Source organism: Pogona vitticeps, chromosome 3 (genome assembly GCF_051106095.1).
Source record: "Pogona vitticeps strain Pit_001003342236 chromosome 3, PviZW2.1, whole genome shotgun sequence".
NCBI lineage: Eukaryota > Metazoa > Chordata > Lepidosauria > Squamata > Agamidae > Pogona > Pogona vitticeps.
The window spans coordinates 100,732,652-100,804,740 of record NC_135785.1 but is presented as its reverse complement, the minus strand read 5'-3'; positions in this window follow the sequence as shown (position 1 = coordinate 100,804,740).

Below are 72,089 nucleotides of genomic sequence, written 5' to 3'. Positions count from 1 at the left end.
GCTGATGGACCAGACCTTAGCAGGGCTCAGTGACTTTACTGTGGCCTACATAGACGATATAGGGATCTTCAGCAATACCTGGGAAGATCACCTGAAACACCTGGAGATAGTGCTGCAGAGGTTAGGTGCAGCAGGGCTAACAGTAAAGGCGAGCAAGTGTCAGCTGGGTAGCCCAGAAATAAAATACTTGGGTCACATAGTAGGGGGAGGAGTGATCAAACCCCTAGAGGCCAAGATAGAAGCAGTTCGTGATTGGCCCAGACCCAACACCAAGAAAAAAGTCAAATCATTTCTTGGGTTGGTGGGCTACTACAGGAAGTTCATCCCGAGGTTTAGCGAGATAGCGACTCCGCTGACCGATCTGACGCGGAAGAAGACTGATGACCGCATCCCGTGGACCAGCGACTGTGAGGAGGCGTTCCAGAGGTTGAAGGAGGCCCTCATCAACTATCCAGTGCTGCGTGCTCCAGACTTCGACCGGGAGTTCATCATCTACACCGATGCGTCTAACAGTGGGGTAGGAGCAGTTCTTTGCCAGGAGGATGAAAATGGTGACCAGCATCCAGTGTCCTACCTGAGTAGGAAACTCCAGAAAGGTGAGAGACATTTGGCAACCGTGGAAAAGGAGTGCCTGGCCATAGTCTACGCGATCCAGAAGGCCAAGCCTTACATCTGGGGAAGACATTTTATTCTGTGCACTGACCATTCACCACTGCAATGGTTAAAGACAATGAAAACCCACAATAGTAAACTTATGAGGTGGGCTTTAAACCTGCAGGACTATGACTTTGAAGTGAAGGTGGTCAGAGGGTCAGTGAACTGTGTTGCTGACGCCTTGTCAAGAAGACCCGAAGAATGAAGACGGCGAAAGAAACATGGACTATGTATATATTTTGGTGACCTAAAGGTTAAATGTACTTGTTTATTAAACATACTTGGTTTGTATGAATAAAGAGGTCACTTGATGTATTGTAAGTGGTAAAGGTTTAAATGTCTAATTGATATGTTTATCCTAGTGTAAGTATAAGTAAGTATGGTAGTGTATGTTAATGTATAACTGTTTTTGTATGTTTTGGATCCAGGTTGTTTTTTGGAGAAAAGCACGTTAGCTTTCCCCCTACAAAACAACTTATAAAGAGGGGAGGTGTTACATACAGCACTGATGTTACCTGTCTGTCATGGGTTTGGAGGGAAAGTTCCATCCTATGGGGAGTGGAAGGCGGGACATCAGGAGGAGGGGCTGTACTGTATATATATGTGGAGCTTGTGTGAAGAAGCTGGAGAGTTTGGAGAAGCTGAGAAGAAGAAGCTGGTGTGGGAGTCTGTGTGTCAGACAGGGTACTACTGTGTGTCAGTCAGTACCAACCTGATAGGTTCAGGTGTCTTTATGGTTAGCCAGAACTGATAGGTTCAGGGTCTGTGCTTTATTTGAAGGTGTTCTGTGTGAACTTAACTGGTGTATGTATGATTGAGACTAAGCCACGTTACTGTATCTTATTCACTTGATCATTTTATTTTCCCTGTGTGTTAATTTAATAAACCTTATTCCTTTGTTTGTTAAAAATCCATTCCTGGTCTGTGTGACTCCTTACAGGGAATGGTTGGTGGCAGCTTAGTGAAACTGTGGCATCCTCCAGTAGGTCTGGGTTTGTCACATTGATTGGTGTCCAGCGTGTGGGATACGACTGGTCCAGTTGTCCAGTGGTCCAGCAAAGCCTTGGCAAGTGTGCCCAGAGCAAGGGGGGTCTAGTCAGGGACAATCTGAGAGCGCGTAGGTAATCTTCTAGGCTTACCTCACGGGGAGGTAGGCTAGTGGAAGAACGTGTAACCTCAGATTGGTGGGACTAGATTAGGGAGCTCTGAGGCAACCTGTTTTGGCGGGAAAAAGCTGAGGCAAAGCTGAGTGAAGTAGCAGTGATCTAGCCTGTCTGCTGAGAGGCCTAGCAGAGGGGGGTGGACTCTGGCTGGCAACAGTTGCAAGTTAGTGCTGAAAGAACAGCAGCAATCTATAGAAGGCTGGTTCTGAGGCAAAAGAAAAAAAAGTGGTCGCTTTATTTTGAGGCTTGACTTTTGAAAGCAGCCTGTTCTGGGGGGGGATTATGCCCTTGACTCGAAGCCAAATGGCAGAAATGGGTGAAGTGAAAGACCCACAGGTGGACCAAGGTTCTGAGGATGAATTTGGCTCAGTGCAGGATGAGAGCACGGGAGAACAGAACCCAGAACTCAGGAAAATGCTCATAGCCCAACAGCATGAACTGAGGATGAGGCAATTGGAAAGAGAAGAAAGATTAGAGAGAGAGAGAATGGAAATGGAGAGGGAGCGAGAGAAAATTGCTCTGGAAAAGGAAAGGATGGCGTTTGAGTTGAGAAAATTGGAAATGATGAACCAGAACAATAATAACAATAGAGATTCTGAGGGAGGCCAATTGTCTAAAACTGACCTGAAGAAATTCCCTGTGTACCACAAGGGGGATTGCCCTGAGGTGTTCTTTTCCCTAGTGGAAAGAGCGTTTGTGGACTTCTCAGTAAGGGAAACTGAGAAGATGACCATTATGCGATCTTTAATCAGTGGCAGCCTGGCAGAAGTCTATGCAGAGATGCCAGAGGAACTGCTAAAAGATTTCGCAGAGTTTAAAAAACTGGTGTTTGCCAGACATGGGATAAATGCGGAACAGCTGAGGCAAAGATTCAGGTCACTCACCAAGAAACCAGAGCAGACTTTTACCCAAGTGGGGGCCCAACTGGTGAGGCTGCTAGAGAAATGGCTGTCGCAGGAGGGGACAGAGACCTACCAGCAGCTCAAAGACCTGATAGCGCTGGAACAGTTTTATTCAGTCCTGCATGGGGAACTGAAGTTCCAGGTGAGGGAAAGGAAACCGAAATCTGTGGCAGAAGCAGCCGAGATCGCAGATTTTATTTCCCAAATAAGAAAGCCCTTAGGTGAGGGGAAATCTATAAGCAAACCCAAAGAAACCTACAGCAAGTACTCTCAGGGACCAGGGAGAAACCAGCAAGGGGGAGGGACCCATGGTGAAGGGAAGCCCTCAGACATGAAACAAAGATCTCAGATTTTGGAGGGAAAACCAAAACCAGATGAGAAAGACTCAAAATACAGCAGAAAATGTTATTTCTGTCAAGGAAAGGGCCATCTAATCTCAGAGTGTGAGAAATTAAAGCAGCTAAAAGGAAATGTGCCTCATGATTTGAGTGGAACCAAGCCAAAAGCTGTGTTCTGTGTCCAGAAAGAGCAAAGCTCCTTGTCACTGAGGGAGCCTGTTGCCATGGCTACTCAATCTGGAACAGTTACATCTGCTGATCAGGCTGGGGAAAATGGTCCTCTTGTGGAGGTCAAGCGCTGCTTGCTAGTGAGAACAGATTCGCAGTTGTTTGAAACCGCAGGGGTGGACGTAGGAATACTTGACCATCAGTATAGGGGGTTAAGGGATACTTGTTCCCAGGTGACCCTGTGCCATCCAGATATTATTCCTAGGGAGTATATAATCCCAAATGAGAGCATAAAGGTGGCAGGGATTGAGGGACAGGTGATCTCGCTGCCAGTAGCTGAGGTACCTGTGAACTTTCAAGGCTGGAGGGGAGTTTGGCGGCTAGCGATTTCATCGACTCTGCCAGCAGCCGTGCTCGTGGGAAATGACCTGGCTGAACATGTGAAACGGGTGCTAGTGATTACACGCTCACAAGCTACCACGGGGACAGTTCAGGGGGGTACTGATGAGCCCGAGACGGAAGCAGGTGAGGGGAGTTCAGAGGCTGTGGTGGAAACCTTGACCACAGACAGCCGATTTGGCCAAGAGCAAAAGGCAGACGCCACTCTCCAAAAGTGTTTTGAACAGGTGACAGACGCCCAGCTAACACCTGAAACCCCAGTGAGATTTTGTGAGAAAAAGGGAATTTTATATAGAGAGACCCTGAGGAATATCTCAAAAGGGGGAGATGGGATCAGAAGTCAGCTAGTGGTACCTGAAAAGTATCGCCCCATGATCTTACAAAGGGGGCACTCTGACATGTTTGCTGCGCACTTAGGGGTGAACAAAACACAACAGAGAATCACACAGAATTTTTACTGGCCTGAAATAGGGAAGCAGATCAAGGAGTTCTGTAAACAATGTGATGTGTGTCAGAGGCAGGGGAATAACCGTGACAGGACCAAAGCAAAGTTGTGCCCTTTGCCTGTGATTGACACTCCGTTCAAATGTATAGGGGTGGATATTGTGGGACCTTTGCCCAAGGCCACAAAGAGGGGGAACAGGTTCATTCTCACCATTGTGGACCATGCCACGAGGTACCCTGAAGCCATTCCCTTGACTAACATTGAAACTAACACAGTGGCAGATGCCTTGGTGGGGTATATGTCCAGGATGGGATTTGCCTCAGAAATAATCACAGATTTGGGCGCATCGTTTACATCGAAGCTCATGAAACGGTTATGGCAAATCTGTGGAATTAAACACAAGGAAACCACTGCCTATCACCCTGAAAGTAATGGGTTAACGGAGAAGTTCAATGGGACTCTGATGCGCATGATTAGGGCTTACTTGGCAGAGAATCCAAACAATTGGGACCAGAAGCTGCAATCCCTGTTGTTTGCATATCGATCAGTGCCACAAGCCAGTACCGGGTTCAGTCCGTTTGAACTTTTATTTGGGAGAAGGGTGAAAGGGCCACTTGATTTAATCAAGCAAGATTGGGAGCAGATCACCCAGGATGACCCACAAGACGTTGTGACATACATAGACACCTTGATGAATGACCTAAAGAGAAACCTAGAGCTAGCAGCAGAAAACCTGCAAGCTCAGAAGGTCAGACAGAAAACCTGGTATGACCACAAAGCCAGGGAGAGGCACTTTGACCCAGGGGAGGAAGTGCTTTGGCTTAGGCCCTGCAGAGAGAACAAACTGCAGCTCAAATGGGCAGGACCATATAGGGTCATTTCCAAGATGTCAGATCTGAACTACCTAATAGAGCAGGAGGAACACCAAGCAAGGAGGGTGGTACATGTGAATGCCCTAAAACCCTACTACAGAGGGGAACAGAGGGTTTTATTTGCAATAAAAGCAGCTGAGAGTGAGGAAGCTGAATTACCCTTCTGGGAGGGTAGAGGGGAAGTAAAATACAACCCAGATGAGGTAAAGATCAGTCCTGCACTCACCCAAGACCAGCAGCAAGAACTAAAAATGCTGCTCATCAAATATCAAAAGGTGTTTTCCAATAAGCCGGGGATAGTGAAGGGAGTGATGCATCGGATCCACACAGGGGATGCACCCCCGCAAGCAGTATCCCCATACCGAGTGACGGGACCCTATAGGGACAAGGTGCGGAAGGAGCTGGACGAGATGCTGAGGGAAAACATAATCGTCCCCTCTTCTAGTCCTTGGTCCTCTCCGATAGTCCTAGTGGACAAGCCTGATGGGAGCATTAGGTTTTGTGTAGATTACAGGAAATTAAACCGCGTAACCACTCCTGATGCCTACCCAATGCCCAGGCTAGACAACCTGATTGAAACCATAGGGGGTTGTCGGTTCATTTCATCATTGGACCTAGTAAAGGGATATTGGCAATTAAGAATTGATCCCAGGGATCAAGAAAAGACCGCCTTTTGCAGCCCTTTTGGTCTCTATGAGTTTAGAGTCCTGAGTTTTGGTCTCAGAAATGCCCCAGCCACATTCCAAAGGCTGATGGACCAGACCTTAGCAGGGCTCAGTGACTTTACTGTGGCCTACATAGACGATATAGGGATCTTCAGCAATACCTGGGAAGATCACCTGAAACACCTGGAGATAGTGCTGCAGAGGTTAGGTGCAGCAGGGCTAACAGTAAAGGCGAGCAAGTGTCAGCTGGGTAGCCCAGAAATAAAATACTTGGGTCACATAGTAGGGGGAGGAGTGATCAAACCCCTAGAGGCCAAGATAGAAGCAGTTCGTGATTGGCCCAGACCCAACACCAAGAAAAAAGTCAAATCATTTCTTGGGTTGGTGGGCTACTACAGGAAGTTCATCCCGAGGTTTAGCGAGATAGCGACTCCGCTGACCGATCTGACGCGGAAGAAGACTGATGACCGCATCCCGTGGACCAGCGACTGTGAGGAGGCGTTCCAGAGGTTGAAGGAGGCCCTCATCAACTATCCAGTGCTGCGTGCTCCAGACTTCGACCGGGAGTTCATCATCTACACCGATGCGTCTAACAGTGGGGTAGGAGCAGTTCTTTGCCAGGAGGATGAAAATGGTGACCAGCATCCAGTGTCCTACCTGAGTAGGAAACTCCAGGAAGGTGAGAGGCATTTGGCAACCGTGGAAAAGGAGTGCCTGGCCATAGTCTACGCGATCCAGAAGGCCAAGCCTTACATCTGGGGAAGACATTTTATTCTGTGCACTGACCATTCACCACTGCAATGGTTAAAGACAATGAAAACCCACAATAGTAAACTTATGAGGTGGGCTTTAAACCTGCAGGACTATGACTTTGAAGTGAAGGTGGTCAGAGGGTCAGTGAACTGTGTTGCTGACGCCTTGTCAAGAAGACCCGAAGAATGAAGACGGCGAAAGAAACATGGACTATGTATATATTTTGGTGACCTAAAGGTTAAATGTACTTGTTTATTAAACATACTTGGTTTGTATGAATAAAGAGGTCACTTGATGTATTGTAAGTGGTAAAGGTTTAAATGTCTAATTGATATGTTTATCCTAGTGTAAGTATAAGTAAGTATGGTAGTGTATGTTAATGTATAACTGTTTTTGTATGTTTTGGATCCAGGTTGTTTTTTGGAGAAAAGCACGTTAGCTTTCCCCCTACAAAACAACTTATAAAGAGGGGAGGTGTTACATACAGCACTGATGTTACCTGTCTGTCATGTGTTTGGAGGGAAAGTTCCATCCTATGGGGAGTGGAAGGCGGGACATCAGGAGGAGGGGCTGTACTGTATATATATGTGGAGCTTGTGTGAAGAAGCTGGAGAGTTTGGAGAAGCTGAGAAGAAGAAGCTGGTGTGGGAGTCTGTGTGTCAGACAGGGTACTACTGTGTGTCAGTCAGTACCAACCTGATAGGTTCAGGTGTCTTTATGGTTAGCCAGAACTGATAGGTTCAGGGTCTGTGCTTTATTTGAAGGTGTTCTGTGTGAACTTAACTGGTGTATGTATGATTGAGACTAAGCCACGTTACTGTATCTTATTCACTTGATCATTTTATTTTCCCTGTGTGTTATTTGAATAAACCTTATTCCTTTGTTTGTTAAAAATCCATTCCTGGTCTGTGTGACTCCTTACAGGGAATGGTTGGTGGCAGCTTAGTGAAACTGTGGCATCCTCCAGTAGGTCTGGGTTTGTCACAGTGCTCATCCCCGTTTCCAAGCCATAGAGCCAGCATTTGTCCAAAGACAGTTTCCGCGGTCATGTGAACAGCGCGACTTAGGCATGGAACACTGTTACCTTCCCACCGAGGCGGTACCTATTTATCTACTTGCATGTGCATGCTTTCGAACTGCTAGGTTGGCAGGAGAAGGAGAAAGGTAGTATAACATGAATGAATGAATGAATGAATGAATGAATGAATGAATGAATGAATGAATGAATGAATGAATGAATAAATAAATAAATAAATAAATAAATAAATAAATAAATAAATAAATAAATAAATAAATAAATAAATGTATATAACACTAGTAAAATCATTCAGAGTTTCAGTTTAAATATCAATGCTTAAAGAAATGGCAGGAGTAATTGCACAATATTTACAAAATCTGTATTCCCACCCTCCAATAAATTTGATTTCTCAATACTGCACATGAGATGATTATCTATAGTAGAGATAGGAAAACTTTATCCCTCTAGGTGGTGCTGGACTCCATACCTTATTAGCCATTGCCAGCCTGGCCAGTGGGGAGGGATGAGGGGTATATCCATTCCTCAGTATCTAAAAGGCCACAGTATTACCACTCCTTGACTATACTTATATTTTCTACCTTAAGATCACTATTAAGTAGCTGAGCACGTTCAAGATATCGTTGAGTCTACATCAAAGCTGAATGAGAAAAATCTGGGTTCAAAGCCTTGCACATCTATGAAACTCTGTGGGGTGACCTTGTGCTAGTCACAAAGTCTCAGACTCACTTTCCTCAAAGGTGGCAGTGCAGCCAAAATAGGACTGGGGAATATCCTCCCTCGAACTCCCTGGAGGGAGAGCAGGACTCGGCTACAATGAATAAATAAAGTTTGCAGTCTCCCATGCTCACCCTCCTGCCAGTCAGATTTAATTTCACTGTTATTTATAGATGGACAGGTAAAAGCTTAGCTGCAAAAGATTTCAGATTTTTCTAAGATGACCCCAGGTTGACTGTGGGGGATATTTAAAAGCGTGCTGCACCATCTTAACTGACTGGAGCAGATCAAGTTAGGGTGAGTCACCGTGTTTTTGCTTCAGCTTTTTAACTGGAAATGATGGCTGAGAGGGAATATTATGGTATGGTCAGACTTTCATGAAATGGAAGGCGGGAATAAATAGAAAGCCCCTTTGGTTCATTCTTAAGTGAATGTTTTTCACATTCCATGCGAAATGTATCAGCCAATTTCTAAAGAACGCCATGAAGGACGGTCTTGCTTGAAGGGAGCTGTGCTGCTAGAACTGCAACCTCCACCCATAAGTACATTTCTCAACAACCATGTGTTAGGGTGGGACTAAACGTCTCCTTTAATTCTTTTGCCTCTCCACACTTTCTTATTCCCCCTTGGCAATTTAATTACTGTATTTTTTGCACCATAAGACTCACTTTTTTCCCACAAAACAGGGGGGTGGAAAGTCTGTGCATCTTATGGAGCGAAGAAAACAGATTATATTTTCCTGTTTTCTTCTCCTAAAAAATCGGTGCGTCTTATGGAAAGGTGCGTCTTATAGAGCGAAAAATACGGTAATTCACCATATCAAGTGTTGCTATGGCTTGTAACTGCCGCCGAGAGCAAATCCAGTCTCTAGCCTGTTACCATAAAATGCCTCTGGGGTACTTTTGCCTATAAATCCTTCTTATATCATCTTTACGGGGTGACATTTTGTTGAATGCCATCAAACTGCCTCTGCTGAAGCCTCCTTGCTACAAATGCAGTGTTATTGCAGAAGAGAGATAAGATACTTCCAGCAAGAACTACCTAGTGCGGTATTTGACATCTCAGCCCCTCATACATGATTTGGTAGTTAAGTAGCACTGATTTCATTGGCGTTCAGGTGGCTTTACTACTCAGTCAGTTGATGCATGACCAACTATGAAAAAATTCCGCTCAATATATGCACTTTCGTAGGCTTGGATGATAGGAATTTTAGTGATACTATCTTGGTTTTTATGCAGCAAAACTGTCTTGCAAATGCACCCCATCAAGTCAAAGAAACCTTCTTTATCATCTGTGTTTCCAGGTGTATTTCCTTATCTAATGGTGGCCCCTGTTACTTCTCAAGGTGACAGACAAACAGACAGACAGACAGACCAGAAGAGCACCCTGGCCATTCCATTTCTGGATGATGTTTGAATGTAACTGTTGAAATTTAGTTCAGCACCAGGGACAGGAAAATGCTCTTTATCACGCCTGAGGGTAGCAGGCCAATTTCAGAGGGTACCAAAACAGCTGTTTGGCGCGTGCGCACGCACACACACACACAGCTGTGTCCTCCAAGAGGGTGGATGGACCAGAGGGCTCAGAGGGTGATGGAAGGTTTGGCATCACAGTCCCTCAGCATCTGACATCTCTGCTAATGGCTGGTCTGGTCCTGCCTCTAACACTACCAAGCGGAAATCATTCTGAAGTTCTTTTGCTTTGCTTTTCCCTCTGTTTAGTTACTTATGAGATAATGAACAATGTGATCAGGAGTTACAAAATTCCTTTCTAGGTGTGACAAGTCATACCCAACCTGCTTAGATGTAACACTTCATACCTAGTTAATTAAAAGTTACATTTAAGGGCTTTTAGATTTTTATTTTTATTTTAGAAACAGTTTGCTAGGGAATCCTAAGTGGCAAGGAAACACATTTTTTTTGTTTTGTCTTTTGCATTTTTATAAATATTTTCAAGACACAAAATCAGAAGTAGTGACTATAGGGAGTATTTATCTGTATTTTTCGGGTCATTGGTACGGGCCACACAACACTTCTTGACAATGCCCACTGGAGCAAATTGTTTACAGCTTACTTTTGATCAGAGCAATGATGTTGGCAACAGCAATCTGCCTCCTAAGAAGTAATGGGTATCACAAGAAGTTGTTTTCAAAATGTGGGAATTTGAGTTGATTATAAAGGGATTGCCCTCGCGTGGATTCTGTTTTGTTTTAACAAAGAGAGCTTGACCTTCTTTGCTTTTGTTTTTCAGTTTAGAAAATAATAGGAAGAAAGTGTCAGAGATTTCTTTAGTTACTTTTTGTTTTACATCTAAAGCAGGAACATTTAAACCTTGTTCATATAGACACATTTATCATCTGATGATTAGACATGAATTAGACAGAGAGAGAGAGAGATGCGAATTGTGATGAAACTCCATAGTAACAACTTACGCATCATCTGAAGCCAGAGTTTAGAAATAATATTCTATGAGTAACAGCATCACCTGTAATGCATTACTTTATGAGGTAACAAGGGTCTCATGTTGGGCCTTTTACGAAATAAAATAATGACTGGCAATGCAATTAGACTATTGCTATTTAAATACCTGTATGTTAATTCCATTAGGCTTTTGCTATTTTAATACGTGAACGTTAAGAAGACAAAAATCACGACTATAGAAGAACTACACAACTTTAGCATTGACAGTAAAGAAATTGAAATTTTTGTATACTTTGATTCTTTCATCAATGTAGATGGACACAAATTAAAAAATGAATCACCAAATTAATTCAAAAATTGCTAATGCATCCATTCATATTCATACAGATCAATGCCCCCAACAAATATGAATCTATGCATTTAAATTTTTTTTATTCATTGATTTGTTCAGCTATAAAACATCCCACAAAGAACATAGAGACACCACATTTTCAGGGAAGCTTCCTATGACTCTCCCATACAATCCCTCCAAATTTGGTGAAGATTGGGTTTTCCTAACCCAGCTGCTAAAGGGCACTTTCCGGGGGGGGGGTATGACCCAGTTTCTGGGTCTACAGCATGGATTTCTGAAACCCAACCTTCACCAAACTTGGAAAGACTATAGAGGAGAGCCTGGGGAAGCTGCTCCATGATTTTGGTGTTTCTAGGTGCTTGGTGGGGGCTACATGTGGGTGTATAATTCAGATGTCCAAAACACAAACTTCACCAAACAAGCAAGGCTTGTAGAGGGGAGTCAGGAGAAGTTTCCTTGTGAATTTGGTGTCTCTAGGTCTTGGGGTGTGTGTGTTTCATAGATTTCTAATGTAAAAAAAATGAATTTCCAAATTGATTAACTGATTGTCAGGAAAAAAATCATACTTTTGTAATTTGTGATTTGTCAGCCTTGATGAATCATGAGGCAAAATGGATCACCATTCTTCTGATTTGTGTCCATCTCTAATCAATCCAAATGGAGACTGCATTTAAGAAGTCAGAAGGAGATTGAGACTAGGAAGGGTAGCAATGACAGAATTAGAAAAGGTCATTGAGTCCAAGGATTTGTCACTGGGGACCAAGATCATCCACACTCTTGTATTTTCAATTACCATGTATGAATCTGAAAGCTGGACAGTTAAGAAAGCTGGCAGGAAAAAGCAATAATTAGTTTGAAATGTAATGCTGGGGGGAGAGCTTTGTGGAAACCCTGGAAAACCTTTATGGAAAACCTTGAAGTGGGTCCTGGATCAAATGAAGCTTTAACTATCACTAGAAGTAAAAAATGTTGAAGCTGAGGTTGTCCTTCTTTGAGCACATCATGAGAAGGCAAGATTCTCTGGAAAAGACAATAATGCTGGGAAAGGGCGGAGGCAACAGGAAAAGAGGAAGACCAAATAGGAGATTGACTCATTCCCTAAATGAACCAGCAGGCATGGGTTTACAAGAGGTGAGCATGGCAAAGGGGGACAGGACATTTTGGACATTACTCAGTCATTGGATCGCCATTAGTCAGAGGTGACCTGATGGCACATAACAACAAATGTCATTAATTTTCGATGTAATGAATACTATCTCATTACTGTCAAAATATCTAGGGGTCAGTTTTCATGGGTCAGGATCATTTTTGCCCATTTTCCCATAAAAATTGTACAATATTAATAATTTGTAATATATTATTTAAAAATAATGAGTAGTGTGCTAAGAGTCGCAATGCTGGCATACTAATTTTTAAAAATAATGTTCAACGTTCTGCTTCAAGTACAGCAATTACCTAGAATGTGTAAGAATATTTCCTGAAGGGTGTCTCATCTATTTGTTCATTCACTCTCCTTTTACACCCAGGCCAAAATTATCGTTTAAATATGAAGCATGAATATGTCTGACAATTTGAGATGATGAACACATGGTTGTATGGCTCAGTTTAAAAATATTTTAAAAGGTATCAATTAATGGTTCAGATCATCTGCTTTTGCTCCTCTGTTTCTGAGAAATAGGCCTGGGGACACAGCTTGGTAAAAAGATTTGCTACCAAAATAAATTAACCTTCAGAAGTAAAGTTCATCCATAGCTACTTTATCAATACATATCTTCCCTGATGTTTTATGTCATTCATCTATTATATTAACAATATAATCCCTACTCTGTGTCTAGAATGGTTGAAAAAAATGCCTATACTGTGTGGGAAATATAGGGGGAAAATCTTTACAAAACATACCATGGAAAATATTTCTGTAACATTTGGTGTTTTCTAGAATTGAAATTGCATTTGTCTTCTTTTTCTGTGTGTTTCCAATTATCTAGGTTTCTGAGAAGAAATGATGTCTTTGTTTTTATCAGTACAATTAATGCCCTTCACAAACCTTGTAAAGCATGTGTTAACCTTTAAGATGCTTCAGATACTGTATACAAGATGTCTCCTTACTTTGCCTTCAATATATATAAATTTTAAAGCAGGGGAGCTGGCATAGACTGGCATAGAAATGTATGCAACACAATATTCTGTTTAAAACTACAAGTTTCAGTTCCTGCTGGCATTTTGTAGGGAGGAATACCCAACAGTGTGTAATAGTGGAATGAAAGTAAGTCCAACGGATGTTACAAACACTATAACAATCAGCAATTCTGTTAGTCTTGATGGTGCCAGTAAATTCTGTGTTGTTTTGCCTACAACAGACTAGCAAGGCTACTCTGTTTTAATGAGAGTAGAAATTAATCTATGGTTAGTTCAGACAGTGCAGATTTGCCTTGGGGAAAGGCTGTTATATTTATAGAACTCTTATAAGGTAAAGGTAAAGGTTCCCCTTGACATTTAGTCCAGTTGTGTCCGACTCTAGGGTGAGATGCTCATCCCTGTCTCCAAGCCGTAGAGCCAGCATTTTTCCGTAGACAGTTTCCGTGGTCACGTGGCCAACACGACCAGACACAGAATGCCATTATGTTACCACCGTGGTGGTACCTATTTATCTACTTGCATTTGCATACTTTCGAACTGCTAGATTGGCAGGAGCCGGGACAAACGATGGGAACTCACTCCGTTGTGTGTATTCAATCTTATGACTGCTGGTCTTCAGACCCTGCAGCACAGGCTTCTGAGGTTTAGCCCAGAGTGCCACCACGTCCCTTTTAAGAAATCTTATAATTCTCCATTAATTCCATATGGAATTTAGAAAGCTGATAATTCAGAAATCCTTATTACAAACAAGGCTTCTGCAAGCAGGGATGGAGACTACAGTCATGGGATTTGCTGTCAAATTGGACTTAAATTGTGCTGTTGACTTACACTCAACTCAGGGTTGTTTTTTCTTCAATGACTCACACTTGACTTGCAATTTGGAACATACCCACCCACTCCCTTTTTTTCTGGAGGAAAAAGCTTAGACTTGGGACTAAAGACTCAGACTCAGATTTGGGACACAGACCCAAAAACCTGCCAACATTGCTGCCCATAAAATAGGTCAATGTTAGTTTCCTCATGTTACATGTTGCATATTGATGCTGATTGGACAGGAATGTAGCCACACCATGATCATCAAAAGAATCTATAATCATCATCATCATCATCATTCAACATCAAGTCAATTCTGATTTAGGTAACTCCAGGGTTTTTGAGGTAGAAAATACTCAGACGTGCTTTACTCTTTCCTTCTTCTAGTTTCACTCAGGGTGTGTGCAGCTTGCCCGAGGCTGCACAGGCTGGCCCTTCTTCTGGGAAGCACAACTCCCAGTGCCTGCCAGGTACATCACTTGGCTACCCAGACAGCTATACAGGCTGAGGTAAAATTTGAAGAAGGGCTTTTTGTAGATTATGTTCCAGCTACAACACCCAGACCAGAGCTTGGATATATCATGATCCTACTCTGTACCTCTTCATATATTTCTAAATAACTCTCATGAGGCAAGGATCAAAAGATGGATTCTCACGTGGACAGCTGGGTTCTATTCACTGCTCATGCTTAAACAATCCAAGGTGTGCCACACCAGAGTCTCCCAGCAGAAGGGCAAGGAGCAAATCATGCAGGAGACTGGTCTCAAATGCAAACCTGTGACTTCCTTTTTGCTTCCTTGCATCACGAATCTGCCAATGGCACTGTGCTAATGATATTGTGTGAAAGGAAGCTGTGAAAGCAGAACAAAATAAAACAAAAGGCTGCAAAGCAACTTTCATCTACAAATCTGATGATTTAAAAGAGAATAGAAATCAATACCAAACAGCAAGGCCTACATCCCAAGAGAATGTCTTATTATTGTTGTTGCCAAAGACCATTGTGAAAGCAATGGTATTTTATTTTTATACATTTTGTATAAACAATCCCTCCCTCACCCCTTGTTTTCTGATCCAAAATGTAAATCTAGAGATCTAAATAAGAATGTAGAGGGTACTAAAAAAAGTCCCACTTTCAGTGACTTTCCAAGCCCCACCAATCTAAGAACTGTCTGTACCAGCAAGATTTCTCCGATTCCTGCAAGAATGGGACTCCGGGCTCATTTCCCCCAGTTTATTGTTTGCTTGTTGCATGCTCTTGTACACAATATATTGTTAAATTCTGCACAGCTCAATGCCATTTTGAGAAAATCTTAAGGAGGAAATATATTATAATATAATATTAGTATCATCTTAGACCTGCAGAGCTGGAAGGCACCCTATGGACCATTGAATCCAGCCCCTGTCAGGGAGGGACTGTTGGGAAATGAGCTCCCAACCTTTGGCTCCACTGCCAAACACTGAGCAGCAGTTCTATGCCATTCTGCTTAGAATTGTAATAATTATATATAGACTGGTGTTTTTTCTGGGGCGTGGGGTGAGGTGATCACAAATAATCTGAAAAATCCTCTGAAATTTCATGTGAAATTTCTCAGAGAAAAACAAGACAAACAAAAATGTCATAGGGAGGAGCCTCATTGCAAAGAGAAAAGAAGCATCCCCTACCCCTTCGGTTTCTTGCCAGGAGGGAGAGACTGTAGTTCACATCCCTGATTCTATATATATGCTCCATGGTATACATAGAATTCTCTGTGTTTAAGAGACACAATATGGTGGGGTATGAATTTCTTACATCTTTTTATATAGCCTCATCCACACAACATACCTATTTGGTATTCATAGATCGGTAGGCATATTTTTTGGCTGAGAACTACATCATGATATCCAGAGAAGTACAAAAGCTGAATCTGTGTATTAGTCTGGGAAATATGAATCCAATCAATTTATTTGAACAATGCAGGCCAAATAAATATTCAACCCTCTCTAAATATTCAGCCCTACTCTATCTGTTGAGTATGCATGGAAGCTGATCCTTGGAATAAGTGGAAAAGGCTTTTTGAGGACAAAGGAAAATATGCTTATTATGGAAGATACATCTGTCTGGAGACAGATAAGACTGGGGAGTGAAAGTATGATACCTTCAAAATAGAAAAATAAAGAAGCAGTAATTCTGAGAATATCACTCTACACCAAGAAAGAGACAGACTTGGGAATACAATGAAGAGAGCCCTTCAAACAACATTAGTTCTGGTTGACTCCAGTGTTGTGGGACAGTAAACTCACTCCAGGTTTTAATCCAAACTTTAGGGGAACTATTCAAGGTCTGAATGTGTTTTGAGGTTAGGGTTCAGTACTTTGGATAATCCTGCTAGGTTTACACTAAATTGTGCAGCAGATTTAGCAAAACTGGAGGCTTCCGGCTCTACTTCCTGTCTGTCTGCAAGAGATGTCCTCATTCTCATTTGCAGCAGCAAATGGTGTAGTATTGTTCCCACAATATGTACCTGATACATTAGAGAACCAAGGAACAGGAGAGCATTTTTAAAAAGGGAAATTCCTAATATAACACTTGCTCAGATATGTAAAGAGTAAGAATTTCAGGATTGATCGACTGAAGCCAGCTCACCAGGTGGGATGCGTGGGCAAATTGCTTTTGTTACATGGACACACTGCAGGAATGACATAGGTCAGGAAATTTATTTCCAAAATTTATTGATCTGTCATCTGTCAGGACAACATTTGTATCATTCTTAACTGGATGACAGCCAGTAAGTCACATTTGCACATGCACCCTGGGCATGGATAAAGAGTCCAGATACACACACAAAAAAAGATAGGGAGTCAAGATGTATAGAAGTGCTGTCTGGAGCATATACAAAACCTAAGAAAGAAGAGTCTGAGTTTGTACGACAATGCTAATATGCTGCCATTTAGGTGCGCTAAGGTTTCAAAATCCATCAAACATCCCTAGTATTCAAGTGACATGTTGTCATGGACCATTTGTCACTGGAGCTACAGTATATTTCAGTGTGGTCACTTCCTGAAAGTGCTCTTCATATTCTCTTTTATGATAAAACATCTTGTCACACATCCCGATGTTCTCTGATTTTCAAGTAACCTTTTCTCTGATGGGGCTGTGTTGTTGTTGTTTTGAAAGTAGCGCCTCAGAAGCAAAGAAGAAGCACTTCCAGTGCTATGAAAAATGGGCAATTTCCGTTGGCTGTGTAAGTGCTGTGTACAATCACTTCTACAATACCGGACCGAAAGAACCTTTCTTTTGGGTTCACTTAACTCAGGCATGCCATTTTGCTTAATTTGCAAAAAGACAGCATCTGGATAAGCTTCAGTTCTGACTTTGATTTCTGGGTTGCCGTGGTGAACATGCCATGTATCATACGTGACCAGCATCTAATAATTGGTTGCTTTTGGGGCAGAGAACTGACAGGCAGCACATTTTGGCCTTCACCATCAGCCAAGGGAAGAAGGGCACAGAGGAGAAAGAACATGGCAAGATAGACTAGCCTAGCCTTGTACATCAGCCAAGGAAGGAACAGCTCAGGGAATCTGCTGTACCTTTCCCTTTGATGAACTGCTTCCTAAGCCTGAAAATGCACACACACCAACAACCACCCATGGTACAAAGTGGGACGAGTACCAAGGGTTCAGGCATTTGTTTGTCATGCTTTTGAATAACAACATGTGCAGTTTACGTTTTACATAGGGGGCATATGTGATGCAACACAGAGATGAGGTACATTGCCATGTACTTGATTTCTTCCTTGTTTGCAGTCTTCTGTAAAAGGCATAGCCTTGTTAGTGCCAATGAATAACAGGTATAAAGATCTCTCGTGTTTCCCACTGACCATCTCTCTTGCTTGTAGGAATGGAATAATTTTTGATTAAGGACGTCTGAGTTGGAATAAGCTAAGAAGAGTCTGTTTTACTCTCATGTTGCTAAAATAAATGAAGCAACTTGAAGAGAAGTGCATATACTTGGCAAAGGTGGATCCAATTATGTCTTTTGAAACAACTGCACAAGTGAATTAAATTTCTCAGTTTGAACTCTGGGCTTGTTAGGTTTTTCTTTTCTTTTAGGAAAAGTCTACACTTTCAATCAAGGTCAGCTTTCTGAGACCAAGTTTCAAAGAGATGATCCGAGTTGTAGAGGAAGAGTTATGGTTCTTGGGGGTGTAAGAATGAATCCAGATTAGGAATTTTATGCTGAGGAAGGGAACACATTCCATATTATCTCCTGTGAAACTTCACTGTTTACATTGTCTTGTTTCTATTAGACAGTAATTATGGCTGCATTCCCCACCCCTTTCTTCCTTTTCAGTTTACATGAAACAGCAGCTCTGACTAGTGCAATTTCATCTGGTGGAAAAGAGGGACTGAGAGTGCACCTTTGAGATGGGGGCTTTGTATTCATATATGAAGAGGAACCCTGCTGGCACGGGTGGCCAGCCTGATTACCTCCCACTCTCTGGCCCCACCAGATCACATAGCGTGCGTGACCAGAGCCATCTTCTGCACCCCAAACATGGCAGTAGCTGAGCTGCTGCTGCCCCACCTCCCTCCTTGCCCATCCACTCTGGCAAGAGGGCAGGAGGACAAGTTTGCCTGCTCAGTCGTGGAATGGCTGGCTGAGCAGGGAGGCAGGGCTATGACAGCCAAGCTACTGCCATGATTAGGGCACAGAAGATGACGTTGGCCACTAGTGCTGCATGCCACGTGGTAAATGGCCCAGCGAGGCCTGGGGGTGGGAGGTAATCAGGCTGGCCACCTGTGCCAGCAGGCTTCATATTCATATACGAATACAAAGCCCCAATCTTTAGTGCAACTAAATGCCACAGGGTTTGCTCCACTTATAAAATGACTGAATTTGAAGGATTATTTACTGCCTGTATGATGCAAAGGTTGATTCAAATCAGCCCAACTTTTTTTTTCCAAAACAGCTCCCCCCCCCTGCTGTTGAGGGGCATCTACTTAGAGTGGTCTTTTAGGCCAGATGGGCGGGGTACAAATCAAATAAATAAATAAAAATATAATAAAATAAATACTTTTTCAAGCTGGGAGGAATTTTCCCCTGTGTCTAGGTGTGATATATTCTTGTAAAGACAGGGGTGCCTCTGTAGATCCTGTTCTGGTGATGTAGGCAGTTGGGGTGTGATGTTCAGGCCCAGGGAGACATGCCTCTGCATTTTTTCCTCTCCCTCAATTGTCCTCTGAATGTTTTTAGTTTTTAAAAAAATTCTTACATATATAAGATCAGGGCTAGGTACCTTATCACCTTATTGCTGTTGTCATCATTGTTATCATTCCCCACATTTATGTCCCATAAAAGAATTGATAATGGCAGAAATGCAACCTGCAGCATATCAGGTTTGAACAGTGAACTCCTGAATCAATCCACAGCCCCTGTTTGAGCACTGATTGCAATTTCAGATCAAATGGCAGTGTAGTCGCACCCTGAGTACAACTAAGGGCCAAATCGTAAAATGCACATATCAAATGATTAGAAGTAGAATTCCTTTAAGAGGGAAAACAGTATCTGTTTATAAGAGGGGAAAGAGTATCTGTTTAGCCTTGATCAGATAAAACTCAGACAAAATGAAAAAAAGCACAAGAAGGTGGCAGCACCTTAAAGACTAACATCTACATTTCAATGTACCCTTTTGTGAATTAATTCACTTTGTCAGATCCTTGCATGAGCCTGCATGAATCTGCATTAATTTGCTTTTGTTTTGCAGTCATTCTTTGGCAAATAAACATAGGCTTCATTTGCATATCTGGTTTCTTATGCATGTTGCTTTGACAGACTCATATGCTTAGATGAAAATCTGATTTCCTTGATCTGACCCTAGAAGGCTAGATGGATTTTCTTCCTGGCCTGGTTATTACTTTCTTTTTATAGTAGAATAATTGGACTGGACATTGTTCCTTCCTTATCACACACAGAGCTGTGACCACAGGAGAAAGGTCAAAACATCTTTTGCTCTTTTGATTAGTGGACATCAGGCTTCATCCATGCAGGGAGGAAGCACTCAACATCTCCCAGTAGAGTCCTCCCTGTCCCTTCAAAGTGAGCACCTACAGGGCAGGAAGCTGAGAGCAAAAGAAGCTGGCACTTGTGTTGTGCCAAATAGAGGAATTGTCCTCCTCTTTCCCTGTGCATGATTTAACCCATTACTGAGGCAATTTGTGTCATCCAAACCAGGTCCTGTTTTCTTTATACAGCTCTCAAGGTTTAGGAGAATGTTAGATGTAAAAGCTTTATTGTACTTAAGTGGTATATTATTTCAGCGAGGATTCCATATTAAGGAGCTCCTTCACAAATGCTCACATTAGGAGTGGCAAGGATAGCTGCCATTCTTTACCATCCTTTTTTCATTTTATAAACAAACATTTCAGACCCATAAGGTGAAAGAGCAGCATGACTAAGAATGAAGTGAAAATATTTCAGGTCAACTTCAAGGGAATGGTTTGCATTTAAATCAGACCTGAATCCCACAGTCTGCCAGGGTAGCCATGTTATGACTGCGGCTTGATGCCAGTGTCTTTCAGCAGGCATGATGTTATCTTGCATGACATTACACCACTGGGCACACAATACAATATGACATAATGTTGTGTACAATAAGAGAATGTTAGATGAAAAAGCTGAAGCAAGAATGACAAGCCAAGACATCCAAGAATAATTGCTTCACCAAGAAATAAAAATTTTAGTAGTCCAAAATAAAACAAGGAGGGTGAGGAAAACTGGAGAATGATCATTTATTTATTTATTGGTAGTTTGTATTTAGGGATCATTCAGTTCAACTGAAATCCATGTCATTAGAACAAGGTAGCAAATCAGAGTTGTAGTTGTACTCCGTCTCTCTCTCTCTCTCTCTCTCTCTCACACACACACACACACACACACACACACACACACACACAGAGCAGGGAGCCATTTTGAGCAGCCGGCAGCCATTTTGAAAAACCGCTGTACTGCAGCCAAAACTGTGCTCACGACCTGGGGTTCAATCCCAGGTAGCGGCTCAAGGTTGACTCAGCCTTCTATCCTTCCCAGGTCAGCAAAATGAGTACCCAGCTTGCTGGGGGGGGGGCAATGTGTAGCATAATTAACTTGTAAACTGCCCAGAGAGTGCTTGTCCCCCCCCCTTCTGCTCCTTCTATCTTCCCAGTAGATCTGATAGTCTTGAAGGACATTCATAAACTAGTGGAATACTTCTATGGAAAGTCTGGTTATTTGTTGACTTGTCCAACTTTGCTTCCAATCCTTACATAGGGATATAAAAATAGTAAATACTAACGACTAAAGCAAAGTGTTGTAAATGCATTTTGTTTTTCTTCTAGGCAGGTGTCTCAGATTGTTTTTCTTTCTATTTGTAAGCAATAACAGAAGAGGTCAATAAAAGTTTGTTCCTTTTTAGCAGTAAGTATAACTAATGTCTTGCTAATCAGTGGAAAATCACCGCTCAGTAACAATTAATGTAAACAAAAGCCAGCACTGCTTCTTAGCGAGTTAAGTGAAGAAACATTAAACTATAAAAACAGCCCTTGTTTCTCACATTACTATCAGAAGAAGAGCAGCAAGAGACAAAACAACAGGGTACATGTGACACTGAAACATCAACAATGGTTATATAGGTTTTAACTGCCACCTGGCTACAATTGGGTGAAAAGTGTGTGTATTAATTTTATGTGCATCTTAATATACTTAGAGCTAAATAATACCTTTTGTTTTATACATTCTTATTTTGATATTTTTCTATGCTTTTACAAGAAGGCTTTTCTAAAGGCTAGTAAAATCATGATGTTTTTAAGTTTTAAAATGATGCATTCTAGAGATGTATTCCGTGCCTTCATAGACTATAAGTGCCTATATTTTCAAGAATGTAACTTAGAACCTTCTTTCTGCTATTTGTATTTTGTTCCCATATTTTGAAGCTATGTAGACAAATAAATCATGTGCAAAAATACAAGAAATTTGCTGGAATGATTACAGCAAAAAAATACTTACATTAGGAAACCCAGATGAAATCTGGAAATGCTTGTGTATAACTGTCTGATTTCATTCTGGTATTAACCCTTTACTGAGATATATTTAGCTATGATGAACCTAGGAAACATTTGTTGGCTGTTGTCAAAAAACAGGCTACTGTAGTTTGTCCTGTAAGTCTATTTTTAGGTTGGCTTGTAAGGGGGACCATGCAGAGGACCTCCCAGTGAGATCTGACAGACTGGGGGAAATGTGGCCTGTTGCCTTCATTGTGCCATCACATCACCTCTTATCTCCAAAAAGGAGGCACTCACACCCTGCAAAGAGCCATTTCTCCGAGGGAAGGGCTTTTTTCAAAACAAAAATAACACTGAAGACAAGGGGCATGTACCATCCTGGCCCTGTAGAATTTGATCACCCCAGAAAATAAGAAATAATGAAGAATAAATCAGATATAATGGTAGGATTTTAAAATTCCATGGTGGAGAAATCCTGTACTCCCTCCCATTTTTCTTCTCCAATAGTGTGAAATAGAGGGGGACATGGAAAAGAGGGTAGTTACAATTTTTTTCCCTTTCAGGGTTATGACAACAAAAATTGTGCAGTGATTTTTCGAAATAATCTTGCAACCGGTTCACAGTGCTGCAAACCTCAAACATGATGAAGGCAGATGTGTTTGTTTAAAGTCAGGTCTGTTCCAGTATAAAGCAATGGGGGTTGGGGAAGGCAGCTGTCCTCGATTTTTAAAGCGTCACTTCTCTTCCCATAACATCTGCCCCAAGCATTTTACTCCCAGAAGAGTTCACTTTGGGTAACAGAGCTCAGTTAAGACGAAAAGCAGGAGGGAAAAGAGAAAATATCTGAGAAAAAGAAGTTAGACTTCTCACTCTCTTCAGATTAACAATGCTGTATGTAGACCTGTCCTTGTATTCCATCTACCTCTCAGCCCAGTCTTGTAGGGCAGTGAGTCCCAACCTTGGAACCCCGTATGTTCTTGGACTACAACTCCGAGAACTTCTGGATGGCACAGCTAGTGGTGAAGACTTCTGGGAGTTTTAGTCAAAGAACATATGGGCATCCAAGGTTGGGATCTGCTGCTGTAGGGGCTTATACACTAATTTATTATTGATTGACTGATTCTGTTTATGTATTCTTGAAGGCTTTCATGACTGGGATCTGATGGTTGTTGTAGGTTTTTTGGGCTGTTTGGCCATGTTCTGGAGGTTTTTCTTCCTAACGTTTCACCAGTCTCTGTGGGCAGGAGTTATAATTATGTCTGTGTTCTAGTGTAATGTGTGGGATAGTTGAGTATTTGTAGCTGTGGAATCTGCTTTTTGTCCTTTTCATGAGACTGGGTGATTATGGTGAACAGGGTGTTTTTTGTTATGGGTGTATTGTTATGATAAGGGGGGAGATTATCTGTCACTGTGATTGATGGGTGTCATTAACTAGTCTTTTGTGTGCAGTTTGTTGACCTTTTTGCAGGCTGTATTTTTCAGTGCTGGGAGCCAGGCTTTGTTAAGTTTTAGACTTCTTTTTTTGTTGAAGCTGTGCTGATGCTTGTGGATTTCAATGGCTTCCCCATACAGTCTAACATAATGATTGCTGGAGTTGTCCAGTACTTCTGTTTTTGAAATAGGATTTCATGTCCAGCTTGTTTCAGGATATGTTCAGCTACTGCCGATTTTCCAGTTGTTTTAGTCTGCAGTGTGTTTCATGTTCTTTGATCCAGGTGTGGATGCTGCATTTTGTGGTCCCAATATAATCACCATAATCAACCAATCACCTGAAAAGGGCAAAAAGCTGATCCCACAGCTGCAGATACTCAACTATCCCACACACTATACCAGAACACAGACAGAGTTCTATCTCCTGTCCTCTGAAGATGCCGGCCACAGAGACTGGCAAAACATTAGAAAACCCTCCAGAACATGACCAAACAGCCCAAAAAACCTACAACAACAATTCTTGTTGTCTTTCAACTTTCTTCCAGTGAGCTCAGCATACAAGACTATTCACATCCTCACAATACCAGTCCCATAAGATAGGTCAGGCTAAGAAAAAGAGTGTTTGGCTTAAAATCACCCAGTGACTTTTCATGGCCTATTTGACTGTCCAGTGGAGAATGAGCTCTCATGCTAATTTTTAACATTCAGCCACAGTATCAGCCTACAACCAATTATGTTGTCTCTCTCAGGCAGTGTTTGGTGGGAAAAAATTGGACAAGGGAAAAGCAAGAAGAGATAATGTGGATAACATGGCACACAATGCTTCCACTACCATTTTATGCAACCTGGAAGGTTTTTGACTACACCTGGCTTGCAGAATGAATTGTGCTAGAAAGGTTTATGTGTCCATCAGTAGAGCAGGACAAAGTCTTAAAATATGCATGTGCTTTTTGCTGAACTTCTGTTTTGTGGCATCTGCAGGTGTCAGGCAATTAAAGTCTGCTCTAGCCTTAGGTAGTCTTACTCAATGTATCACAGGCCATTTAGTTCAAAAGCAGTAGTGATTTCATGCCAGCAGTAAGAATGGTGGTGATGCACTCAACAGCAGGGCTTAGCCAGGCTGCATGCAACTAAATATGCTTTGCTAGTTCTATATAGACTTGCTCTATTTCTTTGCAATGACGGCCAGACTCTGGCTGATAAACTATTTCACCAACTCAGTCATGTCTTTGTCCCATTCTGCACTTCTTTCAGTGCTTGGCAAAGTTCCTTTTTGGACTGCAACTCCCAGAATATCCAAGCAAGCATGATCATTAGGGGATTCTGGAAGCTGTAGTCCATAAAATTGACTTCCTCATTTTTCTGCCATGGTGTGCTTTATAGATGAAATCTGGATGAAACTGCATCATCAATGCACTTTTGTGTTGTATATTTGAACCAGTTTTAAATTCATTTAAATGGAAGTCCCAAACAGGTAGCCTGAGAAATTATAAGGACCTGAACCCATCCACTGAACTAACCTTGACTAGAATTTTTACAGGGAGGCACTGACAGATTTTACTTTCTTGGGCTCCATGATCACTGCAGATGGTGACAGCAGCCACAAAATTAAAAGATGCCTGCTTCTTGGGAAGGAAACGATGACAAACTTCAACAGCATCTTAAAAAGCAGAGACATCACCTTGCCAACAAAAGTCTGAATAGTCAAAGTTATGGTTTTTCCTGTAGTAATGTACGGAAGTGAAAGCTGGACCATAAAAAAAAGCTGACTGCCAAAAAATTGATGCTTTTGAATTGTGGTGCTGGAGGAGGCTCTTGAGAGTCTTCTGGACTGCAAAGAGAACAAACCTATCAATTCCGAAGGAAATCAGGCCTGAGTGCTCACTGGAAGGACAGATCCTGAAGCTGAGGCTCCAATACTTTGGCCATCTCATGAGAAGACTCCCTGGAAAAGACTGTGATGTTAGGAAGGTGTGAAGGCAAGAGGAGAAGGGGACAATAGAGGACAAGGTGGTTGGACAGTGTCATCGAAGCTACCAACATGAATTTTACCCAACTCTAGGAGGCAGTGGAAGACAGGAGGGCCTGGTGTGCTCTGGTCCATGGGGTCACGAAGAGTTGAACACAACTAAACAACTAAACAACAACAACAAAGATTTTATTCAATTCTTCAAAAAAAAAAAAAAAAACTCTAGCTCATGAATGTGGGATATTGTGCCTCTACATCCATGATCCAAAATGGCTCAGTATTGTTGCACAATAACATGTCCATGTTGCCAGCAGGAAAAAGGATGCCAAAGAGCAGTTTGATGTTAACAACCCCAGTGGCAGCAGTCCATATGGTCTACAGGAAACCCTCTATTCACCAGCATTCACATTTGTCGAAAAGAAAAGAAAAAAAGCCTTGACAATTCCTTTGTGTTTGGTTGAGAAATGAATGAGAAATAAGCCACCTTCTGTGATTTTCCCTTGCTTGGTGTCCTTTTGTGAAAGGTAGTCTGTGATCTCTCATTGCCCTCTAAGCATCTCCATTCCTGAGGCACAAAGCTGCAGCAATGTATCTACTTTGCAACACTCTTGCTGGCAAATCTGTACCATGCATTCTCAGTCTGATAACAAAGGAGTTGTTTTTCCCTTTTGAAATACCTCTTTTGGAGATCAATATTTCAACCCCAGCAGCCTGGATTCTTTCCAAATAAAATAAAGTGGGTGGAACCAACCATACTCTTACAACCATTCTCATTCTCTTGATCTTTTCAATTTGCATGATCAGTTTTAAATTTGGGGACATTTAGGGTCACTTAGGAGCCTTGTGGAACAATGGTTAAACTGTACTAATGCAGCCAAAACTCTGTTCATGACCTGGGTCCAATCCCAAGTAGCTGGCTCATAGCTAACTCAGCTTGCCATCCTTCCAAGGTTGTAAAATTGAGTACCCAGCTTACAATGTGTAACCCTCACATTTAAATTGTAAACTGCCCAGAGAGTGTTTTACACACTATGGAACAGTATATAAGCAACATACTTTTTTTGTTTTTGCTTGGGGAGTGTACAATAGTATTACATATAAAAATCATAACTTTTTGCCCAAATGTCCCCCAAATTTGGCACAGAGGAAGAGCAGATTGCTTGTTACGCCTATGCCAAATTTTGTTTGTAACTTTGAAACTACACTTTCAAAGTTATAATTTTTTGCTTGGCCTGTCCCCATTTTAAGAATTGCCTTGTACAATGTTGATGAGCTCTGCTGCACTATAATATAATTGCACTACTACACAGTTATAATTATGATGATCTTATACATGCTTAGCTGGGAGTAGCCCCCACTGAGCTCAATGGAATTTGTATTTGATTATGCATGTATAGAAGAACAGGCATTTTCCTAGTGATGAAGAGAACACTGGATTCTCCCATCCCATTGATGCCCACACTGACATTCTGAAAATGTGCATCTGCAGAGGTTCCCATTACTATAGTTACCACCAAAATTTAGCCACAATTACTGTGGCTCTCCTTGATGCAGAAAGGGGTCAAACTTACAAGATCTCCTTTGTGCAAGCAGGAGTCAGTGTGCTCTTCCACACTATAGAGTCCTGCACATTTGCATGGTATTGTGTGCCATTGCTTTGCTTTAATTTAATTTAATTTAATTCCCACTTTCCAATTAAACACCAATGCTTACATTCTGGAAACGAAAGAGAAGATGCAAAGTCATAACAATATTGGTGGATTTGCATCTTGGGTATCTTCGAAGAAGTGTGATTTAGCTGATGTGGGTAATCCATTCACCAAGGGAGATAATACCTATTCCATGCATAATGGCATAGGGCTATGAATCTCTCCATAGTCAAGCCAGGCTGGTCCCTAGACAATACTCCCACTCCAATGCCTGTGTGGACTATATTTGAAAACAAGCCTGGCAGAGCCCACCAAAGCTAAGACTCTGCCGTGATAGTCTCGGGGAATTGTGACCTACAGTATGATGAGGTTTCATAACATGAGTTTGTGGAGGATCTTTGATACACCAGCCTGAATCTTGTTACTTATTTAGACAATGATATAAATCTTAGCAGTGAATTGCCTCCAGTTGAGAGCTTAAAGCTTGTATTTCTCCTTGCATGCTAACTTTCATGTGGTGAGAAATATAAACATTGCCTTCTTATATAGCAGCAGAACACCGGTGAGATTTACATTGTTTGACTCTTGCCAAGAGGTATAAGTAATAAGACTCTAACCACCTCTCAAAAAGACTGGTAACTTTCATGAGTACAAGTTGTGTTTATTACAGACTAAAAAAAAGAAAGTAGGCCATTAAAGGCAAAATCTGTTCTTCATGAGAACATATCTGAGCTGTGGTCTATAAAGAGGCCATTCTGGACTTAAAAACAACAGGTCTGATTGACTAGAGGGTTCTCTCCTGTTATTTTTCAAGGCAGTGGAAGCCTATTCAGTAGAATTGTGTTTGGGTTGTTCAGAATCAACTCTGTAAAAATGAAGCTCCATCAACCATGTATGGTATGTCAAAACTTTAACTCATTTAAAAAACAGTGCCTTTTGATGCCTGAGACTCAGCTCCTTCTTCAGTAACGATATATTTTTTAAAGTCTCCTGCTACACTTCACATGTTTTTACAGCACCTGACAAAGCTGACAGTGACATGAAAGCAAAGTCGGAAACCACTTGCCTAGGGCTATCGTGTGCTGTGTGGGCACACATACATTACAGAGACACATTCTTCCATATGATACGCCCCAGGTGCATTAACTTATAGGATAGTGCCTTAGCAACATGGCTAGGTAGATGAATCCAGTATTGTTTAAAGGAGAGTGGGAAAATCTGGATCACTGTTTCCGGGATAGCCTAGTATGCTAGGAGAAGAAACACAAGGATTTTGAAACAAATGTGACTTTCAGCAGACCTATATGATTCGCGATCCACCAAGACCAACAGAGGGTTTGCAAATGTATAGTTGCCCAGCAGTAGAAAAAGAAAACAGAACAAAAAAAGGGGGGGGGCATAATTTGCTGTTAGAAATCAATGTATCTGAGTTTGCAATGAGCTTAATTAAAGGAAGATTTTTTAAAAAAAATGTACAGGAAAAAAAAAAACACTTCATACATTTCGTAAGTGGACTGAAACCTGCTCCAGAGGTCATGCAAGGGCAGAAGTCATGTCACTGAGGATGCTTTTGACTTCCCCTACTACCTCCAGAAACTGTGATGACACAGCCAGGAAAGAAACCTATTTAAAGCAAGCAGGTGGCTTCTTTTAAATGGCTTTTTGTAATTTTCTTGCCAATTTTGGCAACAAATCATGACAATACATTTAAGGCAAGTCAACTGATGGATTTCTCTTTTCCTTCATTGATCTTCAGTTTCAGCAGCTGAAAGGGATGTGCTCCACAGCAGGTGACAACAGAATTAGTCCTTTGACCCCAAATTGCATACCCCTGCATGGATGCTTCTATTTGAAAAAGGCACACAAACATAACAGCAGTTTTCCTTTTCTTGTTAAAAATATATTTATGGAACCATAAAGCATAGAACCAGCACCAAAAGGACCTGGAAGTGGGGGGGGGGCGGGGAAGGAAAACCAGAGAAACTGATTTGACAGATGTGCTCATCCTAAAAGATGCTCCCCACCCACCCCTAAAAAGAGAGAAACCATACCAGGACTGATAAACTCTTTGAACATGATGTGTCATTAATTGTGTTATCCAACTCTTTACACATTTTATCTGTACGAAGTGACCATTATTGCTTGTGGGTAAATTTCATTTCACCTGTGCCCCCCCATCCAATACTGCTTTTTTCTAGGCTTATTAAAATGCAGGTGTCTGTAATAGAGGGAGACATTATATCCCATCTAAGAACAGGTAGTATATCTGATTAAAATGTCTTTTTTTTACATTTCCAGATCAAATAACTGGTAGATACAGGGAACCTAAGTGCTGAACTGCAAATACTGCAGTGTGTGCAGGTAACAGCTATTTCTCCTCCTGCTCTTCCTCCTTCTTCCAGAATATCAGTCATTTAGCCCTGGGATTGCATCCTTCATTGGATGGGGACCAGTGGTCTCAAACATGTGCACATGCTTGCATATATCAACACGTACTCCCACTCCCCTAGCATACATGCACACACATGCACACAGGCACATGTCAGCTTCATCTGCATGCAACTCAGCATACACAAGGATATACAGGCATATATACACAAGCACATATGGCACTGGACTTCATCCCCTAACAATTTCCACTGCATTTTTTTTGTTTACTCCATACTCCTAACAACAGTGAAAAGAGAGATTTTGGAAGGCAGAAAATAGCACCTTCCTCCCACTCACCTGTATTCTTGATGATGGGCTGGATTGTGTGGAAAAGTAGGTGAGGTTGTGCCAAGTTCAGTGGCTAGAGAGGGAGCAGCTGAGGGGCAGAAATGGCCCCAGGATAGTAGATTGTGCACTTCTGGAACAGGTTTTGCTGTTAAAACAGGTGTGGGGAAGACTGGACACTTGGGAGGCCAATTTTCTCCCCCTGGAACCCTTGGGGGTGTGTGAACTAATTTCTAAGAATACCCCCAAAATGATAAAAATGGGACTAGAAGGAAGCCAAAAACAACAACGCGTCCCATTTTAAAACAATGTGTACTTGGGTTGTCAAACAGTGCAGGGACCCCTTCTTAAGAGGTGAATCACCTGCAGGCCTCCAAGAGCTGTGATTCACATCCCCCCCCCCCCACTTTCATTTTAACAGGACAATACTGACATTACAAAACTAGCCTTTTCCCTGCATTATAAGGATACCGGCTTTGTCAGCTATAAAACTGTGATGGGAAATGGGTGCTGGTCACTGTGGTATTGACTTGCATCAACTATACCAGACCTGTGCAAAATGCGGCCGTCCAGATGTTGCTGAACTGCAACTCCCAGCAATCCTAGCCCACACAGCCAATAGTGAGGATTGCTGGGAGTTGCAGTTCAGCAACATCTGGACGGTCGCATTTTGCCCAGGCATGAACTATACTGTATGTGGTGATATCTAAAGTGATCAATGGCTGTGAATTCCTGCCATGAGTATGCTAATTTTCTTTCCAATATAATCTACATGTACACATGTTCATATATAGTGCACGGGTGTTTGAGCTGTTGTTGAGCACTTGTTGCCCAACACAGCAATGGCTGCATTGGAAAACTGATTTTCTTGTGATCAGACATTCCATGGGGATGATCCTTCTGAAGCTGAAGTCTCATTTTAACTTATTGCTGATAGAGATCTACCTTTGAAAAACAAGAATCCGACAAGCATTAATGGCAATAAAACAAGACTAATCCAGACACGTCTGTTATTTGCACTGCTATTTATTTGGATTATAAAATCCCCACTGTAATAATGGACCAATTATTTAATATTTAAAGCAAACATTTCAGTTCAAATCACTGAATGTCAAAGTCTGTGTATTTCCTCAAATTCATTATGATATCTCTCAATAAAGGACATCAATAATGATACCATTTTCCTTTGCTGAAGCTTTCTTACAAGAAAAAAAGTGAAGCAGTATGGGAGTGCTTGAGTAAAACTGACACATAGAATGCAGTGCAATTACTTTTTTAAAGTAACTTTCCAAGATCCAAAATTTCCTTCCTGGCCCCACCAAATGGTGGCTAACCTTTGGCCGTAGGAAGTCAACACACATGAAACTAGCACTACTGGCTGAGGAAGTTGACTAGTGCCAGATTCCTTACAAGCTGCCTGGAGACACATCAGAGGGAAGACACAATCTTCCAAGACCACCTTGTGGTCCCTGCCCCAGAAATGTCCTGGCACAGTTTATTAGTTTATTAAGAACGTGACTTGCTCCTCATACTCTTCCCCACAAGGGAAGGAAAACATATCTCTCTCTCTCTCTCTCTCTCTCTCTCTCTCTCTCTCTCTCTCTCTCACACACACACACACACACACACACACACACACACACACACACACACACACACAAAGTGGAGGCCGTGAAGGTCAACAGGATGAACACAGAGTAAAACCTGATGTGGCTGAATTAACTCATAAAGCCTCTGTTTAGAGCATATGAAGGCAATGTGTTTGCATATCATTGTGGTCTGTTTACCAGGGGCAGGGAGGGAGAGCACTAATACCTCCCTCCCTCATATCTCTCACTCTGGATTTTTACACAGAAATGTTGTTATTCTGGAGTCTGCCTTCCATTGTTTCACCTCAGTTCAGGTTTGGTTCTGTTAGCATTAGCAAGACGCCACTGTCATACTGAGACGCACCTGAACACTCTGAAGGAGGCACCCTTCTGCTCAGACGCCAGACTGTGGCCAAATCCATTGCACATCACTATTGCTAATGTGTGCCTGTAAAGAAAATTATATCAAATGGGTAACGGTATAATCTTAAGCATGCTGATTCAAAAGGAAATCCTAATGGGTTTAATTGGATTTATTCTCAGATATATTGGCTTGTAGCAAAGGGAATGAAGGGAAAAAGGATCACCATAACGTCTTTCCAGAGTTAGCTCCATCAGGTCTCTGCCTTCTTGTTGACTCGCAGCAGCCATTACTTCGGGGTTTGGGGGGGGGGAGAGAGAGAGAACCTGGTTGCACCAAAGACTCTATGACTCTATGGAATAGCGTTCGGCTATTCATATTGTGAATACATCATGTGAAAGGCTGGATTGAATTAATCCCAAAGCGGAATTAAGATTGCCGGAAGAAATACCAACAACCTCAGATATGCAGATGATACCACTCTGATGGCAGAAAGTGAGGAGGAATTAAGGAACCTCTTAATGAGGGTGAAAAAGTCCCTGACCCCTTCTATGACCGAACAGGCTGGGAAGGAATGAATAGCTGCCCTTGTCCTCCATCCCTGTTCGCACCTACATGGAGAAGAAGAAGATGGGGTCCCTATGCTTGGCTGCCTCCTCCTGCAACTCTGCTTCATATGACGTGGTTGACCACAGTTTTGAGCCCCGCAGCTCTCACTGTGATTTTCCCGCCATTCCACCCTCTGCCAGCTGTCAGGCCATGGCCCTTCATCCACCTGCAGGGGCAGATCCCTCCTGGCTAGAGGCCTGGAAGACTTTCTCTTACCTGGGTTCCCCCTGGGTTTGTGGGGCAAGCCAGAGAGCCTACTGGAGGTGCTTGAGGAGACCCCCTCCTACTCTTTCACCCTGTAATAATCCTCCCCAGTTTTTCAGGTAAGGTTTGTTTGTCTTGCAAAGGAAAAGGAACAAGTCACCAATATCATGCAGGAGAACGGATATTATTTTGAAATAGTTTGACTTAATTTTAAAATGGATTTCTACATCCTGGAATACTTTTGCAGCAGGGTGATTATTTTCAGGAGACATTGTGCACAGTCACACCTTTTTCAAAATGCTGATAGGGTATTTGTAAATATCAAGAGAGTTTTTGTTGCTGTTGTTTTTAACAACCAAGCAATAAACTTCCTCCCAACATTGCATAAAGATGGTGTTTTCCTCAATTACGGACAGTTTGATGGAATACGCCTGACCTGCTTTGGAACTCAAAATGATCCTTGTAATGGAAAAGTTTTATGAGACACCATATGTGCAGTCATCAGTTATGTATAAAAATCTTACTTTGCTATTTGCAGTGGACCCCCCTTCCTCCTGTACCCCACCCTTCTGAGGAAAACAGATTGTGAACTCAGTCCCAATTAATTCCATCCCGTCAGACATTTGCCCATTTATGGTGTTTCATTTGAGGTCATGCTGATGCAAAATTCAGACATGCCAACTGTCCCGCAAGAGAACTGTCAGAATGATTTAAGTTTCCAGTCCTGATGAAACTGCTACTTTGTCAAGAACGGGAACCAATGTGTTGAAAATGCAGCCCCAGCTGATGTGCCCATGGGGAGATGAGACTAGCAGTCTGCAACACTTGATCCCATTGGGGTTCTGTTTTAACAATCTTACGCCCAGATCCTGGTGTTTTTTTCCCTTTTAAATACAACATAAGCACCAGTTTCTTTTCAGTTATTGGGTTTAATTAAACCCACAAACCCCTTCGTTGATTGCTGCCTTGCTGTGGTGAAGGGGATTGAGTAATTCAAAGAAGCTATGGGCTATGCTGTGCAGGGACACCCAAGACGGATGGTCATAGTGGAGAGTTCTGACTAAACACGATCCACCTGGAGCAGGAACGGGCAAGCCACTGCGGTATCTTTGCCAAGAAAACTCCATGAACAGAAAAAAAGGCTAAAAGATATGACACTGGAAGATAAGCCCCTCAGGTCAGAAGGCGTCCAACATGCAACTAAGGAAGAGCGAAGGACAAATACAAATACCTAGAAGCTAATGAAGTGGTTGGACCAAAGCCAAAAGGACGCTCAGCTGCGGATGCACCAGGAAGTGAAAGGAAAGTCCGATGCTGCAAAAAAAAAAAATATTGCATGGGGATCTGGAATGTAAGATCTATGTACTTTAGTAAGCTGGATGTGGTCAAACAGGAGATGACAAGAATAACATCCTGAACTAAAATGGACGGGAATGGGCGAATTCAATTTAGATGATTAGCATATCTACTACTGTGGGCAAGAATCCCGTAGAAGAAATTGAGTAGCCCCCATAGTCAACAAAACGGTGGGAAAAGCTGTAATGGGATATAATCTCAAAAATGATAGAATGATTTCATTCCAAGGCAGACCTTTCAACATCACAATAATCCAGGTTTATGCACCAACCACCAATGCTGAGGAGACTGCAATTGATCAGTTTTATGAAGACTTACAACACCTTTTAGAACTGACACCAAAGAAAGATGTTCTTCTCATTATAGGGCATTGGAATGCTAAAGTAGGGAGTCAAGAGATAAAAGGAAAAACAGGAAAGTTTAGCCTTGGAGTTCAAAACGAAGCAAGGCAAAAGTTAATAGAGTTTTGTCAAGAGAACAAGCTGGTTATCACAAACACTCTTTTCCAACAACACAAGAGGCGACTGTACACATGGACATTATGAGATGGGCAATACCGAAATCAGATTGATTATATTCTCTGCAACCAAAGATGGAGAAGCTCTATACAGTCAGCAAAAACAAGACTTGGAGTTGATTGTGGGTCTGATCATCACCGTCTTATAGCAAAACTCAAGCTTAAATTGAAGAAAGTAGGAAAAATCACTGGGCTAGTCAGGTATAATCTAAACCGAATCCCTTATGAATACACCATGGAAGTGAAGAACAGATTTAAGGAACTAGATTTGGTGGATAAAATGCCTGAAGCACTATGAATGGAGGCCTGTTACATTGTACAGTAGGCAGCGACAAAAACCAGACTTCCAAAGAATAGCAAGGAGAGACAAGAGGGTCTTCTTAAATTAACAGTGCAAAGAAATGGAGAAAAATAATGGAAAGGGAAAAACCAGAGATCTGTTCAGGAAAATTGGAGATATTAAATGAACTTTTTGTGCAAAGATGGACATGATAAAGGACAAAAATGGGAGGGACCTCACAGAAGCAGAATACAACAAGAAGAGGTGGCAAGAATACACAGACAAATTATACCAGAAAGATTTGGATGTCCCAGATAACCCAGATAGCGTGGTTGCTGACCGTGAGCCAAGCATCCTGGAGAGTGTAGTCAAGTGGGCATTAGAAAGCATGGCTAACAACAAGGCCAGTGGAGGTGATGGCATTCCAGTTGTAATATTTTAAATCTTAAAAGATAACACTGTTAAGGTGTTACATTCAATATGCCAGCAAGTTTGGAAAACCCAACAGTGGCCAGAGGATTGGAAAAGATCAGTCTACATCCCAATCCCAAAGAAGGGCAGTGCCAAAGAATGCTCCAACTACTGTACAATTGCACTCATTTCACACGCTAGCAAGGTTATGCTCAAAATCCTACAAGGCAGGCTTCAGCAGTATGTGGACTGAGAAATCCCAAAGTACAAGCTGGATTTTGAAGGGGCAGATGAACTAGAGACCAAATTGCTAACATGCGCTGGATTATGGAGAAAGCCAGAGAGTTCCAGAAAAACATCTACTTCTGCTTCATTGACTATGCAAAAGACTTTGACTGTGTAGACCACAACAAACTATGGCAAGACCTTAAAGAAATGGGAGTGTCTGACCACTTTATCTATCTCCTGAGAAATCTATAGGTGGGACAAGAAGCAACAGTTATGGAACAACTGATTGGTTCAAAATTGGGAAAGGAGTAAAACAAGGCTGCATATTGTCTCCCTGCTTACTACTCCTATCAGAATACATCATGCGAAAGGCTGCACTGGAAGAATCCCAAGCCAGAATTCAGATTGCCGGAAGAAATATCAACAACCTCAGATATGCAAATGATACCACTCTGATGGCAAAGGAATTAAAGTGAGGAGGAATTAAAGAACCTCTCAATGAGGGTGAAAGAGAAGAGCGTAAAAAATTGTCTGAAGCTCAACATTAAAAAAAATCAACTCATGGTCACTGGTCACATCACCTCCTGGCAAATAGAAGGGGAAAATATGGAGGCATAAAATAAGATTTTACCTTCTTGGGCTCCATGATCACTGCAGAAGTTGACAGCAGCCACGAAATTAAAAGACGCCTGCTTCTTGGGAGGGAAGCAATGACAAACCTCGGCAGCATCTTAAAAAGCAGAGACATCACCTTGCCAACAAAGGTTGACGTAGTCAAAGCTATGGTTTTTCCTGTCGTGATGTATGGAAGTGAGAGCTGGACCATAAAGAAGGATGATGCTTTTGAATTGTGGTGCTGGAGGAGACTCTTGAGAGTCCTCTGGACTGCAAAGAGAACAAACCTATCAATTTCAAAGGAAACCAACCCTGAATGCTCACTGCAAGGAGAGATCCTGAAGCTGAGGCTCCAATACTTTGCCCATCTCATGAGAAGACTAAAGCCCCTGATGTTGGGAAAGTGTGAAGGCAAGAGGAGAAAGGGACAACAGAGGGTGATATGGTTGGACAGTGTCATCAAAGCTACCAACATGAATTTGACCCAACTCTGGGAGGCGTGGAAGACAGGAGGGCCTGGCATGCTCTGGTCCATGGGTTCACAAAGAGTTAGACATGACTTAATGATGAAACAACTACAACAAACCCTCAAATCCTTCCCCCCTCTCTGCGTGTGTGTATGTGTGTGCAAACATGTGTACATGTGTGTTTGTCTTCAAGCATGTCATCCAAAGTGTGTCAGAAAAAAATCTTGCATGGGACAAGATGTGATTCCTGGGGGACCAATAAGGATCTGTTGAATGTAAGCATTCCATCACCTTGAGTGAAACCAAATATTTTATAGGATAAAATTTTGCCACTTCCAAGAAAGAATTTCATAGACTCCAGCAGTTAAAGAAGCAACCAATTCACAGCCACATTTCTAGCCTTAAAAACTTCAAATTTTTCACAATTTTGAACTTTTATTAAAAAGTCTGCCTATTAGCAGATTCTGATGTGCACCACAAAGGCTAGGATGAAGAATGTCAGATGGACAAATCTATCTACTCTACTCCCCCCCTCCATAATTGATTTTAATTTTACATTCTTTCAATTACATTCTTAGAGACGTTTGCACATTTTGGTAGTTTTCTACAAAAAAAGTGAATAATTTTAGAACCTCTAAATGTTGAGTTGTTGAGTTAGGGTTGCCACTTTTATCTTTCAGAAATTACTCATCTTTTGCAGCGGCATGGCAGACAGGCAGAACATGATCCCATCATCTCAGGAACACTTGTAGTTCTTGAATCAGGCCGGTGCAGATGTCTGACAACTTTGTCTTGTGCTTTTTTATAAAAATAGTACACAATCCAGTTTAGTTCATATATTTGAAGGAAACAGTGGTAGGTAGTCACTCAATTCTGTTTTTTAAAAAAGACCATTGGGAGCATTGGGAATGTGTACACACCTTCAAAATTGCCTTGTGTCTTCTGAAGGTGTGTTTCTCTGCTATGGGGTATGGGGGGTTGCTTTTGTTTTTGTGGCGGCTTTTTTTAGAGGGAGGAAGCTGGAGGGCTGCGTACTATATTTTGTTCATCTGTATCTGAGACCAGGACAGACAGTTGGAGGAAGTGGGATATAATGTAGGTAGGTAAGTAGGTAGATAATCCTGAAATTTCAAACTGTGAGATATAAATTGTCCCAAGAAAATGAATTCTTTACTCCTTGAGTAATCAATGACTTGACAAGGGAATATTTCCTTCAAAAATTCACGAGACAAGAGGCTGCACTTTTTCTCTCATTCAGCAGTATGGTGAGGTGATAGCTGTGCTTCAATTCCCATGATTATTTTTACTCCTTTCATTGTTCAATGTGCTAAATCTCACCCTTCATAATGACATACCATTTGAAATGTTTCAAGTTGCCAGTTCTCTGGGTTTACTGCCTTGGCTACTGAAATTGCTTTCCACAGATTCCATTTGAATTCTTATTTGATAGTGAATTCTTCTTTCAGAGAGAGAGAAAAGTGCTTTTTAGCTTAAACTTAGCCCACTTATCTTGAATGAATTGTTCTGTTCAGCACAGGGAGGCTTTGAAACAGTAAAGATCAGAAGAATGAAAAGAGAATCCTTTGAAACTGGCAATGTTCCTAAATGACAGCAAATACCACCAAACGCGTATTTGAAGGCACACATCCTGTTTACAATGTCTCCTAAGTTGCAGGTGTGCTCACCTCTCAGGCTCTTATTAATACATTTAGAATTAATGCCCAAACCAAAGACGGAATCAAATCAAGGCCTAATAGGTCCCATTACTTTTGTCTCACATTTTAGGCAATTCCACAGGATTCCTGAAGAAAATTCCCCACTACCGCAGAATGTCAACAGCACTCAGGTGTTTTCAGACTGTTCCTTGGAATTCCACAGAAGGTTATGAAACAGCTCCTCAAAGAGAAGGTAAGTAAATGGCTAACAGGTTTATCTGAAAGCCAGCTTGCTTGTCATGACGTGTGTTTCCTTTCCATGTAGAGTAATTGGTGCAACATTCCAGCCCAAGGGGGCACTGACATTTACATTAACCTTCACACTTGCTGGGTCACACACTCCTTAGGCAGTCACAGGGACCACTTAAGCACCTTTTCATTCATAAGAACAATCACTCCAAAACCCCACATCCAAGTATTTTGGGTTGGTTCTTAGACATCATCATCATTATCTTAGAATTGCAGAGCTGGAAGGGACCCTATGGATCATGGAGTCCAGCCCCTGTAAGGGACACATAGTGGGGAATTGAACTCCCAACCTCTGGCTCTTAAACCAATGAGCTGCCTAGCCACAGCTGCCTTTGTCCCAAGCTGGTATCTTAGATAATGCAGGTATTTAATGAAAGGTTTTCTAAGATCTAAATAAACTCTGTGTTCCTATTGGTAAATTGGTTTTATGTGACATGGATGTATTTTTGTCCTTTAGTAGTCTTGGTTCCTTATTCTCAGTCACACATAAAATAAATAATGATGAGAGTTTATTTTAAACAAATAGTCACAGGCAATAGATATGAAGGGAAAGGAAGCTTGTGGGGGTATGAATGATAAAGGTTAAAACAACAATAAAGTGTATATAGATTTCTTCTGTATTGAAAGACTAACAACTTCTTTACAGACTCTCAGCCTTTCTGACATGTACACCCTGGTATCTTATGACAGTCTTTTGTTGTAAACTGTATCACAGACTTCTTTTCCTAAAAGACTATAAAACAGACCTCTGACTTTCTTCAGTTCTAACTCTGCTCTTTCTGGTCCCCAAAGATTCAAACTCAAACTGTCACCTCTTAACTGTCACACAGACTCTCCCTTCCCCCAATAACATTCCAATCATGCTAACCAATCAGCATTCAGTCCTTCAGCTGCCCAGTACTCTGGCACTCTGCACGTACAGATCCACTATACAGACATCCAATGCTATTTACATACAAACCTCGTACAGGTAATTACAGATACATTGGTACATGGAGGGTTGAAGGAAGGGAGGAATTATCACGGTTGAGTTCTTTGTTCATATCAGGAAACAGTGAAGCAGCTGTGCAAGTGTACCTCATGTACCCATGGAGGGGAATTTCACATGGGTTGATTTTAAAAATAATATTTTCCCCCAATTCACAGATATATGCTGTTCAGAACAGAAAAATCTAAAAATACTGAGCATGGGAAAATTTGAAACCAACAGGTTTATCTGCTGATGCTCATGGATTTGATTGCTTAACTCTTAAAAAAGTAGGGCATGAAGCTTTGTGCATTCAGGCATTTTAGCTTTCAGTTAGGGTGGCCACCACTATTATTTGTGAGAGACGTCTGTTGAATCATTGAATAATTATTTGTTGAAGTATTGGCTGTTTGTCCCTATATAAGCACTTAAAAGAGGGACTAACAGGCAGAAATATTTAACAAAACATTTCAGCTTTCAGGTTCCCAGGAGTGTGTATGTATGTCAGGGGCATGCATATCTTTACACAGATATATATATTAAAGACAGAAAGAGCTTCAGTTTAAAAAAACAACAACAACTGGATGTGGGAGAAACCAAAACTGGCACTTTTTCCTCTTCTGCCTACTCTTTGTGAACTTTGCATAGTCTAAAATATAGAATTCTATATAGAGGAGATGGGGATAGTTGCTACAGAAATTCCTCAAGAGATGCTAGTGTTGAAAAAAGTTCCCACGAAGTTGGAAGATGTGCACTGCACCTCACTGGTTCCATTTACCTTGACCATCTGAGGAGAACAGTCTCTGAACCTATTTTATTCTCCAGTTCTCCAGTTCTCCACCTAGCCAACAGATTCCATGAAAACAATCATGATTCCCAATTGTACAGAGAACATTTTCTCATAAAGGGTCTGTCCTCATCAAAGTATCTCCAGATGTAGAGGAAAATGGCAGAGAGAACTAGCAATACCCCCTTCCTTGAGTTGGTTTCTTGATTCCTCTCTTTCAGCACCAGGCAAAAACTGTTTAAAAAGCACCAGATAAGCACTAAGATAATAATGATGATGTCTAAGAACCAACCCAATCCAGCACTTCCAGCCCTGCATAATTCTGTGACTTTCTGTGGTTTTTCTACAGTCTTGAAAGAGTTGTTTAAAGTCTGTTTTTGTTGCAGAGTTTTGAATTTTAGTTAACAACCTCTAGCTGTGCAACAGAAGTGCAGGGACTTACAGAGCAGAATTATCTTCAAGTCTCCCCAGAGCAGACGACACCTTATGCTCTTCATCAACTGACACAATCTCAATAACTCATTCTGAGACATTAGTAGCAGAAGGAATACAAACAAGGTTCCATTTACTTACATTTGAACATATAAAAAATCCCCAGCATATTGTAAAGAAAAGGAATGCTTACAACAGGCCTCAACACATCCACAGCCTGCTTCCAGCAGATTTCTGCAGACTATATTCAACTCCTAACTGCTAACTACATAACTCTCAACAGACAGCAGACTATAAAGAAAGAGGAAAAGATACTTAAGTACAAAGGTGGGGCTTTCTTCCAAAACCGAGAAGGAACAACTGGTAATTGACAGTCACCCTGGCCCAGAAAGGTCCCTCCCAGCCAAAATTTCTAGAGGCAGCATACGAGATTGAAATAAGTTTTGAAATAGTTTTCTCCACTATTCCCCATATGATCTGATATAATATGGTGGTTGTGATTGTTGTTTTTCGTTTCTGTTTTACTATTTGAATGCTGCTTTATAACATTGTATAAGTGTTGATTCTGTGATTTTAAAGTGCTTAGTTATGCTGGGAGAGCTGAACAGGGAACGATAGTTGTTAGGCAAATAATACTGTAAATAAACAACCAAATTAATGCTGGCATCAATAATGCCTTTACTTGGCTCTCTTTGACCCCAGTGGCAGATGAATAAAGTCGTTGCTTCTTTAAAACAAGTGTAGGAGGGTGAAAGTTCTGCTCCTTGCAAATGGTCTCATTTCGAGTGCAAATCCTAATTTATTCAGACATTTAGCACTTTCTTATCATGTTCACAAATTGCCATTGAACAGAAGGGTAATGTTTAGGAACATGTTATTCAGAATTATGACGCTAATGTATCATAGAGACATAATAGGCTATGGAATGCTCCTAAGCAATTCACTGCAATCCATGTATCAGGTAATTGCTCTTCACGCGGAGTATGCCCAATTTGCAATTCTCTGTTTTAGTATTGATTATTTATGACACGTGCTATCTTTTTTTCCTCCCTTGATGAGACAAAGCTTCCCACAGGGAGGAAAGGAAATTTGAACAAGCTCCAGAATGTGCAACTCTCTTTCAAAATAGTTTCCCTCACTTTTAGGGGGTAATCTGCTTGTTTTCTCCAATTTGGTGAGAATTTCAGGGGCAAGCAATATTATTTCCAAACCAAGGAGTTAATTGGAAAGCGCAGCAGCCCACAGGAGAACTACATTTCCCAGAAAGTTTCCTCACCTCCAATCTCCCGCTCTACCATTTCCCTGTCTCCCTACAACATGCACCTCAGTCACTGCTCATGCTGCCATGCCAATTAAAACTAAAGGGTGGGAAGATGCTTGAAAGAAGATTCCAGAATGTGTTTTGAGAGTTGAATGACGGGGCAGAAGGTTCAGTGAAGAATACTTGACATGAGTAGAAAAAATGTAGGAAGCTTCAAAAGCCAGACTTTGGTGTAGACTTTTGGATGCCTCAAATTTTGCTTCCAAACGTGGAGTTGGATGAACCTGGATAGGATCCCCTAGCTGAATCCAGAATCCCAGTCAATCATTTCTTTCCTTGACTGTTACCCCTCAAATGGACGCGCCAGGTCCCACTATTACTAGGACTTGTGAAGAATCCAAATTCAATCTGAGGTTTAACAGCCATGTCTTTGCCCACCTTACCTGGACTCTTTGTGGAGCAGATGCTATTTGCCCTCCAGCATCCTCAATTGACAGATGGTTATGGATGAGTTCAAAAAACTCACACATGTGTGAAAAATATCCATATCAATGGCATACAGTACACTGACTCAACAGAAGTTTGGGCACCAAATACAATTTAAAACATGTGTACAAAAAGGCACACATTTGGGTGGAATGCTCAAAAAGGTATGGATTTTACCCCATTAAAAATGCACCAAAAAGTAATGGAACCAGGTAGAGACCAGCCATGGAGGTGGGAAAGGGAGGACTAGCTCTTAGTGACTAAGTACATACATCCCAAACCCTTACACCCCGTGTCATTCCTACAAACCTAAAGACTTACCATTAGCCCCATATCTATTATCCATTGCCACCATCCATTTATCTGGTTCTAGGTTTCAGCCTACTCCATCTCCTAGAAAGAGTAGCCTCGCCTGTGTTGGGTACAAAATACCAGAGACCTCTAAAACATTAAGATCAAAACTAAAAAGAAGTTTCTTACAGATGCCTTCTGCAACAAAACTATCAAAACTGTAAGTTATGTCTCTTCACTTCTGCATTTAGTGAGGAGAAAATATGTTTGTTTGTATGCCGCAGCTGCCTGTTCCCTCTCTCTCTCCTCCCCTCCTGTGTTTTTTGATTATGTCACCCAGAATCCCCTAGTCACCATGGTCAATCGTGCCCCCCAAATAAGTTATCCCAACTCTGACCTGGCTCCAGAAGCTAATGCTAGTCACGGTCAGTGGAAATGTCCTAGGATAATTAGGTGATTCTCCATTTTACCCACTTCTTAACCTTCAAGAAAGCAGCTTCACCCCATCTTAGCTACAGATTCCAAACAGCTTTGAAGGGCTTCACATTGTAGAAGTGCCTAGACTTCAATGCTACATCACACAACAGAATCAACCTTTTTCTTCCTGTTGTTCTTGTCCTTGAGATGTGTCTCCCCAACTGGAAATCCAGAGGGACTTAACGATTCCCTGAGACCCCAAACAGCACCTTGAGACCTGGAAATCTTCGTGCATATTATTGAATGTGGCTGTCAAGAGCCCTCCAGAACCATAAAAATATTTTTTCAACTGTTTTTGTTATGTTGTTGTCATGTGCCATGAAATTGCTTCCAAGTTATTGTGACTCCATAAGTGAGAAGTGATTTGATGATTGTCTGTCTGGACCGTTTTCACCGGAGATCCCAGTGAGTGGCTTTGGAGCATTCTTGATGTAAAGTACAGGTATGTGCTTTTTGACCAATCAGCTACCATCCTTCTGCATGGAGGTAAGCTAGTCAGTGCATCAGAGACCCTGCACTATCTACAAATCAGTTACAGCCTGTGCAAGATGCAAACTGCATTTTTCTAGCCAGATTTCCTTCTCTCTCTTTTGAACCTCCTGCTATTGTGTTTCCCATATTTTATTCTTAACTGTGAGTGTGGGGAAAAACTGTTTTTAAAATGTAGCAATCCCAATGCCCTATCCTTAATACTTATTTACGGTTGCAGGGTTCTAATGGATTTAGTCTGCCAGCCTGGAAAAGACTTTTCAACGTGCTACACATTAGCACATAATTGCATCGGGGGTAGGTGCATTGTAATGTCATTAAGAACAGATCCCTCATTCAGGAAACCCACTGGCGCATATAATACATGGCACAGGAGTTCTGGGCAAGCTGCAGTACTCTTTGTCAAGGAGAAAGAGGTGTTCCAATGACTAAGACGAAGGCCTGTCTGCCAAAGAAGCTCTCATCCTTGAAACACTATTGTGTAATGACTAATCAGAACAACAGAGTCATAATGATAGCACATTCATTTACACCAGAAGCACTTTATGTTTATGGAGCAGAGCATCCTGGAGCAGAGAATGGCACCTGACTTTCACACTGCTAGTTTCATTGCTTCCAAACATAAATCCCACTTGTCCTCTTGGTGTGTGCATGATGGTCTCTTTCTCCTCACCAGAGCCTTTCGAAAACATCTTACTCTTGGTAGCCAAATACCTTTTTATTCAGGTGAGCTTTGGACAGACTCCTGTTTGCTGAGAAAGCATCATTCATTCATTCATTCATTCATTCATTCATTCATTTTCTCTATTTCCCATCTGACTGATGGTCACTCTGTGCAGTGTACAATAATGATAATAGCGTAAACACAATTAAAAAGGAACTTAAAATTAAATGGACATTATGTTTAAAAACAGGTGGCACTTGAAAATAATGGACTGCTATGCTCAGTGGCTATTCAGATGGATTGTTTTCAAAAGCCTGGCAAAGTAAGGTTTCAAGGGATTTCTTAAAGGGGTGTTGTACTTTTTATTGACTCCTTTTAAACCTTCTGTGTAATTGAATAGCCCAATTTTCCTTCGGTGAAATTCATGAATGTTACAAGCCATCATGCAGGCATTCTGACACTGGAGAAGCTTCAAAAGATCACCTAAAGGTTCCTCACACAATGTTGCACCACAGATGTGTATGGACTGGTTCATTCTGTGTTGCCCAGTCACACTGAGTAATGCTTTCTGGTTCTGTAGCTTCACCTCCTGCTCTGTGTGGATCTCATCACACTGTGAAACTGCAAACAGGACACTAGTCACAGGTTTCTTTAATTCTATACTTTGCTTTATAGCATTTTAACATGAGAATAAATAATAATACTTTTAGATCTGTGGAGCTGGAAGGAAACCAATGGATCATTGGAGTCCAGCCCCTGTCAAGGAGGCACAGTGGGGAACTGAACTCCCAACCTCTCGCTCCTCGGCCAGGTACCTAAGCCGCTGAGCAATCCAGTTACAATTGCTTGTGCTTTTATTTGTACCTGTTCTTAACCTTGTTAAGAAATGCCTGAATCCCAATTATGGGCAAGGGTGGGATTTTAAACAAACAGACAAACAGGCAAATAAATGAAGGCACCTCATCACTTCTTTATTTTACTTTAAAACATTAAATGAATCAAAGAGGGAAGTTTGCATTAAGGGTATTTCTTCATGCTTGCATAATTCAGGCCAAGCCAGAAAGGAGGAAAAAGCAAAGGAGAGAACTGCAAATTTCCACATGTGGTACTTCAAACAAGATCAAGAGTAGCCAAATACCAAGGCATGTCAGTTGTTCTAAACAGCTACTGCCAAGAGCTCTCAGTTCAGCTAAAGTAAGCCACATATTAGAGAGTGTTATTACATTTTCTTTTCCCTGTCCTCAGACAGCAATTTATAAAATGGACTATGGGAAATAAGAAGTGAAAGGACATCATTGGGATTGAGATGCTTAGTAATGCTGAAAACACTCAAAAGCACCAATAAGCGAATTGGAGAACGGAGCAGATGGCAGACAGCTGCCCAACACCTTGGTCTGGAATTCTCTGTTCCCAACCTTCTGAAAGTGTTGACTACCTTCTTATCCTCCACATCCATTTTTAAAGCACAAATTTTAAAATAAGTAACACTTAGCCCCTTTCCCAGCTTTCTCATGTATATATATTGCAGTATTGGCTAAAAATGGGCAAGCTTGCCCATAATCAAAACAGAGAATAGCCTGGTTCCAAAGCAAGCCCTCCCCTCCAGGCCAGTCTACCCCTCTCCAAAGTGCCCTCTTTCCCCTTCTGTTTCATGCCTGGGTGGCAATGATAATAGCAGATGGCACAGACGGAAAAATGGGATGAGACAGGGTGCTTCCCCCTCCTTCCATGATATCCTACTGGCTCAGCTAGAGATGCAAAAAAACACTCAGTCTTGATTTTGTCAAGTTCTTCCCAATTCCACTGGCAGTTTTCATCCTATCCTTTGTTAATGTCAGGGTACAAGACTTGGTTCTGACTTTCTACCTCAAGCTTCATACACATGATCTGTATGCATTTTATTATTGTACACATCTCTGTATTTTTTGGAAGGAATTTCTCTAATGCATGCATTTTGTATACATTTCTCTCACTAACCAAAGTGTGTGTGTTCTTCCTTTACAATTGTGCATACTTTTACCTGCTTGTATTTTAAAAGCATAAAAGAGACCTCTGGGTAGAGTGGGTGGCATATAAATTAAATAAATAAATAAATATATACTTCCATGCACACTTTATGTCTTTGGAATACATTTCAGGGCTTGTACATCTGTGGATTCTTGAAAACAGTCCACATTGTCTTTTAACAGTCCTTAAGAGTTCTGAAATGGATTCTTTTTCAAGAACCTCAGCTTCAACAAAATACCCCTTCATCATCAGTCTTGGGTGTGCTTCAACATAAATAATCAGTGTACCCAGGCCTAGTCACCCATGGAAGGTGGCACTTTCAAAAGAACCGAGACTGTCTGTCTAGTCACTCCTCACCAAATTTGGAGGCACTGGAGAAGGGTCTGTCTGTCCAAAAGATGCAGCCCACGTTTGGATACAAAGTCATAAAAAGGTTTGAATGGCAAAACCCATATTTTGAATTGTGTTTTGAATGGTCTGGAAAATACTATTATCTGGGAGGATATGTTCTGTGTGACTGTTACTGATAAATCATTTAGTTGCTGAATTTGATCCAAACAAAAATTTCTAGCGAGCCTAAAATCATTAACATGCAGATGTTTTGTTGGGAGGGATATTTTTTCCTTCTGCAAAATGGAACTATTTTTACAGTATTCATTACTTTTTCAAATCCACTGCCTTACAAGTACATGCAGGCTAGACTCCTAGACATGAGAGAAAGTTTATCCGAGCAAATGGATGAACCGATATCCTCATATGGTGCCTGTACAGTGTAGAGATGTGAAGAATAAATTTATTTACTATCACCATCTCAGGAACAATTCAAAATTGCTGTGAAATTCTGGCCAATCTTCACAGATAAGAAGAATGGTGTGATTTATCGTATTTGTTTGGTTAAGATGAGAAAAGGGATCCGTTACAACAAGCCTAACATAGAACTACTACGCAGTTCACCAGATCTTAGAGATTTGGCAGAAAACGCATGAAGGTCCAGGGTGGTTAGATGACAAGCTTTGCTTCAAATAATTAACCACCATGGGTGATCTGTCTAATTTTTTTCTTATCTCATGATTAGCCCAGATTAAATACATATATCATGTTACCTTTACAATGCACCTCATGAATCTCTGTAGCTCATTTAGCCCCATGTTGATGATAACTTTTGTGTTTGATTAGGTGCTTGATTATGACCTGTTCAACTGCATAGTTTTGCTTGAAGTTCAAGCATTTAATCTTGATATTTGAAATAAATCCTTGTATTCATGAAGTTCAAAATGGAACAGCAGGAAGGCTAAGAAAGTTAGAGTGACCTTTAGATCTAAGATGGAGCCACACTGTGCATCACATATGAGACTATCCAGGAAATGCCAAAACTGCAGAGAAATATGCCTGTTTCTCTCAGACATCTCTTTTCTCATAATAGTTTATGATATAGCCTTATCATCATCTATAACATCAAGTTGTTAATTCTTCCCAAATAAATACATACTGTACCTAAGTATTGCTGTTAATTCTAGTTGTGATCCAGTTTTACCAGAGCATGAAAATATATTTCACCTGATGAGAGAAAAATGAATGATCTGGATTTTCCTTATTGCAGAATACGTCAAATATCAAGACAGGTGGGTTTTGTTGTTGTTGTTGTTTTAAGTTCAGCATGTGTCCAATATATTGTTATCTATGAATGGGATAGAAACAACTGTTTTCAAAAATAATTGGTTTCGAGATATACATCTTTCTACCACCACAGACATTTTGGCAGTGATAATTAAGAAATTAATTTTCCTCTTAAGCTTAGTTTGATAGATAAACAGGCACAGGAAAGTTGTGAGGTAAAAGAGGCTACTGGTAAAAATGTTTTGACTCATACTGATGAAACTCATAAATCTTCCAAACAAACCTAAACTTGTATGCTTCAGTCCAATTTCTACTTGTAAGGTAAAACTTGCAGTGCATTTTCCCTCTGTTCTTCAGTTTGGTCAGCTTGGATTCTGAGCTTGACTGTGATTCTCCTTTGTGGCCAGGAATGGAAAATATCCATTTTGCACCTCCCAAGACTGACAGTGGACAAAGGCATGTCATGTCCCTGAAATCTGTACATTTCCAAGGCTTGCAATGTGCTTCAACAATTTAAGAAATGCAGACAAAAACTGTGGCTCAACCAGGGTATAACCATGAAACCAAGGGGACTGAACACAAGTGTTGACTTCTCAAACTCTACTCATTAAAATTGTCTGCTCTAATGGTGACTAACAACTAGATTTAGTCCAATTTTTACATGTCAATATCAGCAACATTTAAAATATAGAAATTCACACAAGCACTTTTTGGTCAGTGGTTAACATGTACATGAAAATGCATGCATCAGCAACAGTAAACATGACAAGTGTGTTTACGTTTCCAAGAAGGAAGGCAGGTGATGCCTCATAACCCAGTATAGAACTGGAATGCAATGAGAATGCTGGGGAAGTCTGAGAAACACAGCAAAAATGGAACTGATAGATATCTGCAACTATATTACATATATCCTCATAGAATTGTAAAGCTGGAAGGGAGATAAAGGCTCATCAACGAAGCAGGTCCATAATAAAGAAATATACAAGGGAGGTTAATAGTCACTCATATTTGTTAAATTAAATTAAATTACATCAATGGGGCTTGCTACGAAGTGCACACTTGTGTTAAATCACTTTGGTTTAATGCTAGATGAGAATAGCAACTTGATTTCACTATGGTTTTACTTCAGGGATGTGAAGAATGTTTCCTGAAATTTGTTATTATCGGGCTCTGTTGTTGCAACATGACAAATAACATAAATAAAGAACTTCAATGCTCTTTAAGATTCCTTATCTCCATCATGAGAGTAGACATCATTTTTCCCAACCAAATCCCTGCTTGTGCTAATCAAAACAGTTATTGTATTCTCGAAGGCTTTCACGGCCAGGATCTAATGGTTGTTGTGGGTTTTTCAGGCTCTTTGGCCATGTTCTGAAGGTTGTTCTTCCTAACATTTCCCCAGTCTCTGTGACCGGCATCTTCAGAGGACAGCACTCTGTCCTCTGAAGATGCCGGCCACAGAGACTGGCGAAACATTAGGAAGAACAACCTTCAGAACACAGCCAAAGAGCACGAAAAACCCACAACAACCAAAGCAGTTATTCTATACTCTTTTCTGTTTGCTTCCCTTTGAGAAGCAAAGCACAGATGCATGTACAACCACAGTGGGACTGGCTGATTATTCAAAACAATGCAAATACTGTAACTCAACTAATGCTTCAGACTCTTCTGCAGATCACATAGTTTTGCACAGTTCATGCCATTTGCACGACTATATTACAAGTGTCATTTCTACAAAAATAATTATTTAAAATCAGGAAATTCTTAATTAGAATTAATTTGACTGTCAGAAAATATTTTGCCGTCTCACAGGTAAGGGAAGCATTTTGTGATTTTTCCTGCACAAGAACAACTGAGGGTTTATTTCCCTCTTTTATTTCCTGGTTGCCTACACTATTTCAATACTGAAGGTGTTCTAGATCCACCAGAACTTGCAGTATCAGACTGCCCCTGAAAATATGACAGAATTAACTGATCTTCCACTGCAGGTCAGTCACAATGCAGATGCTCATGTTCTGGAGAGCATCCTTTATCACCAAAACATGAATGTACCTCACAGCGAGATGGAGCTTGTGACCAACGTAGCCAGTACATGAGAACCCTGCCACTTCCTCTTCCTTCAAGATGTTCATCCCCTCATCAGCAATCACATAACCGTGAATGAGCTATTGTACTCAAGTCACTCCGTCAAGAGCTCATTCTGGACCACCTTAATTGCTGCTGCTGTATCAGACTCCTTACAGTCTTAAGTTTATTTTTAACTTTTAAAAAACATGGAATAAAAGAAGACATGCAAGAACAAGAGACTTAATGCTAAAAATAAGAAGATCAATAACCATAAAAAATTCAGAAATACACAACAGGAAATGTTTGGATAGAAAGATTAATTTTAGAGACAAAAATAATGGAATAAATTGAGGAACTAAGAGAAAGAGAAAAGACTAAATAGCTACTTCAATTTTTAAAAAAACCTAAACAGAGCCTACTGTCTTTCTTAAATCCCCAATGCTCTTTATATCTTTCTGTCATCCCTTTAACCAACAAGGAGGAAGGGAGCAGAAATGAGTAACAATTCTTTCCTTCAATGTGAAGTAATTAGAAACTCATCCTTCATAAATTAGTCCAAAGAATTAGAATATGGGTGAACAAACTGAAGAGGTTCAAGGGCCACAGACACATACAGCCTTAGACAATGGAGGACTGCATCAATTTCTGCACCCTGCCTACACCCTCTGGCAGTTTGAACCTGTAGCGGTCCATCACAGTTAACATTTATCCCTGAAAATACCAGTGTGGCCCAAATAATTATGACAATTGTATCAAAGTTCATCTGGATATCAAGGTATAGGTCATTTAGCTGCATCTGGCTGGTTCACCAGAGATATAGCTTCCAATCTTGCTCCATCTCTCTTCAGACAACAAGAATAAATCATTGTTTTCACTCATGGTGAAGAAAACAGAGAAAAATGAGTCCAGATAATGTCAGCTTGTCTAATTTTACAAACTTTGTTCATCTATATTCCTTCTATGTTCCATAAGCTTAAAGATAATTTAACACTATTGAAAATGTAACATTGCTAGCAGACCAATGCAAAATTTCATAGATTCTACTACAGAAAAGCAAATGTTTGCTGATAAAAAGAAACAATAACATTCTCTCTTGTGTTTTCCCCCACACACATACACAACTAGCAGACTTAATGTATTTTCCCATTGAAACTGCCTCAGTAGCAAACTCAATGCATTCTCTACGGTAGCTGCTACACTTGCAGACCCAATGGACTTTTACATAGGCTTCACTATCTTAGAAGAATGCACGGGAGTATATGGGAGGTTTGTAATTGCCCTGCAGTGACCTCTAAATTTAGTATATTGCTCCTTCAAGGTTACATCTGCTTGCCTTGAAGTAACCTCTAACAAGCAGTTTATTGTTCATATCTCTATATTATATACAGTGGTGCCTCGCTTAACAATTTTAATTGGTTCCGGAAAAAACATTGCTATGGGAAAACATCGCTAAGCAAAATGCGTTTTCCCATACAGATGCATTGAAAACTGGATAATACATTCCAATGGGAACGGATTGCCGTCCTTAAGCAAAAATCACCATAGGAAACATCGCTAAGCGAAACGCGGTTCCCCCATTGGAATGCATTGAAATCTTTTAAATGCATTTCAATGGGGGAGAAAAAAAATCACCAAAAATTCAAAAAGAGTCAGAATGAAGCCAAATTTGGTTAACAGAAATGCACAGAAAAACAAAGGGAAAAAGCAAGGGAAGCATGCAGGACCCATCAGAAATGGGGGGAAAACAAAAAAAGCAACCAAACCCCCCAAGACCAATCAGAATTAGGGGGAAAACCCAAAAAAACACAACCCCCCAAGACCCATCACAGCACAGAAACATAACATCCCTGCCTAAAATCACACTGCAAAAACACCCAGAAGTTTTTAAAAAGCAGAAAACAGCACCTTACCTCCCTGCAAACTCACACACGCTCGCTCCGAAGCAGAAGGAGGCAATCCCAAGCCTAGGATGATGACACACACTCTCTAACTGCCGGGGCAAAAGAGCTACAAAGAAGCAGCCTCGTCAGCACCTACAGTTAGATATTTGAATTTCCCACCTTTTTCCCCTGCCTTTTTCTGTTCGTAAGTGGAAGCTCTGGTTGCAAGTACAAGCAAAATTTTGCGGCCGAAGCTGGTAGTAAGTCGAATTGGTCATAAGTAGGGACATTCATAAGTGGAGGCACCACTGTATATAAGAGGTTGCACACAGTGGTTTAAAGTGTTACATAAAAATATACAAAGTAAAATGGTATTCTATCTTTTGTGTGTGTTCCAGTCGTTGAAAATAAACAATCACTTAGTCTTGGCTAAAAAATCTTAACAAACTTTAACTGTACAAACATGTTGAATAGACTAAACAGTGCTTTGACATTTGGTACTATATACAGTACATAGACTTTTGCTTGACTTATTTATATTAATAAATTATCTTTACATTTGACAAATATAGTTACTCCTTCTTACGTACATTTCTAACTAACATAGCTTCAAGACTAACAGACATCTTCTTTAATAGACTAACAACTTAACTGAAAAAAAAATAAACAGACAACCAACTGCCATTTATTTTATACATCTATCTGACAATTAACCTTCCAGCTTCTATTGGCTAGTGCCAGACAAATTCTTATTGCTTAGAATATTCTATCATGTAAATGTCACATTTCAGTCTTTCCCATATAAACAAATGCATATGCATATCCAGTTAATGTTTTGGTCTTGGCCTGAATACAATGCACAGTCTGACTAGAAAAGTGCTTGATCTCTGCAGTTGTAGAAGAAAACACAATTTGAGTTTTTCAAAACATTTCATAATACAGTTCTATGGCTTAGAGAGTTAGGTAAATACAGTTGTGCCCTGCTTAACAATTGCCTCGTTTAACAAGGAAATTGCTTTACGATGAGGTTTTTGCGATCGCAATTGCAATCGCAAAACAATGGTCTAAATGGGGGAATTTCGCTTAGCGATGATTGGTTCCCTGCCTCGGGAACTGATTTTCGCTTTACGACGATCAAAAACAGCTGATTTTCGGGTTTCAAAATGGCCACCAGCTGAAGAAAATGCCCCCCCCCCGCTGTGCTTACGGACAGATTCCTTGCTGCACAGGCATGGAAAATGGCTGCCCCTATAGAGGATCTTCGCTGGATGGTGAGTTTTCAGCCCATTGGAACACATTAACCGGGTTTTAATGTGTTTCAAGTGGTTTTTTAAATTTCGTTTGACAATGTTTTTGCTCTACAGCGATTTTGCGGGAATGAATTACGGTAACATCGTCAAGTCAGCCACCACTGTATTAGGAGTTCAGTTCCCCAATGTGCCTCCCAGGAGAAGCGCCAGCCTGTGTTGCCTTGGACAAACTGCACAATCCCAAGTCACGGCAGGAAGACGGGAATGGGAAACCACTTTGGAATAATGAATACCTAGAAAACCCTGGAAAAGATAATCATAAGTCAAAACTGACAGCACAGCAGCAGCAGCAATATACATTTGCTTTGCATTTTGCCCTTTATCCACATAGAGTCAGAAAGAATACAGAACCTTGCTTCCCCTATGATGGCACTGAGGTTTCAGAATGAGCTTCTCAGTAAGCTCTTGACCAGTGTCAATGTTGTCATTTCATAAACTGAAAAACAAACAAACACTTGTTTTTCAAAACACACTTCCCTCTAACTGGCTGTACTGCTATAGCCTTCTTGGCAATTTCTCTAGTACCACCAGAGTCTCAGTTTCCCAAGCTTTCATTTCTAAATTTACAACACAAAAATAGTCTCAGTCCTCATAAGGCATTTTAAAACACCCAGTTGTGCAAAAAGACCAAAAAAAAAAAAGGCTTTTGGCATGGAGGCAATGTTACTCATGCAATTCTTTTTTTCTTTGTGTACATTTTAAAATTGAAACATGCTTTTAAAACATGGGCACAAACAGTACGGAACTTCTCTTACAAATGGAGTGAACTCCTTTAGAAATGGGCAGAACTCAAATAATCGCAATTTTTGGTACCATCTCTCATGAACTCCCTTCAATCAAGCCAATTTAGAACAACGCCCTCTGAGCCTACTGCATTAACTGCTCGGGTATATGTGTGAGCTGCAGACATTTTCATTTCCACATGTGACACACTGTCATTTCAACCGTACAATAAAGAGAAGGGGCCTATCATGACAAATTTCCTTTTAATAAATACACCACCCTTTAATTACCTTGACATTATCCTGGAGGCAATCTATTTCTCTCCATCATTGCCTTATATTAAGGCTTCTGCAGATATATTTTTTAAAAAAGACAAAAGCTAAATATATTCTTTGGCTTGAATGAATGTATTTATTGGTTTCTGGAGAACACAGTTATTAATCATCAGTCGAAAGAAAGACTTATCTAAGAAGAGAGAGAGAGAGAGAGAGAGAAGAAAGAAAAGAGATTAACAAATATACTTTGAGGTCAAGCCAATCAGACTTTTCTGTCCCCTCTCCTACAGTTTATACATTTTGATTAAATTTGGGGGGAAACCAGATGGAGGCTTTACCACACATCTGGCTAGTGTAGAGATAGGAAACACATTGCTAGCCTTTTGATCATCTAAATGATGTACATGTTAATATGGTGTAAGATCCACATGGCTCCAGGAGGAGGGGGACTTCATGCTAGTAAGGCAGATTGCTTCTTTTGAAAATGTCTGTTTGTCTTCCTTGCAATGTAGCAGAACAGCAGGGGCTATCTAACCAATCAAGGAAAGGACAGGCATGTCCTTTCATGCTGTTATGCTCAGATTTCCACGTTTCCGTTGTTTTTGCATCTCTGTCATGGAAGAAGAAGTGCTGGCTGTTTAGATCCTAATAACGTAAAAATGTAGCACAAAGTTCAAAAAATATTTAGGAAAAAACTGACAGCAAGCCACAGCTCAGCAAAAACAGCTGTCTGGATTCCCTCATTGTTTGATGAAGTATCTGTAATTTGTGCCTAAAAGACAATATTTCCAAATGAAGACCTGTTGTCACATAGCCGAGCAACAGTGGACTCCCCAAATTCTTGATCCTATTTGAAGACAGCAAAATTGGAGAGCCTTTCACCAAGTATTTTCTAAAAGGAGAAGACAATTATCAGATTAATCCTCTTTTGAAAGATTTTCTGGCCCAATTTATTGCTGAAATTAACAGAGAAAGTTAGGTTGTAAAAGGCATTTTAAGACCTCGATATGTTATGCATTTAAAAAATCAGAAAATCTTGTTATGTTTCCCTTTGTTTTGAAAATGAAATATTTTTATTTTTGATGTTAAACTTACAGAAAATTAATACTTTTTAAGACACTAAATCCAATTTTAGTTCCAACTGGAGTAGACGCATTGAAATGAATAGGCCTTGCTCATCAACATATTTATGTGAGTCCTATTGATTGCAATGGGTTTACTTCAGTTGGAAACTTTGCCTATTTGAAAGTACAGTTCTGAGTCTCTGGCATCATCACAATATTATTGTTTTTGTCCCTCTGCTGACTACTCTGTTTCTTCCATTCAGAAACAGACCAAAAGCCAGGCCTGAGGGGAGGCAGAGGAGTAGAAGGCAGAGGAGTAGACTAATTCTCTAAAGGCTGGGAGTCATACTTGGAACCTTTCATGCCAAGAACAAAGGCATCAGATTCCACCTGGAGAAAGCAGTTGCATTCAAACATCTGTCCTGTAAAATATTGTAATGTCATTGGGGAATGTCAGTCTGTTTCCTAATTGACAAGCATTCACATTACAAGTGACACCGTCCTAACCGGCATGCTGCCTGACAATCCTAGCACTGATTTAACTATATCTTATCCCACAGAGGGGGCACCTACATACTAAGGTTAAGATTTGTTACTAGCATGATGAGCACTGCTGCTGACAGCGCTAGGTCTATCCTTCCCGTTTGGTAAACAGTAGAAAGTAGCAGTCTTTCAGCGATCAAACAACTTAACAGTGACAGGAAAGGACATGGGTGCTTTGTTGTGTCAGCTGGGCTAGCCAATATTCACTGAGCTGGTGTGGGCTGAAAAAGAATGAGAGTGGCTTAGAAAGGCATCTGTGGTGCTTCCTTTTTGACATTTCTTGACATCCCCTCACATGCTGCTACAGGAATGGGCAACACATGATACATAGTGATTTGAACAGACCCCACAGTTTTCACAGACCCACTCCCAAAGTGTCAACCACTAAATAATTCACTAAATATTGGTTACAACAGGGTACATAAAGAGCATGGCCTTTGTTTTAAAGGACAACTGTGGCACAAGAGTTTCCAGAAAGTGTGGTCCTCCTTTTAAACCAGATGTGCATTTCCCCACATACCTTATTTTAAGCCAAAAATATGAGTTTGGGGCAATGAAAAATAATGATATATTTAAAATATGATATTTTCCCCACTACATCCTATTTCATTTGCAGTCATAAGGGATGGTTAGCTCCCAGTTGTGCTGAAGCTGCTCCCTCTGATTTGACTTTTTAAAAAGGTGTTCCCCATAAGGTACCTGGTTACATATTGAAGATAATCAGTATTTTGGTTGCTATCCACATGACATAAGACACCATCTCAACGTTTTCAGTGTCAACCAATTATAGAATCTGACATTTTCTGTTGTTTTTGTCCTTGCTAAAATGCATGGTCTGATTCTGTTACAGTTTGTTCCAGGGGAAGGATAGAATGTAGTGCTATGGCAAAGGATTTCCTTGTTTTAAATGAATTTTACTTTGCCGTATATATTTTTGAGATCATCTGGTCTTCTTTCCTCACTATTTTTCTTTCCTAACAACTGAGAGTCCAAGCAAATTCTTCTGGCTGTGCAACCTCACTACAGCGCCAGCAAGAAGAGCATGTTGGGCCATATGAGGGTCAACTGAACCAGTGACAGAAGCTGCAGTCACCAGCCCCTTAAAGACTACTATTAACAGAAGAAAGAATCAGCCCCTATTGCCATTACCTTATTCTGCACTGTTCATGGAAGTGAATCATTCTATTTCCTCTTTCTCCTGGAAGCTCTGTAGAAGTGAGTGTTCAGTGGTGGTGGAAACATGGACCATTGCTTCTCACCTCAGATGGCAGGGGAACTAGGGCTAGCACTGTATCTCTCACCAGCTTCAGCTGGGCCATATGGACAAGTGATACAAGTCCTAGGCATATTTGCGATCAACAGGGAAGACCCAGGAAAAGCAGGATGGAAGGTTTGCCCCATCTGGATGAACCCTAAGAAATGGTATCCCGCTTGAGACTGTGCAAGAAGAGGTAGGTCTGAAGTTGGGGTTACTTTTACCTCAGTAGTGTCTCTAAGGACCTCCCTTTTATTTTCTCAAAAAGAAAGGAATGATAGCCACTCACTCATTTGATACACAATTTCTATTTTTACACATGCCTTCTATGTTTATTTTCTTCCACATGAAATAGTGGCTATTCTATCTTACTGACAGAAAGGAACTCTTCCCTTGAGGAGAACATAACCTGGATATTAGGGGATTCACAACCTCTTCTAGGCACTTTAAAGCCTTGGTTCCAGGAGCAACTTCCATTCTTCACAGAAAGCAGGAGCTACATATCTGACACAATTTGCACTGATGTGAAAATGTGGTTTGGCTTCAGGATAGATCAGAAAGGGGGGAAAGGGTCACAGCCATTTGAAATGTGGCAAAATTTCCAATTTTACCATTAGAAGTGAAAAATGCTTTAGACTTGTTGTCAAACGATTTATACGCTTGACATTTCTTTCTTGTTTTCAGTTTGGCAGACACCGACTAAAAATACACCTCATAAACTGTCCACTGTCATTACACGCCATTTAACAAATACTGTCAGTGGGGGAAACCAGATGGGCGTTAAATGACACTCCGCAGTATCGCATCAGCTGGATGTTTTTGGATTACTTTCAGGGCAGCATCAGGGCACAATGCTGGCATGGTTTATAATATGCTGCCAGTCTGCCACAGTTGCAGGCTGCCAGTGTATAAGAGCTGTATGGATATGTATGGAGAATTCATATGGTTATATAGATTTATGGAAAACAGATTCCTGCCCATCCCACCATGTGTGCGTAGCCTCTGCTTGTTTTACCTTCCTTTCCCTCATTCTGTCTCGCATACTTCTCTGTACAGCCCAATGAAGCAGCACCTTCCAGGTTCTGGGTTCGGGAGACATGGATGGGCACTGAAAGGGGGGTGTCAGCTAGGTACTTAATAGGGAAAAAGATGATGGGATATAGTGTGGATCAGTGGCTGTAGTAATTTTCAGAAACAAAGACTGATCAGAGAAATAAGTTTAGGCAGAGCTACTGAAATGAACCTCTTTAATTCAGCTTGGAAGGAGGGGATTCAAAAAACACACTGAGTTCCCCACTCTGTACATGTGTATATTTTAAGATCGATTTCAGTTATTCCTTTTTAAAGAGGAAAAAGTATAGTATATATGCCTTAACTACGTAAAGAACAATTGGCCCAAATTATATAGCATAGTGTGCTAGTAAAAGGCCAATGGCTTAATTTCTACTGGCAAATAGTTGCTAATTAACAAGGCACCACTTGGAGTCCTGGTTGTGTGTCAAGCCACTTTACTGGCACACAATGAGGAATTCAAGCAGTGACTCATTAATTTGCAGCATTAAGTTACACTCTTGGCCTTCCACCAGCAAAATATGCAACAGGATTCTGAGAAAGACAGGATTCCATGGAAAGACAGCTGTGAAAGAGGTAAACACATCTTTAGAAACCAACTATTGAGCTGAAACAAATCTGAGGGATAAAATGTAGGAAATAAAACAACAGATGATGTCAGATTAAAGTCTCAAAAATTGAAAAGTGCTTATAAGTCTTCAGAGACCAAAATTTAAAATGATGATAGATTTGAGGAGATGCTATGGGAGTAATTTGGCTTCAACTTTACTTTCAAATGGACTTTGAAAATACATGTTTCTGAGAGTTGCGTTTTGATCTCGGTTCCTATTCTCAGCAGCAGGACAAATCACAGTGTGGCTAGATCAGGCAGATTGCACAGAATGATGAGTTAGATGCACAAATGCTGCACTTGAGCCCCATGGAGCCCTTGTGTAAGGCAGCAGGTTTCTGGCCACCATGTACTACTGCGCAGTGCGGGTAGTCTGATGTATTGTAATACATACCTTCCATATGTTCTGAAGCCCACCAGAGAAAAACTATTAAAAGGTCTCATGGCACAGGAAGTCTATAAATAATATTTCTGTAGGGCTACAGGTTCAAACAGGGATTCCTACAGAATCCAAAGTTACCTCACTTCACCCAGAAGTCTCTGTATTTGCCCCCTGAACAGGCTAGAACTAGCATAGGACAGAGAGTTGACAAATTGCAGGGAACAAGCTAAAATCTCAAAGAATTAATGAACTGGAATCCAACATAGATATTTTCCCTTCTCAGTGATTTTTAATACGATAATTTTTAAAAGCAGAACCACCAAGACAACAACAGTCCCCAAACAAGTCCATCTAGCTTTAAGCCAGAGCTAGTTAGTGAAGTTTGAGAAGTGGTGGATCTTCTTGCACTGTCCATCTCCCTGTTAGCAGGCAAATCTGGGTTCTAAAATTATCTGGCAAGGAATCAGGCATAGACGCAAACAGCTGAACCAAAGGCCCAATTTTATTTGAATAGCAGCAAAGGAAAGTCAGCTGGGACTTCTCTTAAAAGCAGAGATGTCCCAAAAATACAGTCTACATATGTTTTATATGATACAGAGTCATAAAAGTACTACAATGCTATTGGTCATTTGTATCCCAAGTTTGGATCTAGTCCCTCATTGGGTAATGATGCCAATTAAGCTAACCTATTGGCTACCTATAGTTATGCAGATTGTGTCCTCATGTGTCCTTTGCTTCGGGAAGTGTCTAAATGTCTGGGGAAAAGAATATCAATTCCTCTTATCTTTTGTCATGTCTGTGTGTTTCTTTCCTGGGCCCTGATATATGGCCTTCACTCTCCCGCTCCCCTGCTGGTGATGTTTCAACTATTATTGCCTGGTTCCTTCTTGCCCACATTCTGCTAGATCAAAGGTGAAGGGATGCAGGGAAGAGTAACTAAAGGAAAATCCTATACTATCTGTGAATGTTTCTCTACTAAGGGTTATGCTAATATCTGGTTTAATATTGCTCCTGTATCATCCCTACTTTTCAGTTACTCAAGACTGCTGTTTTAGTTTTAATGAGTTCTCAGTTTAGAATCAACTTTCTAACCATACAGTTTTCAGTAATCATCTCTGATGTACATAAAGGACAATACAAGCATACAAGGTAACCTGTGTTCTGCTGGTTGGATTGTTTTTAAGAATTCTCTAAGAATGTAAGAAATTTTTCATGATATAAACAGAGAGAAATTTAGGTCTCTCTCTCTCTCTCTCTCTCTCTCTCTCTCTCTCTCTCTGTGTGTGTGTGTGTGTGTGTGTGTGTGTGTGTGTGTGTGTGTGTGTGTGTGCACGTGTGTGCGTAAGGATGAGTGTTACCTAAAGCCTAAACGTTTCTCTTATTAAAGTTAAAAAAAAGCACTTGCATTTACATTTAAGTGTATTAACACTTATGGAATGTACGAACTTGCTGTAATAAAATCAGAGGCTATTCATAATGCTGATTAAAGTTCAGAAAAATGGTCATTCCTTTCTGAATTTTTTGAATGGTGTCACGTTTTCTGAATCAACATAAATGTCACATAATTACAGAACAGCAGTCTGCATGCTATCCAAATATATGACTATTTACAAGGTGTCCCTTTGTTTATTGATAAGACTTTCTCTGAAGACAAATGCAGGAATGACTCTTTCATTACTGTTTTTAGACAGGAAACCACACTAATCTGTTTCAGCAACTGCAGGTTGAGTCCCTCTATTACTATAATGAAAGACAATGAAAACAAAAATGGAAGTACTGCACTGCCATTAAGACTGTGTCTGAAGAAACAGTTTCTTCAGACAGTGGCGTGGAGAGGGGGATAGGAAGCTTTAAATTAAATTAAACTAGATTGAAGAGTAATGTTTCTGACTGATGATATCATTGCTATTCACACCCAGAGTTATTCATCAGGATTTCAGACACAGCAGAACTTTGGAAAGAATTGTTTAAAAGTAACTCCTTATTCCCAAGCTCAGAATAAAAATATCATATGTTCCATGCAAACAGGGCTATATCTGGAGACTCATAAAGAAAATTTCAATGGAAATTTGGGAAAATAAATTAATTTCAATTTTACCTGTTTATAAATTGCTGCAAAGTTGGAAGAACCATGACCATTCCAGCCTGTATAGTCAAAAGCACTGTAATGATGAGGGGGGGGGAAACATTTGTGGCATGTTCTGTCTGGTACATTATATTTTGTATAAATATGATTTCAGACAGGCTTTCTCTTAGTGGTTGGTAACCGAGAGGGGATTTAAAATGGACTGTTGTGCTTTGTTGCTTTGACTCTGTTTTTAGTGTTGATTTTGTTTACCATTTTTAATGTTTTGTTTCATTTTATTCTTTTGTAATATTTGTATATGTACTATTTTTAGCTTTTAAATCTGGTCTTTTAATGATGTAAGCCACCTTGGGTCCTGTTTTAAGACAGACAGACAGACAGACAGACAGACAGACAGACAGACAGACAGACAGACAGACAGACAGACAGATAGATAGATAGATAGATAGATAGATAGATAGATAGATAGATAGATAGATAGATAGATAGATAGATAGATAGATAGATAGATAGATAGATAGATAGATAGATAGATAGATAGATAGATAGATAGATAGATAGATAGATAGATAACAAGTCTTGGATTGTCCGTCCTCTTTATTTCCCTTAAATAGATTAAAACAGGGTGGGATACCTCATAGGTCTGTGATGTATCTCCCATCATCTAACTGCTGGATGGTTCAGTGGCTTAAGAGTTCAATTCTCCACTGTGCTTCCTTGACAGTGGCTGGACTCAATGGTGCATAGGGTCTCTTCCAGCTCTGCAGTTCCGAGACTACAGTGGAACCTCAAATTATGAATGTCCCTACCTATGAACATTTCGACTTACGAACTGCTTCGGTCGCAAATTTTTGCTTCGACTTGCGAACGGAGCTTCGACTTACAAATGGAAAAAAAGTGTTCTTTTAAAAAGGTGTTGTCCTGCCCTTTTTTTAAGCTAAAAGGTGCTTGGTTTTGTTTAAAATGTGCTTGGGCTAAAAGATCTTGTGTTTAGAAGATGATCCTTCCCACCTCCCTCCTTTCCTGTCCTTTTTTTGACCTAAGTTCATTTAGGTCAAAAGAAGAAAAAACAAAAAAATTCTCCCCCTAGTGGTAGAGTACGGATTAACCGGCTTTGCATTAGTTTCCATGGGAATTAATGCCTCTACTTGTGAACAGCGCCTCTACATAAGAACCAAAAACAGCCAGAATGGATTAAATGGTTTTCAATGCATTCCTATGGGAAATTTTGCTTCGATTTATGGATGTTTTGACGTATGAATGCCATTCCAATACGGATTGAGTTTGTAAGTCAAGGTTCCGCTGTATTATTATTAAGCTGGAACTGCACCAACTGTCCATTAACCAGCCATCCATTAACCATTAATATCTCTCTGTCTGGGGTTTATATGAGTTAGAGTCCAAAAATGTTTCAGGCACCCAGTTCCGCACCCACTGGTTTAAATGAATATAATTTAATCCATGTGTACTACTCACATGATTTATACCTTTGCAGCTTAATTAAAAATTGATACAAATGTTCAGTTACTTCAGGGTTAAGATTATGGGCTCTAGAAGATTAGTACTTGACTATTATATCAGTGGATAAACGTGTTCTTCATACAAAAAGACCAAATCCCTTTAAGTTCCTCATAAGCTCTTGACCTCCCTTGATAGCCCTAGAGGAATTTAATAACGTGACAGAAAACTGTCGGTAATGAAAAAAAATACTTAATAATGAAACAAACCATGAAGTCTTTGTTTAATTAAGGCTGCTGAATAGGGTCTTGAACTTGGAACCCAGGGGGTATAACACCTAACTTATTGGTGAGCTACTACCAGCAGATCCCTCTGCTAGTAGATTTCTGGGAATGTGCTGCAACCACAGCAAATTTTTGCAGATAGAAAAGGGAAGTGAAGAGTGAAAAGTCTTATGCATGTGTTACTTAGTCTTAGAGATGGAGGTATTCATATTCATATATGAATACGAATATCCCCATGCAACTGGAGATAATGAGGGTCCGGCCCCTGGGGCTGGACTGTCCACTCACACATCCAACGGCAGTGGCAGCCCCTCTCCTCCTTCCAATTGCTCCAGAGCATCGCTCGGATAGCCACTTGACAGCCTTGCAGGGAAACTCATCCTCCCTCCCTCTGCCAGGAGTGGCTAGCCGACCAAGAAGAGAATGGTACTCCAGGAGTAATTGGAAGGCTAAGCAGGGCTGGCGGCAGATGTGTGAGTGGACAGTCTGGCCCCAGGGGCCGGACCCTTGTTAACTCCAGTTGTGCAGGGATATTCAAATATGAACACCCCCATCTCTACTTTAGCCTTCTTTCATCCCATAGATCAGCAAGGCAGCGTTTAGTCCCTCTCTTCTCTGCAGAAGATAGGTCATTGCTTATATGTAGCCTTGTGAAAAGGGTTAATATTCCTTGCTAGAAAATGAAGATATTATGAGGGAGAACACTTATCTTGTGCAAACTGTGAAGCAGCCATTAGAACCAGGAGAAAGAGAATAAAAAGGGTAATTAAAGGAAAGAAACATGGCATCCCCTCCCCTCTCCAAGACTGCTATGTGGGCTGGAGAGCTGAACTCTTTCTTGAAAACAGGAATTCATTGTATGCCCGTGTTCATCAACCACTCTTTTGAGCTTCCACATAAAGGGAAATGCCTGTATTGAAAAGAATACATAACTGGAAAAACAAGGAGGGCAGGAGGTTGTAAATAATGCAGTGTGTGACTTTTGCAAGAATCCAGTGTAGAGACAGGGATGAATATAAAAACGGATCAGTTTTTCTGAGAAATATAGCGATTTGTCATATATTCGTCAATCCGCATTTGTAAAATTTTAAATCAGGACGAATATGGCTTGACGAATATTTCCTCGGCTTTATTTGTCGATCCATTCATATTTGTCTATATTCGTTACCCCTAAGCCTCTCTGAGCTTGCTGGTGCCAATTCAAAGCTCTGGCCAATCAGGACAAAGATCCTGGATTGGCCTGTTCGGCAGCCAATAGCACTGCTGAAAGGTGTATTTACTTTTACAGATGCTTCATATAAGCTTTTCCCATCCAGCTGTTCCCCACTTCTGTTCGTGTTGTCCGGAGTGAGAACAGATCAGGGGGAATTACATCACATTATACTGGGGGGGGGGAGGGCTTTGTTTAGGCAGGCAGGTCAGGTCACATTTTAGTAAAAGAATTACACCACTATCATTCTAAAAATAAAATGTATACACACTCTCTGACCCTCTATTAGCTTCCTTCCTCAATCTCCATGGCTTTATTTGTTTAGCTAGTTTGTTAGTCAGGCAGTAGAAAATGAAGGGATTTCTTCAGGGACAATCCAAGGGGAAGAAGGCTGTGAAGCTACGCAGGCTAGGTAGCAGCACCATCATCATGACCACCATGTGCACAACCACATCTATGGTAACCAGTGCCACTGTCCCTCCTCCGGTGTCATTGCAGGCAGACATGGAACCAAAGCTTCCAGAGGTGCCAAAAGAACTGCGGCTCCTCTTTCTAGAGAAATCTGAGGAATTACCAGATCCCCAGTCCAATTTGGAACCAGTAACGGCAGGGCAAGCTTCATAGCCCTCCCCACCCCCATCCCCAGAGACATCTCTTCCCTCCTCCCAGACCAGCAGCACCCTTGGGGTGGTCCGGAGGGGGTCAGACCCCAGGCATCTGTCCTCCACTCCCCTCCACCAACATCTGGAGAGGCACCACCCAAGGCTCATATCCAGGGAAGGCACTTTGTCCATGCCATCTGGGAGAGGGAAAAGAGCAGCTCCAGGGGAGGCAGAAGGGATGCAGGAGGAGGCGCCTCCTTTCAAAAGGGCAGCCACAGGGGTTTCTGAGGCTGGTAGCATGAAGCAGGCCATGCTCCACAAAGTGGCATCCGTTGGGTCCGCCATGACCCTCAGCCAGCGGTCAAAGGGCAAGGCCCGGCCCTGCAGGCCGCTACTTGTCTCATCACCAAGACGATCGCCCTGCTCAGACTGCCACTGTCCATTGTGGAATCCCAAGCCTTCTGCCGGTTGCTGCATTTTTATTTTTTTTTGCCCCCTGGTGTGACCTCCCCTCACGGAAAACTCTCAGTTTCAGAGTGCTGTCCTTGCTGTATGACTCTGTGAGGGAGGTGGTCTGTGACCATTTTTCACTGCTACAGGGGTGCAAGGTACAGTTCACAGCGGGCTTGCGAAGCGGAGGTCAGCATGGCTACCTCTTGCTCATAGCCCACTGGTGGCAGTCAGAGGAACTGAGTAGTGGTAGGCCAACGACGACAGGGCTCAGGGGGAGGCCCTTGTGCTGCCCCAGGTTACAGGTCCGTTCTGGTGCACACATGGCAAATGGAAGCTCAGGCGATGGGGAGGAACATCGCTGATGAGTTCCTGTTCTCGCTGCAGGAGTGGGCACTGGAGGGGGAGGTGAGCTGTGGCCACATGGTTACAGATGCTGGGCAGAACATGTTGGTGGTATTGAATGCGGCAAGCTTTGAGGGCATTGTACACATGGCACACAAATTACACCTTGTTTTGCGCGATGCCCTCAGCCTGGGCAGCCACGTCAAGCCTGAGTGGGACGCAGGCACACGGGAGACGCGGGCATTCCTGGAGCAATGCCACCAACTGGTGGGCCACTTCTCCCACAGCTTGAAAGCTGCCCACCATCTACGTGAGAGGCAGGAGGAGTTGGGCCAGGAGACCCACGTTCTCCTGACAGACCTGCCCACCAGGTGGAACTCCACCTACACCATGGTGTCCCACCTGGTGGAGCAGAATGCCCATTCTGCCTGGGGGGGAGAAAGGTGGGCATGAGTGCAATGGATTGACTGGCCCTCTCCCAGATGGTGGAGGTGCTCAAGCCCTTCCTGGAAACCATGGACATCTTGTGTGATTATACGGCAAGCCTGCTTCATGCCCTTGATCAGTCCCTGGAGACTGCAGTAACACCAGGATCCTCCCTCCTTCCACGGACCAGGGCTGTGGTGAAGAAGTTGCAGGCAGGCATGCAGAAGCTACAGCATCCTGTCTACAGCAACAGAGCTTACCGCACGGCCTGCCTGTGTGATCCTTGAATCAAGGGGGGGGGGCTTGGCAACATGCACCTCAGACCTCAAGGAGTGGAGAACAGAGCTCTCCACTGAGGTCTGCAGGGAGTTGGGGGCATAACACTTGCGTGGGGTGACGGGAACATCAGGCCACGAGGGGCAGGGTGGTTTGCCTGAACCACAAGGAAGGACTTCACATGATGAAGGCTCCATTCACCACCAGCATTACTAGAGCTCTGTGGTGACCTTGGCACTTTCCTCAGAGGAAAGACAGCTGGCTGAGGAGGATTTGGAAGAGATAATGGGAATATCTGGCTGACCCCCCTCAGTCCCACCAATCAGATCCCCTCCATTACTGGGCTAGGAAACTAGACATATGGCTAAAGTTGTCCAGTGTGACCATGGACATCCTTTCCATCCATGCCACCAGTATCCAGAGAGAGTGTGTGTTTTCCCATCTCTGAGACATACTCCAAGCGTGCAGCTCGTGTTTGGATCCCATTACTGTGGAGAGACTGTCATTCATTAAGGTGAACCTTCCCTTGTTGGGCTTCCCCTCACTGAACCCAAAGAGGTATGGTTCCAATGACAATCTCTCCCTTAACACACCACCAGTCTGCCTGCACCTGCTCCCTGCACCTGCCTGCCTGCCTACCTGCACAGCCTCCAGTCCTCCTGAAAAAAAAGACCTGCCTACTTGCCTGCCAGCCTGTAAACCTTCCCCTCAGTCAGAATTCCAGCTGCCAATTCCAGTCACCTCCTCAGGCCAAGTTCCAACCAAGCCTGCCTGCCTGCATGCCTGCTGGATCAAGTCAGACCAGCAGGCTGAGAACTGCTGGACTCCAGCCTGCCTACTGGGTTATGTAGTCCTGGCGGGCTAAATTTGTTCCACCTTCTGCCTCCCTGCCTGCCTGCTGGGTGATGTATTCGCGGCGGGATGTTTGTTCCACCTTCTGTCTCCCTCCCTCCCTCCGTCCCTCCCTGCCTGCCTGCCTGCTGGGTTACGTATTCCTGACAGGCTTTTGTTTCACCTTCTGCCTCCCTGACTGGGAGGAGAGAACTCCTGCCTGGCATGGGTTAAACCAGATCAGCTCTGAAATCTGAAACCAGGCGATACGGTGATGGGGTGACACACAGACAGCCTTTGGTTGGGGCAGACCCAGGCCGGCCCTCTTGACATCCAAGTCTAAACCCTCTCTTGGCACAACCAGAGCCTGTCCCAGCACCCCCGAATGTGACAAGAGGGCCAGACAACCCTCTCTTGGCACACACAAAGCCTGGCAAGAGGGCCAGCCAGGCCTCTTGGCAGTTGGCACACCGAAAGGCGGTCTTGGCATCCCAAATGTGCCAAGAGGGCCAGCCTGTCTCAGCCCCCCAAAACCTCTGAGGGCTATCTTTGTCATATCTGGGCGGTCTCAGCAGCCAAGTTGCAATCCCCCCCAGCTTTCTAGTTCTAAACAAGCATCTTTGTCACCCCATCGCCCAGCTTCAGATTGTTTTTGACAGCCCCACGGCCCCTTGGATTAATTGCTGTTAGTAGCACCGACCCTGTTCATCTGATGGTGCTGCTGGTGCTGTTGGAATTTGCAAGCAACCTCAGTTGCCTCCTGGGGACAAAAACCTTTCCTTTGCAGGCAAATCTGATGTTGCTGAAGAAGACCAGAGTCTGTTCTGCTGCCTTTTGCCTCAGCACAACACTGTACTTTGCTGCTGCCAACTACCTCAGTGCCTGATGCAGCCAAAAAGCCCGCTTTCCTGCTGCCTTTTCCCTCAGTGCCCAATGGGGCCACAAAGCCTGCTGTGTTGCCAAATACCTCCTTACCTCCAGTACTCATGAGAGTAAACACTACTTCACTGGCAAATGTAATGTTGTGCTCAGCTGGACAAACTCGATGCCTCATGCATGCGTCTGCCAAAGGGACTTCTCATTCTGCTGGGCTAAATGTAACTCCCTCAGTGCCATGGGCTTCTGTGCAGTGTGGTAAACTCTCCTGCGGGAACCCAATTTGTGGGTGAATAACTCAGAGTTCCAATATCCAATCTTCACCAAATTTGGGAGGCACTTTGGGTAAAGACATAGGAAACTCTGTTGTGATTCTGGAGTTTCTAAGTACCTGGGGGAGCATTCCTGGGGGTCCTCTTTGTGACTATATAACTTGGAATCCATGACCCAATGTTCACCAAACTTTCAGGACTTGTAGAAACTAGTCTGAGGAAGCTTCCCTGCAAATCTGGTGTCTCTAGGCCATTGGGGGCCAGTGTTACAGCCATTTAAAGTGCAGATGCATCGACAGATCAATTTCTTGATTTGTCGAAGAATATTCATATATTTGTATATTTGTTGATTTGTTAACTTTGATGAATAACGGATCAAAATGAATCGCCTTTTTTAAATTTGTCCACCTCTCTAGTCCAGTAGCAAAATTCAGACAAACACAATGCTGGCTCTTCAGAAGTTTGGTTTGGATTTAAGGCAGTTAAAAGACAGCAGCAGTCATGAGATGAAGTTAATTTCTTATTTATTTATTTTGTGTGTGTGTGTGTGTGTGTGTGTGTGTGTGTGTGTGTGAGAAAAAATAGCAAGAGAAGAACCACAAAGTTCCCCTTTGTGGATGATAGTGCAAGAAAATATGGCTGGTTGGTAACTGTCAGGACTCAGATTGAATGTGAGGGATGCACAACTCTAACTCTTTGCTCTTCTTCAGCTCCAGGGCCTCGCCTCTGTGGGCACTCAATGTCTGCAGGGTTCCTCTCTGGTTGACACCTCCCTGCCTCTGATCCAGAGTTGCACATGCTGTGCATACCCACCACATTCCTCTGTCCCCGTGAGTTTTGCTTCCCTGCTGGCTTCTAGTAAGAACTGACAGCAATGGTTTTCCCAGCAAAGCACAGCATCAGCCACAGAGAAGCCGCCTTCCTCTGTTCTCTCCCTTCCTTTCCCCAAACCTTTAATATGTGTTTGCTTTCTACAAACGCATACCTGCATTACTGAGACATGCAGATTTTCCCATGTGGAGAGATGGACACATGTGGTCCCAAATGATTTCTTGGTTAGTCAGCCATTTCATAGAAAAGAACAAAGATCATTTGTGCTTCTTTTTCAGTCTCTTTGTATGTGTATGAATCTGTTCTAAAATATCTTAAATATCCATCAGGTTTCCTTGCCTGTTGGGGTCCAGTGCTTGTTTATCCCCTCATGTGTCTGTATTTATTTATTTTGTATTATATAACTTCTTCAGATGCCATCTCTGACATAATTTCTTTAAAGCGTTCATTTAAAAAAAAAAAGAAATCTAAAACATGGTGGTTAATTTCTTACAGAACTGCACTTTCAAGAAGATTAGAATACTAACAGGCATATTAGCAAGGAATTCTTGATTAACATGTCAAAGATGACCCTGAATCAAGTGAAATATTAATTAAGTCAATGAGGCTAGACAGAGGAATAGTATCACGTTGACAGTTTAGATACAAACATGAATGTTTAGGAGAGTAGCAGCAAAATGTAATCATTTATATTTTGGTAAACGTGGAAAACAGAAGTGAGAAAACATATCCAAAGAAAAAGGCTGGGTCACAAAAATTAATTTTGAATTGGGACTTTGATTTTAATCAGACAGAACAGACTTTTAATTAGGTTTTGCAAAATTTGGGCAGCTCTGTTTCTCCAATGAAGTACTTTATGAAAATACGGTGCGACACTAGTGGGTTGGGAACTAAACTGGCAAATTTCCTACCCAGAAACATTATTTGCCTACTTGATCTCCAAGTTGCCTGTGTAGCATTCTGTGCCAAGCAGAAAATGCATTAACAATAGATCCAGGCTGCAGAAATGAAACTTATCATCTTTCTGTCTATAGTAATGCCAGGAGCATGGCATGATCTGATGTCTTTTTAATGAAGTGCAAATCAGCTGAGATGTCTTATGTCTCAAGACCTGGTTGGTGCACATTTGGCTCCAGATGTTATGGACTTCAACTCCCATAAACTGCAAATAGTACAGCCAATGAGAAACTCCAGAGGCAGGGCCCCTGGGAGTGAATTCCCCATCTCTGTGACTGGCAGCCATTTTGCAAAGGAAGCATGTTAGAAAGACTAAAGAGAGATTATTTGTCTCAAATTTTCAGGAAGTAAGAGGCCAGTGCATTAGAGTTTTTTATTCTTTGCTTTTAGGTAGCTGCAGATCTCAGTCCAATTGACTGTGTGGGTGAAATGTGTGGTATAATGTAGGATCTGAGGGTTGACACTAGAATTAGGAGTACTACTTAAATTCTATATTCTTTTGCCCCACCGTTAATTTTTTTTTTAAAGCTTGCTGCTGGCTTCTAATTTTTGCTGCACTTTTTCCTTTTTATTTTTTCACTGTCATTCCTGTGTTCCAGATAGTGTGTGTGGCAAACATGACATACAAGGCAGTGATCAAATACTCTACCCACTGTGGCAGCAAATTTACTAACTGGAGGCATTCCTTCTCTCTTCAACAAACTTTTGTTCAGTAAATTCAGCAAATGTGAGTCAATTGCACAGCTCCAGGTCAGGGTGATAAAATGAAGTAAGAAATGAAAGGTGAGAGCTTTGCCTGCATACTAGAGGTTGATCGGTAGTTGATGGCACTGAATTTTAATGTTTTCCCAAACCAAAACTTTTTATTTTCTCAATTTTCATGCCCCCCAGATAAATACAGATATGTACAAATACTTTGAAATATTTAGATACAAATCAAATTGGATTGGCTACAAATCAGCTCAAAGCAAATTAGTTCTGATATGTAAGACAAATAATTCAGACTGAACTGAAGCAGATTTTATTCACCAGCCCTTAGTCTACATTGCAGAGCAGGTAATCTAAAATGCTGAAGAGTACGTATAAGAACATCTAGATAACTATGGAACTCACTTCCATTCAATGCAGCAATGGCTGCCAACTTATATGGTTCTAAAACAGGATTCACTTTATTTATTTATTTATTTGTTTGTTTGTTTGTTTGTTTGTTTGTTTGTTTAGGAAGAATAGGGCTACCAACGGCAGCTAATTTTCAAGGAGGCCATCACGTTGGTCTATTTCGGCAAATATAATAGAAATAAAGCAAAAACAAAAACAGATGTACTATCCCAGCCTGAAGAATTACAGATGGTTTCAGTGTGACATTTCATAGATATTTCTCTTTATTTTTCTTTTATTCTTGTTACACGTGGCAAAACACATGAATATAGCTACCTTTTTGAACACTGTTACAATGGAAGGAACTGAATTTACGTACTTGAACAGAGTGGAAGCTCACTTGTCTCATAGAAATATACCCAGGGACAAACAGGCATCGTCTTTGAAAGCAAATGCAAAGAGTGAGACATCATTCCTGAGCAACCGAGAAGAAAAAATCCACTGTGGTCAACACCAGGCCCAAGCCATGGTGACATACTGTATTATGCAACACGCTCTCTGAAAAATTGCTGAACCATCTCATCAGCATTCTGTACAACATGCAGTAAAAGATCAAGAAAGAAATCTCTGATCTCAAGTGGCATGTACAGAGCCAACTCTCTGCACTGACTATTGGACAAAAAATCTTCACAATAAGAAAAAATGTCGGTGATACAAAAATTTGCTTCTCTGAAGAAAAGGAAAGAAATCAAATTAATGCAGGTCTCTATGGGTCATGACAAGAGCACTAGGAGTTTATGTAACAATACTGTACTCTAAATCCACCAAGGCACACCCAAAGGCACACAGAAGAGTCAGTCTTTTCACAGGATGTTCAGTATATCTTTTTGTCCCGCCAGCCTCTTATGGATGATACAATTCTGGAATGACCTAGAGGCCCTTTTCTGTCATCTTCAACTCACAGAACATTTGAATAAATGTGACAACCATCAGTGCAGCAGTAAGCAAGCATCTTCTCAGTTTCTACAACATGACAAAGGACAGGATACTGACAGGAAGCTATCCTCTTCTCATTGCTACAGAATAAAGAATTCTGCGTGGATTTCTCCTGAAGGTTAGAAGTTGTTAAAGTTCTACACTGAATGCTCTGCCTCCATGCTCAAGTCAAGATAATCGGCAAGCGACACAAGTCACAATGCAATCTTGGTCAGA